This window comes from Hyla sarda, chromosome 3 (assembly GCF_029499605.1).
Source record: "Hyla sarda isolate aHylSar1 chromosome 3, aHylSar1.hap1, whole genome shotgun sequence".
In the NCBI taxonomy this organism is placed as follows: Eukaryota; Metazoa; Chordata; class Amphibia; order Anura; family Hylidae; genus Hyla; species Hyla sarda.
The window spans coordinates 336,926,940-336,999,028 of record NC_079191.1 but is presented as its reverse complement, the minus strand read 5'-3'; positions in this window follow the sequence as shown (position 1 = coordinate 336,999,028).

Here is a 72,089-nt window from a genome sequence, read left to right as displayed (position 1 = left end):
TAATTGCACCGATTTAAAAAAAAACTATTTTAACAAAATTAGTGTGTTTGAAATTGCCCTATTTTGACCACCTATAGCCTAATTTTTTGCACCCTGATCTGTAGTTTTTATCGGTACCAAGTTTGCTTAGGTTTTACTTTCTGTTAAACTTCTATTCATTTTTTTTTGGGAATAAAATGGGACAAAAAAGCTGCAGTTTTTACTTTTAAAAAAAATTTTTGCACTGTTTACCGTATATGAAAATTAGCAATATATTTTGGTAGTTCAGACTTTTACGCATGTGGCGATACCAAATATGTTTAATCCTTTATTTTATTTTACACTTTTTTTGGCAATAAAATGAGAAAAACTGATGATTTACATTTTTATTGGGGGGAAGGAGATTTTTTTTTAACAGTTTTTGTTGCACTTTAATAGTCCCCATAGGTGATTATTCATAGCAATCATTTGATTGCTAATACTGTTCAGTGCTATGCATGGAGCATAGCACTGATCAGTGCTATCGGTGATCTTCTCCTCTGGTCTGCTTGATCTCAGACCAGAGCAGAAGACCCCTGGAGATGGATGGAGGCAGGTGAGGGGACCTCCGTCTGCCATTATGGAGCAGAGCTGCGGGCAATCCGATCATCAATTTAAAGTACCGCACTGCCACAGATGCTGTGATCTGTATTGATCAGGGCATCTGATGGGTTAATGGAGGACATCCACGTGATCACGGATGCCCAATCATTACCGGCGGGTCCCTGGCTGCTGATAGCAGCCGGGACCTGCCTCGCATGACAGGTGCTTGCGGTCATGGCCGAGTGTAAATGTACATCATGGTGCGTTAAGTACCATGACACCATGACGTACATTTACATCAATTGTCGTTAAGAGGTTAAAGAAATCATGGCTTGTAGAATCATGGCATAGTCCAAGCTGAAGCACAGGCATAGATAAAGTCCAGTAAATGAGTGTGGGCTCTCTCCTGTCTGATAGTACTCCTTTGTGCTTTCTCCTGTCCTATCAAACAGAGGAGTGTTAGCCCATCCTCACTTACGGGACTTTGTCCATGTCTGTGCTTCAGCTTGGACAAAGTCATTATTTTATAAGCCATGATTTCTATAAAAAGGAAATAACATTTTCTTATGAATTATATTAGAAAGGGTAATGTTTTGCCAATATGTAAAACATAAAGAGTTTTTGAATCTGACAGTGCCCATTTAAATCTGCATAAACAACAGATTATGCCCTTTCGATGCAACCTTTATACAAATAAGCAGCGTTGAAAGCATTTAGCTTCACATTTAAACACTATAGACTGGCAGCCTTAATGCCTAAAAAAGGGATCCAAAAGAAAAGAAAAAAAATTCAGCCGGATAAAGCAAGCTTCACCATCGCAGATATATGAAAAGACTTTTCTGTTTATCATTAGTGAGAACTTGATTACGAGTCCAATGTTTTCTAAGCCTTTAAAGTGACCTAATTATTGCACCGCTTCTAGCACTTTCCTATCATTTCTAGACTGATTGCTTGTACTCTAATTGCTTTTTACTATCAGAACTGTCAAGAGGAGAACAAAAGAAAATACAATTTTTTTGTAAATTTTTTTTAAATAATTGTTTTAATGTAGTACAACCTGGTTTTACTAAGGACACATAAATTAATAGACCATTCTAATTTATTTTTCTGTTAAATATATTTTTTTCAAGGTTAGCACAAGAAAGAGTAATCCCTTAGAAAGGCAACAATTATCATGCATCAAACAAGAACAAAGGGTGCACATACATTATTTTGTAATAATGAAATTTAATATAAAATGGTAAGAGTCTTGTTGTGCAGATAGTAAGGATTACTTAAGCCAACCTGTCATGAGACATAGGAGAAACACAAGAATGAACTAGAACTTAGTTCTTATGTTGCTAAAGGAGATGCAGAGGGAGCATTAATTGGTAATTACTGGTAATAATAATTGGCAGATAGGGCCCTGTTGCAGATTTTGCATCAGGGCCCAGAAGCTACGTCTTTGTGCAACCTAAATTGTTAATTGGGGTAACTTTGGATATTATGTTTTTGGACTTTGCACAATAGACTCTGAAGGGTAAAAATAAGGTCCATGGGTTTACAAGTAGAGATGAGCAAATTTTTTGAAAATTCGCTTTGGCCGATTTGCCAAATTTTCCCCAAAAATGTGGTTAAAATGGCTATTTCTGTGCTACAGAGAGACTCAATAGGGGTGTAGAACACTTTGCCTTGCCGTAACACGCATAGGGAGTGTGCTGGGTTAGTTAAATAATGCTCTTATTCAGTTTGACATGCAGATTACAGGCGTCGCTATTAGAATCACTGCCACAGAGCGTCTGGATGTGGCAGCAGGGTCAGGAGACCATATGGTGTCCCGAATTTAAGAGAATAAATAATTGTTTTATTTAATTTTAATTTAATTTTAATTCATTTTAATTTTTTTTAAACCTTTTTTGACGACCCATTGGAGGGCAAGTCTGGTGAGCACCGTCTATTAAGTCTTTTAAGCATTGCACGTGTAAGTAAACATGGCTGGTACTTTGAAACTTCATATGAAAGTGCGAATGTGTCATTTAATCAGTTAGGGATTTTTTTTTATCGCTCCAACTTGATTCCTTTGATTCTTGTGGTAATTCCAGAGCAAATATATGATGACGACCATAGGGCCCCACAATTAAAAGATTAACATTTGAAAATGTAACATTTAAATTGAAGATTTGGAATAGATTAACAAGTTTAATGTGCCAGCAGCATGAGGAGATCACATGGCAGCACAATGACAATGAGCCTGATAACTTGAATGAGCAAACTTTAAATCCTTTTTTGAGGACCCATTGGAAGGCAAGTCTGGTGCAAGCAGCCGCAGTAATTCCAGCTCAAATAGTGTATAATTGCTGCAGTGTAGCAAAGTCCTTTACCTGTTCCGGACACAGGGCGTATGCCCATGGGAATTCCGGACCCCGCTGCTAGCCGGTTGGGGACCGGATCGGAATGCCTGCTGAAATCATTCAGCAGGCATCCCGGCACATCGCCCAGGGGGGTCCTGAGACCCCCCCCCCCCCATGTTGGCGATCGGAGAAAATCGCTTGTCAATTCAGACATGCGATTTTCTCCAATTCTGGGCTGATCGGGTCTCACCCGGAAAATAGGGCTGATCGGAGTTTTCAGCGACAGCCCCGATCAGCCTAAGGGATAGGAGTGAGGTTGCAGAGCTGCGATCTCCTCCTATCCCCTGCCATTAGCAGAACAGAGTTCTGACCAATGGCAGTGCAGGACAGGGGGTTGCCATGGCAACACCCGTTCTGCCTGCCCCTGAATGTTGAGGGGATCATGGGAAGAAGGTGGAGGCCGTACCTGCAGGAAAAGATGCCTGGGGACCCGGGATCTTCGCTGGAGACTGTTGGATCCTGGCTCAGGTAGGGAATCATCGGTGGGGGAGGGGGGTAATTGAAAGTGAAAGTAAAATGATCTTTACTGTGGCAACAACTAGGAAGGCCAAACTGCAACTCCCAGCATTGGCCGTCTGGGCATGCTGGGAGTTGTAGTTTTGCAACATCTGGAGGGTCACAGTTTGGAGACCACTGTTACAATGGTGCCCTAATGGTAGCCCTCCAGATGTTGCCAAACTACAACTCTCAGCATGCCTGGACTGCCCAGGCATGCTGGGAGTTGTAGTTCTGTAACATCTGTCCCTTCAGATTTAGCAATTTTCATGAATTTTTTGAAAATTGCTGCTGTACTTTGAAGCCCTCTAATTTTTTCAAAAAGCAAAAATATCTCCATTTTATGATGCCAAAGTAGACATATTGTAGACATAAAGTAGACATATTGTATTCTGAATCAATATAAAAGTTATTTGGAATATCCATTTTCCTTACAAGCAGAGAGTTTCAAAGTTAGAAAAAGCAAATGCAAATTTTTCAAAATTTTCATGAAATTTGGGGATTTTTCACCAAGAATGGATGCAAGTAACGACTAAAATTTACCACTAAAATAAAGTAGAATATGTCACGAAAAACAATCTCAGAATTAGAATAATTGGTAAAAGCATCTAAGAGTTATTAATGCATAAAGTGACAGTGGTCAGAATTGCAAAAAAGGGTTCAGTCCTTAAGGTGAAAAAGGGCTCAGTCCTTAAGGGGTTAAAATCGAGCTGGTGGTCCACCAGGAGGCGAGCTATCACCTGTTCCAGCCCCTGCCTCTCAGTGCCCTCCCATGCTCATGACTGAGTGTCTAAGGTGCCCGAAGCATTTACTTTGAAAAAATACTGCTAAACTACAAGATCAATATAACAAGGAGATCACATGGCGGCACAATGACAGAGCCTGGAGGTGGCAGCAGCCTGACGAGACCATAGGGCCACACAATTGAAAAGATTAAATAGATTATTTAAAATTTTAAGTTGAGATTTTGAATAGATTAACAAGTTTCATTTAATGTGCCAGCAGTATGAGTAGATCACATGGCGGCACAATGACACAGCCTGGAGGTGGTGGTAGCCTATGTAGGCCGCAGAGTGGCACATTGACAGAGCCTGGAGGTGGCATCAGCATGAGGAGACCATATGGCGGCACAATGACATAGCCTGGAGGTGGCAGCATCAGCATGAGGAGACCATATTGCAGCACAATGACAGAGCTTGGAGGTGGCAGCATCAGCATGAGGAGACCATATGGCAGAGAAATGAGAGAGCCTTGATGGCGGCACAATGAGAAAGCCTGGAGGTGGCAGCTCAGCATGAGGAGACCATATGGCAGCAAAATGACAGTGCCTGGAGGTGGCAGCGCGGCATGAGGGCAATGTCAACTGAGGGTTGAGTCTGAGGACTGGGGGTGTCGGATGTCAATTGGGATGAAGTTGATGACCTAGTGAACCGATCAATCATGGCTGCTGAGTTGCTGGTCGAGACACGACCGCTAGCTGACACTGGGAGCTCAGACCTCTCGCTTCAACTCCTGCTGCCACACACCTCTACTCTGCTGTGACCTCTGCCTGCGCCGGATAAATTTAAGCCTCTGCCACTCCTCTGTGCATATCCTGGCACTTATCTGCCTGACATACTTATACACCAACTGAGTGCTTATATATTACACTTATGATAGGAAAACACGCCCCAGTATGGTTGCACCTGAATTAGGCATGAAAAGCAGGGGTGGTAGGTAATTCTGGCCTTTAACAATAAATGTCCCCTATGAGATTAACAGGAAAAAACATAAAAGTGCTGAGTGTGTATATATTACACTTATGATAGGAAAATACACCCCAGTATGGTTGCAACATAAAGTGTACTCGTTCGCTCTCTCTCTCTCTCTCTCTCTCTCTCTCTCTCTCTCTCTCTCTCTCTCCCTCTCTCTCTCCCTCTCTCTCCCTCTCTCTCCCTCTCTCTCCCTCTCTCTCCCTCTCTCTTCTCCTCTCTCTTCTCCTCTCTCTTCTCCTCTCTCTTCTCCTCTCTCTTCTCCTCTCTCTTCTCCTCTCTCCTCTCTCTCTTTCTTCTCAGTAACACACACAGACAGACACTCTCTGCTCTCTCAGGAAAAAATCCCAGTAATGCCTGTCTGCAGCGATGGCTGCCGAATATATAGGGCTGTGACATCGCAGGGTTGGCTGGCTGCTGATAGGCAGGGTGATCCCACCTACCCGACTTCCTGCCTTCACAGAGTTCATTGCTCCATGTCCTCACACATGTAGCCGCCATTTTAGATCCCCTGGCCTGGACGAGCACTAAATGTAGTTTAATGAAGTAATTTGTTTTATCGAATCGCGGCAATATTCGTAACGAATTCGGATTCGTCCGATCCATTCATCTCTATTTACAAGTTTTTAGTTTCGAACTGGACTGAAAACTTGCTCAAGGACTATGGGGGAGATTTATCAAAACCTGTCCAGAGGAAAGGTTGCTGAGTGGCCCATAGCAACCAATCAGATCGCTTTTTTCATTTCTCAGAGGCCTCTTCAAAAATTAAAGAAGCAATCTGATTGGTTGCTATGGGCAACTCAGCAACTTTTTCTCTTAACAGGTTTTGATAAATCTACCCCTATGGTTACATAGTTAGTTAGTTAGTACGGTCGAAAAAAGACATATGTCCATCAAGTTCAACCAGGGAATTAAGGGGTAGGGGTGTGGCACGGTATTGGGGAAGGGATGGGATTTTATATTTCTTCATAAGCATTAATGTTATTTTGTTCCAGGAATGTATCTAATCCTGTTTTAAAGCTGTTCATTTTTTCTGCTGTGACCAGTTCCTGAGGTAGACTGTTCCATAAGTTCACAGTTCTCATGGTAAAGAAGGCGTGTCGCCCCTTGAGACTAAACTTTTTCTTCTCCAGACGGAGGTAGTGCCCCCTCTTCCTTTGGGGTGGTTTAACCTGGAACAGTTTTTCTCCATATTTTTTGTATGGGCCATTAATATACTTATATACGTTTATCATATCCCCCCTTAAACGTCTCTTCTCAAGACTAGACAATTGTAACTCCTTTAATCGCTCCTCATAGCTAAAATGTTCCATGCCCCATATTAGTTTAGTCGCGCGTCTCTGCACCCTTTCCAGCTCCACAGTGTCCCTTTTATGAACAGGCGACCAAAACTGAACAGCATATTCCAGGTGAGGCCGTACCAATGCTTTATAAAGGGGGAGTATTATGTCCATGTCCCTCGAGTTCATGTCTCTTTTTATACATGACAATATCCTGCTGGCTTTGGAAGCAGCAGCCTGACATTGCATGCTATTCTGTAGTCTGTGATCTACAAGTACACCCAGATCCTTCTCTACCAGTGACTCTGCCAGTTTAATCCCCCCTAAGACATACGATGCATGAAGGTTATTAGTACCCAGATGCATAACTTTACATTTATCCACATTGAACCTCATTTGCCAAGTGGATGCCCAGACACTTAGTCTATCCAAGTCATCTTGTAACCTATACACATCCTCTATAGACTGCACCGTGCTACAAAGCTTGGTGTCATCTGCAAAGATAGAAACAGAGCTGTTAATACCATCCTCTATATCATTGATAAATAAATTAAACAGCGGGCCCAGTACTGAACCTTGGGGTACACCACTAATTACCGGGGACCAATCAGAGTACGAATCATTGACCACCACTCTCTGGGTACGATCCATGAGCCAGTGTTCAATCCAGTTACAAACTAAAGTTTTCAAGCCCAAGGACCTTAACTTACCTGTCAGACGTCTGTGAGGGACAGTATCAAATGCTTTAGCAAAATCCAGAAACACTATATCCACAGCCATTCCTCTGTCAAGGCTTCTACTCACCTCTTCATAAAAGCAAATTAGATTGGTTTGACAACTTCTATCCTTAGTAAACCCATGCTGGCTATCACTTATAATACAATTATCCCCTATGTATTCCTGTATGTAATCCCTTATAAGTCCTTCAAACAATTTACCCACAATGCACCTTAAACTTACCTGTCTATAGTTTCCTGGGGAAGACCTAGAGCCCTTTTTGAAGATTGGCACCACATTCCCCTTGCGCCAGTCCCTTGGCACAATACCAGACACCAGAGAATCTCTAAATATCATGAACATGGGTACAGATATTACTGAACTTACCTCTCTAAGAACTCTTGGGTGTAGTCCATCCGGCCCTGGAGATTTGCTTACATTTATATTACTTAACTTACCTTGTACCATCTCTACATTAAGCCAGTTCAGTACATTACATGATGTGTTACCAGCACTCACCTGTCCATTGTCAGCTCCTTTTTCCATAGTGTATACAGAACTAAAGAACCCATTCAGTAGCTCCGCCTTCTCTTGATCGCCCGTGACAACCTCCCCATTATCATTATTAAGGGGTCCTACATGCTCTGTCCTTGTTTTTTTTGCATTTATATATCTAAAAAAATATTTAGGATTAGTTTTGCTTTCTTTGGCCACCTGTCTCTCATTTTGAATTTTTGCTGTTTTTATTCCTTTTTTACAGATTTTATTAAGCTCTTTGTACTGTTTAAATGTTATAGCTGACCCATCAGATTTGTATTTTTTGAAGGCTATTTTTTTGTTGTTTATTGCTCTTTTAACATCATTTGTCAGCCATGTAGGATTTAGTTTTAGTCGTTTATATTTGTTCCCCTTTGGTATATATTTAGCTGTATAGTTATTTAGAGTTGATTTAAAGATGTCCCATTTACCTTCTGTATCAGTATTTGAGAACACCTCCCCCCAGTCTATGTCCTGTAGTGCAGCCCTCAGCCCAGGGAAGTTTGCCTTTTTAAAGTTATATGTTTTTCCCTTCCCCGCCTGTCTTTGTTTTCTACATTTTAAGTCAAAAGTAACTATATTGTGGTCGCTATTACCAAGGTTTTCCCGCACAGTTACATTACCAACCAGCTCTGCGTTGTTGGAAATGATCAGATCCAACAAGGCATCACTTCTTGTTGGGTCCTCCACAAACTGGCCCATAAAATTATCCTGCAATAAATTTAGGAATTGTCACCCCTTTGTAGTTTTAGCCAACCCCGGACCCCAATCTATATCTGGATAGTTAAAATCTCCCATTATTACCACTGTACCTGCCCGGGCGGCCCTCTCTATTTGTTTATGAAGCCGAACTTCTATCTCTTCAGTGATATTAGGGGGTCTGTAGATTACACCAAGTATTATTTTTTCAGTATTTCCATCCTTTTGTAATTCTACCCACAGTGATTCAACCTCCTCAGAATCATCACACACTATGGCATCGTTCACACTGACTTTCATACCACTTCTTACATACAGACAGACTCCACCACCTTTTCTGTTCATTCTATCCTTGCGAAACAATGTAAACCCCTGCAGATTGACAGCCCAGTCATGCGAGTCCAGCCATGTCTCAGTGACCCCAACTATATCCATATGTTCCTCCAGTATCAAGGCCTCAAGCTCCCCAATTTTTCTTCCTAGGCTTCTGGCATTTGTGAACATACACTTTACATTTCCATCCTTTATGTTATTGGGGTTAATGGGATTCAAGGGTGTAAGTTTTATTTTCCTATGAAGCCTATTCCTATTAACTATTCTAACCCCTCCCTCCGCTCCACCCCCAGGTACATTTATAATTCCCACCTCTCTATCTACACTATCTTCCCCCTCTTTGCTGTAGGTTCCCTCCCCCCAAGTCCCTAGTTTAAACACTCCTCCACCTTTCTAGCCATCTTCTCCCCAAGCAAAGCTGCACCCTCCCCATTGAGATGCAGCCCGTCCCTACGGTGGAGCCGGTAACCGACAGCGAAGTCAGCCCAGTTCTCCATGAACCCAAACCCTTCCTTCAACAGGCTGAAAGCAGTTGATAAATCGCACATAAGCAAAACAAAATTGTAAGGAATAAATAACAAAAAAAAAGAATACATAAGCAACCATTGATAAATGTCCCCCATAGTGGTTGGAATATACAGCAAAAAAAATTGTACTGTATGGTGTTAGCAAGAAAAATCTGTCATGTTAAAAACTTTTATGTAAAAAATTGATGAAACTATAAGAGTGAATGACTGCAAAAGGCCCAACATTAGAACGCTATTTCCCCAGGACATTTGTACTTGTGGGGATATATCATTAAGCTAAGGCAAAGAAATAAAGCTAAGGTTTTTGTGACAGATGTAAGAGCAAAAGAGGTGATGAGCATATACATCAAAAGCAAGACTACACATACAGTCTACCATAAACCTACAAGGCATCCAGCACAGCTAAGATATGATAGTGTTCATCCAGGATACATAAAGAATAAATTATATAACACCGACAGATTCCGCAGCACTTTACAATTTTGATGATACAAGTATCAGGCAATACAATATTACACACTAAATTTTCCAACAAGAGGAGGGAGAGATACAATCTATGAGAAATCCACCATCTACTGTTGAGCTCTTCAATACATCCAGATGTTATCAAACAGTAACGAGAAAAAACAATGTTGGAGACAATCAAAAGGCTTAACACAATTTTTTGGTGCATTTAGTCATAAACTGAATTGCGCTGTTTGCACCAAATTTGGAAATAGATAACTCTCAAACTGTGATTTGTTTACACTATGCTCGCCAGTCTCAGAAAAATGGGCATGGCCTATGTTTATGCATATTCCGTACCATATTTTAATGCTTATATTTTTTTAGTTATGAAGGTACATAAATCCATTTTTTTATTGTAGAATTTTAAGTATGGAATGCATTTTATGTCACTTTCATGGCCTTATAAATCTGGCCACTAGGTGTCTCCCTTCTGGTCCAGACCACATTCTGTCTACTCAGAAGCACAGACTTTGGTCTACTGGCAGGAGACCAAACTCAGGAAGTACAGTCTGGCCATAGGCAGTGAATAGCACTGACTCTCCTTGTTTTATACACAGACAGAGAGCGAGTGCTATTCACTGCCTATGGCCAGACTGCACTTCCTGAATTTGGTCTTCTGCCAGCCCAGCAGGAGACCAAAGTCTGTGCTTTTGAGCAGATGGAATATGGTCTGGACCAGAAGGGAGACATAAAAATACATTATTTTACAGGGATGGAGAAAAATACAAATCTTATTTATTTTACCTGCTCTATCATATGCAAAAAAAAAAAAAAAATAATAATATATATATATATATATATATAATTTTTTTTTTTAATGACAGTGCCTATTTAAAGGGGTTCTCCCTTGTTTATACTGTTTTTTGTTATTATGTTTGTGTGTTATGTGTGTATAAGTATGTGTTTTTTTTATGTGTGTTGTGATTATGTATATATGTATTTTCTTACCTTTTGTGAAGATCCGGAAGCTGGTCTCTTTTTTTTCCAGTGGCTTGCTGTGTAACCTCGGCCTATGCAATGTTGTTTTCGGTACGTGGGATGTCGGGGGGGGGGGGTTGTTCTTGCTTCTGTCCTTCCTATCTTCTGATGTCCGTGGCAAATCTTTTCTTCCTGTTTTTTTTTAATTTACCAATAAAGTTTTTTTTGTCTAATTGACGCTATTAGCGTAGACCTAACGTACCCTACGCTGTTAGCGTAGCACTTGCGTACTCGCGCATGCGCAGACAGTTTTTCAATTAGACAAAAAAAACTTTATTGGTAAAAAAAAAAAAAAAAACTACTTGCGCATGCCACGGAAGAAACAGGAAGAAAAGATTTGCCTCGGACCTCAGAAGATAGGAAGGACAGAAGCAAGAACACACCCTCCGACATCCCACGTACCGAAAACAACATAGCGGAGGCCGAGGTTACACAGCAAGCCACTGGAAGAAAAAGAGACCAGCTTCCGGATCTTCACAAAAGGTAAGAAAATACATATATACATAATCACAACACACATAAAAAACACATACTTATACACACATAATACACAAACATAATAACAAAAAACAGTATAAACAAGGGAGAACCCCTTTAAGGATGAACTAGAATGGATATTGTGAACCAGGTTCTTTTGCCCAACCTAAGTATCTGACTTACAAATGCTCTTTGTGATGAATGGGCAAAAATTCACACACATACACACACACAGATAATCTTGCAGAATGTCTTTAAAGAAGTACGGAAGTCTTTAAAGGGGTACTCCAGCCCGGAGACATCATATCCCCTATCCAAAGGATAGGGAATAAGATGTCTCACCACGGGGGTCCCGCCACTGGGGACCCCTGCAATCTTGTATTTGCCACCCACCTGTTTGAGCTGCATGCCATGGTGCCAGCTCACAAACAGCCAGGTGGTGACCACGGGGCCAGAGTACCGTGACATCACAACTCCGCCCCCGTGTGATGTCAACCCCCGCCCCCTCAATGCAAGTCTATGGGTAGCACCCTTTGGATAGGGGATAAGATGTCTCAGGGCCGGAGTACCCCTTTAACAACTTTAAGCCCCTAAAAACCCTACAAGATGTAGAATTAAGGTAAGGTGGGCAGATTCAGGAGACACTTAAGACACAAGTCTCTGTAATCTTCCCTTTGAAGCAGAAGCAAATCCTATAAAAAATGTCTATAATTTCTATGTAATATGCCGCTAACTGATAACATAATCCTAATGTATAGCCAGAATACATCTGCATACATACTGATAAAATTAAATGTGAGGTCAGGAGATATCACTTGATTTCATTCATAGTAAAACATTTTGCCTTCCATAAGGTCTGAATGGATGGTAAGTGTCAGCTATGATTTTTCCTGTATAACATCTTGAATTTCTTTGCAGTAGCCTTTTATTTCTTTAGCAGAAGCAATCCTAATATAGTTCAGCTGCAAATGATTCAGGGTGTTTGAGTCACAAGCCAAATTTGACAGATGAAATCTGAAATATGGCCTAAAATTAATGGAGGTCATCATCTGGCTTTTCTTGGAATAGAAAAACAAAATGCATTTGTGTTTCCTATCAGAGCTATCTGGGTCTCTAAACTTTACATGCTATACCTTATTTCAGCTCAGTAGGCTTGAAGATTGACAGCACTGTAAGTATACGCGCTGGAAAAATAGAATTCTAAACAAACATATCAAATATTTATGAAGGCATTTCCTGGGAAAGTGTAATGACTCCTGATGTTTAAAATTGTTTTCTTTGTGCACATATATATATGGATTTGATATATATGCTTCCCATTGAAAAATGTACTTTTACATGTAGATAAAATATGTATTTACTATTCAAAAACAAACTGTGTTTTGAAAAAGATTTCAAACCAAACAGTAGATATATTTTTCTGCATCGTTTGGAATATATATACGGTACTTATTATACTTAAAGGGGTACCCAGTGATTTAACCCTATGTAAAATCCACTCAGGGACGGGGACAGTGAAAAAAAAAACTCTCTCTTCTCTTTCTTGCTCCCACACATTTTATCAAGTATACATTAATAGAGAACAATGATTTCTAACCAAAATCAAACTGACCAATAGATATCACTGCATAGAATTGTATTATCAGAATGGCTAACCTTATTTAAATAATGAATAAAATGTGACAAAATGTGACAATGATTTTATAAAAAAAAAAGTTGTATGACTAGTCTATTAAAAATAGTATGTTATGGGCCCTTCATGATATTCTCTATACATCTATATACAGTAAAAAAAAAAAAAATACATAAAGTCTTTAATACACTGAGAATTGCCCCAATATTGATAATCTAAAAGCAATGAACAGTCCTCAAGTGTATCTTGTTGGCCAGGGGATGTGTGATTAGAATGATATTTTGATTCTTTCAATTCTATAATGTGACCAAGAATGTCAAGGTGTTCACAAAATGTATTTAGTATATAAAATAAACTGCATAAAAGATACATAAATCATACAGAGCATGTCACAGGGCACTTTTTCTGATATCCAAAGCAGACCTACTCTTGGCAAAGCTTGGTGGACATTTTACAGGGTCTGATGAAGCGTGATGACGCATGCAAAACAGCTGTAACCCAGTCTTACACTGACTAGCTGAGTCCTAGGAAGATCGTCCATGCACCCTGTCTGTATTTGCACCTTTGAATAAGAAAAATCGACACAGTACCCTGGTGAGTGACGTCCCTGCTTTCTACATTTTGAATATTTGAAGCTGCATGTTTCTAAGGGAGTCGGAACCTGAAAGTTGGCAGTGCTTGCCAGCACTGAAAAGGTAACTGTGATACCCAGCTGTGGGTAACGAGTCATCGCTATAATGGCTGAGACTAGGGGATTGTAGGGGTAGGAGTGCCGGCTGCTTCTTTCTTCTTGTTGCTTGATTAGTGCCGTAAATGTTGGCACCCCTGAAATTTTTCTAGAAAATGTATTTCTCACAGAAAAAGATTGCAGTAACACATGTTTTGCTATACACGTTTATTCCCTTGGTGTGTATTGGAACTAAACCAAAAAAGGGAGGAAAAAATCATACTGGACATAATGTCACACCAAACTCCAAAAATGGTCTAGACAAAATTATTGGCACCCTTTCAAAATTGTGGAAAAATAGGATTGTTTCAAGCATGTGATGCTCCTTTAAACTCACCTGGGGCAAGTAACAGGTGTGAGCAATATAAAAATCACACCTGAAAGCAGATAAAAATGAGAGAAGTAGACTTAGTCTTTGCATTGTGTGTCTGTGTGTGCCACAACTAAGCATGGACAACAGAAAGAGGAGAAGGACTTGAGAACCAAAAATTGTGGAAAAATATCAACAATCTCAAGGTTATCTCCAGAGATCTAGATTTGTCTTTGTCCACAGTGCACAACATTATCAAGAAGTTTGCAACCCATGGCACTGTAGCTAATCTCCCTGGGTGTGGACGGAAGAGAAAAATTGATGAAAGGTGTCACCGCAGGATAGTCCGGATGGTGGATAAGCAGCCCCAAACAAGTTCCAAAGATATTCAAGCTGCCCCACAGGCTAAGGGAGCATCAGTGTCAGTGCAAACTATCCGTCAACATTTAAATAAAATGAATCACTATGGCAGGAGACCCAGGAGGACCCCACTGCTGACACAGACATAAAAAAGCAAGAATACATTTTGCCAAAATGAACTTGAGTAAGCCAAAATCCTTTGGGAAAACATCTTGTGGACAGATGAGACGAAGATAGAGCTTTTTAGTAAAGCACATCATTCTACTGTTTACCGAAAACCTACAAAGGCCTACAAAGAAAAGAACACAGTACCTACAGTGAAATATGGTGGAGGTTCAATGATGTTTGGGGTCGTTTTGCCGTCTCTGGCACTGGGTGCCTTGAATGTGTGCAAGGCATAATGAAATCTGAGGATTACCAACGGATTTTGGGTCGCACTGTACAGCCCAGTGTCAGAAAGCTGGGTTTGCATTTGAGATCTTTGGTCTTCCAGCAGGACAATGACCCCAAGTATACTTCAAAAAGCACCCAGAATAGGATGGCAACAAAGCGCTGAAGAGTTCTGAAGTGGCCAGCAATGAGTCCAGATCTAAATCCCATTGAACACCTGTGTAGATATCTTAAAATTGCTATTGGGAAAAGGTACCCTTCCGGAGAGACCTGGAGCAGTTTGCAAAGGAAGAGTGGTCCAAATATTAAGCTAAGGGTGCCAATAATCTTGTCCAGACCATTTTTGGAGTTTGGTGTGACATCATGTCCAATTTGATTTTTTCCCTCTCTTTTTTAGTTCCAATACACAAAAAGGGAAGAAACAAGTATATAGCAAAACATGTGCTACTGCAATCTTTTTCTGTGAGAAATACTTAATTTTCTAGAAAAATCTCAGGAGTGCCAACATTTATGGTAATAACTGTATCTCATTTAAAGAAAATCAAGTCAATGCGAATAGCTTATTGATACTGTGCATCTATTTCATGCCATTATTCCTGTGAAAGAAATAGTATACAGTGCTATCTCCTGTGGAGAAGAATATGCGTATATCACGTATGGGGAGAAGTGTTATGCTCTAGCAATGCTGCTCCTGTGGAGAGAGATTTCTAGTGCCAGGTAACGCTTACATTTCACTGATGTTAACTTATCTTGGATCATGTCCTGTATGAAGTCCTTTAAGAAGGATGAACTAGATCTTACGGCCTTAACAATGTGTGCTGGTAAGCTGACCGTATGTATTAGCCAGGTGGTGAAGAAGTGTGATAGTTTAAGGCTGCTGGTGGTTTCATTATTCACTGAAGAGTGGTATATGATGTAAATGGCAATGGAGATAGTAGGCAAGGAGCAAACAGTCAAAATGTTCTCTTTGAGGGTGAAAAAGATTGACTAGATGCATTTCAGGGGCTCCATAACTCCTTTCTTCAGTAGCAAAGAAGACATGATAATGTTCACACATCCCCTGGCCAACTAGATACACTTGAAGACTTCTCCTTGTCTTTAGATGTTAGAAAGAACATGTTGCTATTTTTCTAAGACTAAGGTCATATTGCCATGGAGATCCGTCCCATTAATGGTCTGTTTGTTTGTTTGTTTTTTGCACCAAGCAACCCCAAAAACGTATTGAAGCACAACAGACTACAACTGGTCTCGATGATTCCCATTGATTCTAATTGGGTCCGTCAGAGATCCGGTAATTAAGCAAATAGAAAAAATTGTGCATGCACTATTTCTTTCCCCGCTAAAGTCAACAGAACTGCAGGAGGAGCTCCACATAGCAGAGCCCAAAGACAATGTGAACTGAGCCTTAGTATAGTGAAAGGGGAAAATATACTTTAGGCAGCCCCAAATTAAAGCATTCATGCTTTGTAACAACATTGGAGTGTGACTTCGGTTGACCATATGTGAAAATATTTTTTGGTATTCCATATGCAATAAACTATGTTTATGAGCCAGTAAACCATAGAAAAATATTGGCAGGACCAAACATACGAAGCAAATAAGATAAACTCAGCTACTACAAAGTAAACTGTCACGATGCCGGCTGGCAGGTAGTGGATCCTCTGTGCCAGAGAGGGATTGGCGTGGACCGTGCTAGTGGATCGGTTCTAAGTCACTACTGGTTTTCACCAGAGCCCGCCGCAAAGCGGGATGGTCTTGCTGCGGCGGTAGTGACCAGGTCGTATCCACTAGCAACGGCTCAACCTCTCTGGCTGCTGAAGATAGGCGCGGTACAAGGGAGTAGACAGAAGCAAGGTCGGACGTAGCAGAAGGTCGGGGCAGGCAGCAAGGATCGTAGTCAGGGGCAACGGCAGGAGGTCTGGAACACAGGCTAGGAACACACAAGGAAACGCTTTCACTGGCACGATGGCAACAAGATCCGGCAAGGAAGTGCAGGGGAAGTGAGGTGATATAGGGAAGTGCACAGGTGATCACACTAATTGGAACCACTGCGCCAATCAGCGGCGCAGTGGCCCTTTAAATCGCAAAGACCCGGCGCGCGCGCGCCCTAGGGAGCGGGGCCGCGCGCGCCGGGACAGGACCGACGGAGAGCGAGTCAGGTACGGGAGCCGGGGTGCGCATCGCGAGCGGGCGCTACCCGCATCACGAATCGCATCCCGGCTGGAGGCGGTATCGCAGCGCCCCGGGTCAGTGGATCTGACCGGAGCGCTGCAGTGAGGAGAGTGTAGCGAGCGCTCCGGGGAGGAGCGGGGACCCGGAGCGCTCGGCGTAACAGTACCCCCCCCCTTGGGTCTCCCCCTCTTCTTAGAGCCTGAGAACCTGAGGAGCAGACTTTTGTCTAGGATATTGTCCTCAGGTTCCCAGGATCTCTCTTCTGGACCACAACCCTCCCAATCCACTAAAAAAAAGGTTTTCCCTCTGACCTTTTTGGATGCCAGAATCTCTTTGACGGAGAAGATGTCCGAGGAGCCGGAAACAGGAGTGGGAGGAACAGATTTGGGAGAGAAACGGTTGATGATAAGTGGTTTAAGAAGAGAAACGTGAAAGGCATTAGGAATACGAAGAGAAGGAGGAAGAAGAAGTTTGTAAGAGACAGGATTAATCTGGCACAAAATTTTGAAGGGACCAAGATAGCGTGGTCCCAACTTGTAGCTAGGGACACGGAAGCGGACATATTTAGCGGAGAGCCATACCTTGTCTCCAGGGGAAAAAATGGGAGGAGCTCTTCTTTTCTTATCCGCGAACTTCTTCATGCGCGATGAAGCCTGTAAGAGAGATTTTTGGGTCTCTCTCCATATGATGGAAAGATCACGAGAAACTTCATCCACAGCGGGCAGACCAGAGGGCAAGGGGGTAGGGAGGGGGGGAAGAGGGTGACGGCCGTACACCACGAAAAATGGGGATTTGGAGGAAGATTCAGAGACTCTGAAGTTATACGAGAATTCGGCCCATGGTAGAAGATCTGCCCAGTCATCCTGGCGGGAGGAAACAAAATGTCGTAAATAATCACCCAAGACCTGGTTAATTCTTTCTACTTGTCCATTGGATTGAGGATGATATGCAGAAGAAAAATTTAATTTAATCTTGAGTTGTTTACAGAGAGCCCTCCAGAATTTAGACACGAATTGGACGCCTCTATCCGAGACGATCTGCGTAGGCAACCCGTGAAGACGAAAAATGTGTACAAAAAATTGTTTCGCTGAAGGAAGACCAGGAAGAGGGATGAAATGTGCCATTTTGGAGAATCGATCAACGACCACCCAAATAACAGTGTTGCCACGGGAAGGGGGTAAGTCAGTAATAAAATCCATACCAATCAGAGACCAAGGCTGTTCGGGGACAGGCAGAGGATGAAGAAAACCAGCGGGCTTCTGGCGAGGAGTCTTATCCCGGGCACAGATAGTGCAGGCTCGCACAAAGTCCACAACATCCGTCTCTAGAGTCGGCCACCAATAGAAGCGAGAGATGAGTTGCACAGATTTCTTGATGCCCGCATGACCTGCGAGATGGGAGGAGTGACCCCATTTGAGGATTCCGAGGCGTTGGTGTGGAGAAACAAAGGTCTTTCCTGGAGGAGTCTGCCTGATGGAGGCTGGAGAAGTGGAAATCAGGCAGTCAGGAGGAATGATGTGTTGCGGAGAGAGTTCAACTTCAGAAGCATCCGAGGAACGAGAGAGAGCATCGGCCCTAATGTTCTTATCGGCAGGCCGAAAGTGAATTTCAAAATTAAATCGGGCAAAGAACAGAGACCACCTGGCCTGGCGAGGATTCAGCCGTTGGGCAGACTGGAGGTAGGAGAGGTTCTTGTGATCGGTGTAAATAATAACTGGAAATCTTGATCCCTCCAGCAGATGCCTCCATTCCTCAAGTGCTAATTTAATGGCTAGAAGCTCTCGATCCCCGATGGAGTAGTTCCTCTCCGCCGGAGAGAAGGTCCTAGAAAAAAAACCACAAGTAACAGCATGCCCGGAAGAATTTTTTTGTAGAAGGACAGCTCCAGCTCCCACTGAGGAGGCATCAACCTCCAATAGGAAGGGTTTAGATGGGTCAGGTCTGGAGAGCACGGGAGCCGAAGAAAAGGCAGACTTGAGCCGTTTAAAGGCGTCTTCCGCTTGAGGAGGCCAAGACTTGGGATCGGCATTTTTTTTGGTTAAAGCCACGATAGGAGCCACAACGGTAGAAAAATGTGGAATAAATTGCCTGTAATAATTGGCGAACCCCAAAAAACGTTGGATAGCACGGAGTCCGGAGGGGCGTGGCCAATCTAAGACGGCAGAGAGTTTGTCTGGATCCATTTGTAGTCCCTGGCCAGAGACCAAGTAACCTAGGAAAGGAAGAGATTGGCATTCAAACAGACATTTCTCTATTTTGGCATAGAGTTGATTGTCACGAAGTCTCTGAAGAACCATACGGACATGCTGGCGGTGTTCTTCTAGATTGGCAGAAAAAATCAGGATATCGTCCAGATATACAACAACACAGGAGTATAAGAGATCACGAAAAATTTCATTAACAAAGTCTTGGAAGACGGCAGGGGCGTTGCACAGGCCAAAGGGCATGACCAGATACTCAAAGTGTCCATCTCTGGTGTTAAATGCCGTTTTCCATTCATCCCCCTCTCTGATGCGGATGAGATTATAAGCACCTCTTAAGTCCAGTTTAGTAAAGATGTGGGCACCTTGGAGGCGATCAAAGAGTTCAGAGATGAGGGGTAGGGGGTAGCGGTTCTTAACCGTGATTTTATTAAGACCGCGGTAGTCAATGCACGGACGTAGAGAGCCATCTTTTTTGGACACAAAGAAAAATCCGGCTCCGGCAGGAGAGGAGGATTTACGGATAAAGCCCTTTTTTAAATTCTCCTGGACGTATTCAGACATGGCAAGAGTCTCTGGGGCGGACAGAGGATAAATTCTGCCCCGGGGTGGAGTAGTGCCCGGGAGGAGGTCGATAGGACAATCATAAGGCCTGTGAGGAGGTAAAGTCTCAGCTTGTTTTTTGCAAAAAACATCCGCAAAGTCCATATAGGCCTTAGGGAGACCGGTTACAGGAGGAACCACAGAGTCACGGCAAGGGTTACTGGGAACCGGTTTTAGGCAGTCCTTGGAACAAGAGGGCCCCCAACTCTTGATCTCCCCAGTGGACCAATCCAGGGTTGGGGAATGAAGTTGAAGCCAGGGAAGTCCAAGGAGAATTTCAGAAGTGCAATTGGGGAGGACCAAAAGTTCAATCTTCTCGTGATGAGATCCGATGCACATTAGAAGGGGCTCTGTGCGGAAACGTATGGTACAGTCCAATCTTTCATTGTTTACACAATTGATGTAGAGGGGTCTGGCGAGACTGGTCACCGGGATGTTGAACCTGTTGACGAGAGAGGCCAAAATAAAATTTCCTGCAGATCCGGAGTCCAAGAAGGCCATAGTAGAGAAAGAGAAGGCAGAGGCAGATATCCGCACAGGCACAGTAAGACGTGGAGAAGCCGAGTAGACATCAAGGACTGTCTCACCTTTGTGCGGAGTCAGCGTACGTCTTTCCAGGCGGGGAGGACGGATAGGACAATCCTTCAGGAAGTGTTCGGTACTAGCACAGTACAGGCAGAGATTCTCCATGCGGCGTCGTGTCCTCTCTTGAGGTGTCAGGCGAGACCGGTCGACCTGCATAGCCTCCACGGCGGGAGGCACAGGAACGGATTGCAGGGGACCAGAGGAGAGAGGAGCCGGGGAGAAGAAACGCCTCGTGCGAACAGAGTCCATATCCTGGCGGAGCTCCTGACGCCTTTCGGAAAAACGCATGTCAATGCGAGTGGCTAGGTGAATGAGTTCATGTAGATTAGCAGGGATTTCTCGTGCGGCCAGAACATCTTTAATGTTGCTGGATAGGCCTTTTTTAAAGGTCGCGCAGAGGGCCTCATTATTCCAGGATAATTCTGAAGCAAGAGTACGGAATTGTACGGCATACTCGCCAACGGAAGAATTACCCTGGACCAGGTTCAACAGGGCAGTCTCAGCAGAAGAGGCTCGGGCAGGTTCCTCAAAGACACTTCGAATTTCCGAGAAGAAGGAGTGTACAGAGGCAGTGACGGGGTCATTGCGGTCCCAGAGCGGTGTGGCCCAAGACAGGGCTTTTCCAGACAGAAGGCTGACTACGAAAGCCACCTTAGACCTTTCAGTGGGAAACTGGTCCGACATCATCTCCAAGTGCAGGGAACATTGGGAAAGAAAGCCACAGCAAAACTTAGAGTCCCCATCAAATTTATCCGGCAAGGATAGTCGTAGACCAGAAGCGGCCACTCGCTGCGGAGGAGGTGCAGGAGCTGGCGGAGGAGATGATTGCTGAAGCTGTGGTAGTAGCTGCTGTAGCATCACGGTCAGTTGAGACAGCTGTTGGCCTTGTTGCGCTATCTGTTGTGACTGCTGGGCGACCACCGTGGTGAGGTCAGCGACAACTGGCAGAGGAACTTCAGCGGGATCCATGGCCGGATCTACTGTCACGATGCCGGCTGGCAGGTAGTGGATCCTCTGTGCCAGAGAGGGATTGGCGTGGACCGTGCTAGTGGATCGGTTCTAAGTCACTACTGGTTTTCACCAGAGTCCGCCGCAAAGCGGGATGGTCTTGCTGCGGCGGTAGTGACCAGGTCGTATCCACTAGCAACGGCTCAACCTTTCTGGCTGCTGAAGATAGGCGCGGTACAAGGGAGTAGACAGAAGCAAGGTCGGACGTAGCAGAAGGTCGGGGCAGGCAGCAAGGATCGTAGTCAGGGGCAATGGCAGGAGGTCTGGAACACAGGCTAGGAACACACAAGGAAACGCTTTCACTGGCACGATGGCAACAAGATCCGGCAAGGAAGTGCAGGGGAAGTGAGGTGATATAGGGAAGTGCACAGGTGATCACACTAATTGGAACCACTGCGCCAATCAGCGGCGCAGTGGCCCTTTAAATCGCAAAGACCCGGCTCGCGCGCGCCCTAGGGAGCGGGGCCGCGCGCGCCGGGACAGGACCGACGGAGAGCAAGTCAGGTACGGGAGCCGGGGTGCGCATCGCGAGCGGGCGCTACCCGCATCGCGAATCGCATCCCGGCTGGAGGCGGTATCGCAGCGCCCCGGGTCAGTGGATCTGACCGGAGCGCTGCAGTGAGGAGAGTGTAGCGAGCGCTCCGGGGAGGAGCGGGGACCCGGAGCGCTCGGCGTAACATAAACTTTTAGAAAAACTCTGATTAATGTAATAAATAAATGATAATTTTGCTGAGACCTGCTTCTTTTCATGATTTTATTTTATATCCTTGAAATTAATGTTTGATTTTCTATAAAATGTACTTTTCTGTGCTCATTCGACCAATTAAATAAATAATACTAGACAGTTAAATACATGACTTACATTATATTTCATGTTCATTATTTTCCAGAGTTTAGAAAATTGCATGTTAAAGGGGCTGTTGAGTAGCAAAAATATATATCTTATTGCTTATGACTAGAGATGAGCGAATCGAAGCTGACCAACCCGAATTCGTTACGAATTTCATGAAAATTCGATTCGCAACGAATACGAATATCGGCGCAATTCTATCGCACGAATCGCTTCATTAAACTCCATTTTACAGCGTTCCAGGCTATTGGGGACCTAAGATGGCGGATCCACATGTGAGTACATGGGGCAGGGGATTATGGGAGGGCGGGAAACAGTGGCGGGAATAAAGGTAGGCGGGCTGACCCTGAATCACATGTGAGATGTAGCCTATCAGTGTTCACTGACGCCTGTGATGTCACAGCCCATATATAATCGGCGTCCATCTTGCCTCTCTTCATTTCATCTATGCACTCAGATAGAGAGGACGGGACTGCGTGTGTGTGTATAGCTCATACCACAGCGTTACACTGCAACTGCTACTCACATCAGCATTAGGGAAAGGCAGGAGTGCAGAGTGCTGTGCTGTTACTCTGAGAAGGATCATTGATAGCTAAACCTCCTATTCACGTTATTGAGCATTGCAGCAGAGAGGGGCATATAGCTGTCAGCTGCCTCATACAGATCACCAAGCTGCCTGAACTTTCTGAAGCATCTTATCTCCTCATTGTTCAGCCCAATTGAGTATATTTTTATTTGCTCCACAAAACTTCTGCTGCTCAGAATTGTGTGACAGAGTGCAATTTAGGGTTTAATCCCTGGATTTTTTTTTTGTGGTGCTGCACTGTTGGGTCCTGCTGCTGTTCAGAAATATGTGATTGTTCAGTGGACTGTAGTGCATTTGCACCATTTTGTACCTGTTAACCTGTCAAGGGGCTGGCTACATACTGTGCAAGTCCAGAAAATACTATTCACCGTCTGTTTTTTTTTTTTAACAGTTTTTTCTGCATATAGTTACGCATATATAACTGCCTTCATCAGTGCATACCGCATAGGTACATGCAAGTATTGTACCATTTAGTACCTGTTAAGCTGTCAAGGTGCTCCATACCGTCAAAGTCCAAACAATAGTATCCACCGGCTGGTGTATTACAAAAATATAGAGTTTTTTCTGCTAATAGGCCCTCATCAGTGCATACCGCATAGGTACATCCAAGTATTGTACCATTTAGTACCTGTTAAGCTGTCAAGGTGCTCCATACCGTCAAAGTCCAAACAATAGTATTCACCGACTGGTGTTTTACAAAAACACAGAGTTTTTTCTGCTAATAGTTAGGCATATTACTGCCCTCATCATTGTATACCGCATAGGTACATCCAAGTATTGTACCATTTAGTAGCTGTCAAGGTGCTCCAAACCGTCAAAGTCCAAACAATAGTATCCACCGGCTGGTGTTTTACAAAAACACAGAGTTTTTTCTGCTAATAGTTAGGCATATTACTGCCCTCATCAGTGCATACCGCATAGGTACATCCAAGTATTGTACCATTTAGTACCTGTTAAGCTGTCAAGGTGCTCCATACCGTCAAAGTCCAAACAATAGTATCCACCGGCTGGTGTTTAGCAAAAACACAGAGTTTTTTCTGCTAATAGTTAGGCATATTACTGCCCTCATCAGTGCATACCGCATAGGTACATCCAAGTATTGTACCATTAGTACCTGTTAATCTGTCATGGTTCTCCCAACCGTCAAAGTCCAAACAACAGTATCCACTGGCTGGTGTATTACAAAAATACAGAGTTTTTTCTGCTAATAGTTAGGCATATTACTGCCCTCATCAGTGCATACCGCATACATACATCCAAGTATTGTACCATCTAGTACCTGTTAATCTGTCAAGGGCCTACATACTGTTCAAGGCCTAAATACTTCAGGCAGAGTTGGCAGCAGACTTGGGGCGAGTGGCAGCAGGCGTCTCAGCAAGTGGCCTGAGCTCCCGTTATCAGCCAGCGGTCGTGTCTCCACCAGCAACCCATCTGCCGTCATCGATTGGTTAACACTCTCATCCACATCATCACAAGTGACATCTGACACCCCCAGTCAACAGTCGGTGGGTTCCTCAGACACAACCCTCAGTTGGCATGGCCCGGGAGCAGTCCGTGTCCTCCCATTTCCTTTGCCCTATGCTTTTCCCTCTCCTAAAGAAGTATCTTATGCTGTGGGTTCAGCTCCACTATTTACTGAGGACGATCCAATAGAGGACAGTCAGCAGCTACTGGACAGCCAAGAAGGGGAGGAGACATGCGCCGTTTGCTCCGCTAGGCAGCCATGTAGTGATGCGGAGATTGACGTGGGAGGCGATGTTGCAAGTGTTCCGGGTCCTGAAGCAGACACTGTTGGGGAACCTGAGGAGGACATCAGTGACGTGCACACAACTGTTGATGTGGGTAGAAGGGGCTTCATCATCATCAAGAGAAGAGAGTTGCAGGTTGCCCTTGAGGCAGCAAGGCGGTAGCATGGTTGGCAGTCAGCGTGGTGGCAGTAGGGGAAATTCAGGAGCCAAACGTGCCCGGGGGCGACCACCTGCTTCGCAGGGTCCCAATGGCCAGGGTCCCAATGTCGGCACCACGGCCCTGCATCAACACATGCTTCGCCACCATAAATCAGCCTGGGAGAACCGTGGCTCCGATATAGTGGTCCAGCCTGCTTCATCATCCAGTGGCCATCCGCTCCCTCCTTCAGGGAGCTGTGTGTCAAACCCTCCTTCTGTCGCTCCTGCTTCTCCCTCTTTTAGTTAACCATTCCGCCAACAATCCATCGGCGAAGCCATGTCCAAGAGACAACAGTATGCGTCCACTCATCCAACGGCGCAGAAGTTGAATGTGCTCCTGTCCAAGTTGCTGGTGTTGCAGTCCTTCCCTTTTCAAGTGGTGGACTCTGCACCTTTCAGAGAATTGATGGCTTGTGCCGAGCCGAGGTGGAGAGTCCCAAGCCGTCATTTCTTTGCGAAGAAGGCAGTACCAGCCCTGCATAAGTTTGTACAAGAGAAGGTGGGCCAGTCCTTGAGCCTGTCGGTGTGTTCAAAAGTGCACGGCAGCGCTGACGTGTGGAGCTGTAACTACGGGCAGGGAAAATACTTGTCTTTTACGGCTGACTGGGTAAATGTGGTTCCTGCACAGCCACAACAGCAACTTGGACAGGTCACATCGCTTCCTCCTCCACGCTCTCACTCCCAGCCAGTTGGTCCTGTTACAGTGTGCGACGCCGCCTCCTCATGCTCCACCGTGTCCTCGGCCTCCACTGCACGTCCAAATCTCGGTGGCCATTCATCTTACCATGTGTGTGGGGCACGGCGGTGTCAAGCTGTTCTTCACATGGTTTGCTTTGGCGAACGGAGTCACACAGGGGAGGAACTGCTAAAGTTCATTCATAAAGAAATCCGAGTATGGCTTACTCCACGAAATCTGGAAATGGGAACCATGGTGACAGACAACGGGAAGAACATCATGTCCGCGCTGCGACAAGGAAGTGTGAAACATGCGCCCTGCATGGCACACTTGTTGAATCTGGTTGTCAAGCACTACCTCAAGTCTTCACCCCATTTGCAAAACATCCTGAAAATAGCAAGGAAACTGTGCATGCACTTCAGCCACTCGTACACCGCCAAGCACACCTTCCTTGAGCTACAGCGTCAGAACGGTATCCCACAACATAGTCTTATTTGTGGAGTTGCCACACGTTGGAATTCCACCCTCCATATGTTGGACAGACTATACGAACAAAGAAAAGCCATCACCAATTTTTTGATGATCCAAGCAGATAGGAGTACTCCCCTGTGTAACTTCAATGTGAACCAATGGCAGCTCATACGTGACGCCTGCCGTTTGCTGAGGCCCTTTGAGGAAGCCACATTATTTGTGAGTCACCTGGATTATGCCATGAACGACGTAATTCCACTCCTACATTTCCTACAACAAATGATTGAAACCATGGCTGGTCACGGCAATGGAGACGTTGGATCTACATTTCAAGGCTACATGAGCCCTGTGGGGGCTGAACTGGAGGAGGAGGATGATGAGGGGCAGAGCGGAGCACAGTTTAGGTTGGATGAGATGGCCGGTGTTTCTAGTCTTCTGACAGGAGAGGAGGAGCAGGAGCAGCCAGAGGAGCTGGAGGGTTATGAGGAAGTTGAGACAGAGGACCCAGACACACCATGGCAGTATGCAGTGGAGATGGAGGCAGGTATTCCCTCCGAGTCACTGGTGCAAATGGCACGATGCATGCTCAGTTGCTTGCGTAGTGACCCACGAATTGTCAAAATTCGTCAGCGGGATGACTTCTGGATGTCCACCTTATTAGACCCTCGCTACCGTCCCAAAATGGGGGCCTTTTTTACACCCACTGAGAGGGAGGACAAACTGACCTACTACAGAGAGATTCTACGTAGTCAGTTGGCTGATGCCTATCGGCCACATGGTCCATACACTCGCAGGCCTGACTTGGGGGGCCCTCTGCGCTCACCTTCCACTGCAATGGCTGCTGGGGAGGGGTGGGAGGAGCAGTACCAGCTCAATCAGCAGCAGCCTGAGTCTACAGTCGCTGATGAGTAGCTTCCTTCACCCGCATAGTGAAGCAACTCATCAGCAGACATGGAGCAGGACCTGAACCAGCAGGTGGTGGCATACCTTGACATGGCCATGCCAACAACCATTGAAGATCCGCTGGACTTCTGAGCAGCCAATCTTGATTTATGGCCACAACTAGCAGAGTTTGCCCTGGAAAAGTTGTCCTGCCCGGCCAGTAGTGTGCCATCAGAGCGGGTGTTTAGTGCTGCCGGGGCCATAGTCACCCCAAGGCGAACTCATCTGTCCAATAAAAATGTGGAGAGACTGACATTTGTCAAGAAGATTCAGGGATGGATCAGTCAGGATTTCAAGCCACCAATGACACATGGGTCTGAGTAGATTGACCATGCTTCTACAACAAAATTCTATATCTATTATGGTTGGTTATGAAACCCTCTGGGACAGACCTGGGCATTGTATGGCCTGCTTGCCACATACGGCCCTTTGATTGGCTCTGACCAGCCCGCGCTGACTGGGGGACAACTATGCTGCCAAATCTGGGGGAAAACTATGCTCCTAATCTGGGGGACAACTATGCTCCTAATCTGAGGGACAACTATGCTCCTAATCTGGGGGACAACTATGCTCCTAATCTGGGGGACATCTATGCTGCCTAATCTGGGGGACATATATGCTGCCTAATCTGGGGTACAATTATGCTCCTAATCTGGGGGACATCTATGCTGCCTAATATGGGGGACAATTATGCTCCTAATCTGGGGGACATCTATGCTCCTAATCTGGGGGACATCTATGCTGCCTAATCTGGGGGACATCTATGCTCCTAATCTGGGGGACAATCATGCTCTTAATATGGGGGAAACTGATGCTTCTGGCCTTGGGCCTGTAATTTTTTGAAGTTTAGCAGTAGCTAAATACATGCTTAATGCAAATGTAAACATTGATCTTTAAATGTAAGGGGTTATGAAACCCTCTTGGGTACTGCAAATGACTGCTCCAGACTCATTATGTGTCTTTCACAAACTACTTGCCTCCCTGGTGCCTCTGGCCTTGGGCCTTTAATTTTTGGATGTTTAGTAGTAGCTAAATACATGCTTAATGCAAATTTCAACAATGATCGTTAAATTCTCGGCGCTCTGCCAGGGCCTTCTCCTACCCCGCCTGGGCCTCACTAACCAATCCAATCGGTTGTAGCGACGGGCGGTGTGTACAAAGAGCAGGGACTTAATTAACGCGAGTTTATGACCCTCACTTGCTGGTAATTCCTCGTTTTAAGGGCAAATAATTGCAATCCCAGATCCCTATCACGAACTGGTTTCAGCGTGTAACACGCACCTGTCCTTGAAAGATAGAGACACGCTAATCTGTTCAGTGGAGCACTAGTGCGGCCCAGGACATCTGAGGCCATAACACACCTGTTATTGCTCGATCTGGCAATTGATCGGGCAAGGTAAGGGGTTATTAAAGCCTCTTGGGTACTGCTGAGGCCTACTCCTGACTGTTCTTGTTGCAATGCATGGGGTAATTAAACACTCTTGGGTAGTGTTATTGTTAAATGTACTGATAATTTTATCAGTAATAAAATTGAAATTTGCAGAATGCTAACCGTTACACAACTAAACGCTTGTTGTGTGTGATTTTTTAATGAAAAAATAAAAATAAAAAAAATCCGGAGAGGAATTAACTCTGCTTAATCATTTTTGGCGAAAAAAAATCCTTTGGTGATCTGATCTTTTGGAGACAGATTTTTAAAATAATTTCAAACATTGTGTGGTTTATTATTTTTGAGAAGAAAGTCTTTGGGTGGTCTACCGTCCTGCATTATAGTGTCTTCTGAAATGTTGGATATGCGCTTGTTCTTACACAAAGGTATACATTTTTTTTTTTTTAATTATACAATTTTGTTCATTTTGGGGCGGATTGTGAAGCCCTGGTGTGTACTGGTGCATCAGCCAACTCCAGGCTGTGTCCTTCAGGCAATATATGGGTTACTGATGCCGCAGAGGTGGGGCCTGGGTTTGTGAATTTCAAAATTTGGGATAGCGGGTGCTACCTATGAGAAATCTTTGTGAAAAATTTCTCAATGTCTTGTTTTTTGGGGGGAATTGTGAAGCCCTGGTGTGTACTGGTGCATCAGCCAACTCCAGGCTGTGTCCTTCAGGCAATATATGGGTTACTGATGCCGCAGATGTGGGGCCTGGGTCTGTGAATTTAAAAATTTGGGTGCTACCTATGAGAAATCTTTGTGAAAAATGTCTCAATGTCTTGTTTTTTGGGGGGGGATTGTGAAGCCCTGGTGTGTAGTGTACTAGTGCATCAGCCAACTCTACGCTGTGCCATTCAGCCACTAAATGGTATCTTCTTGCTGCCAACATGTCCACGCTGTGTCATTCAGCCACTGTATGGTGTCCTCATGCTGCCAACATCTCCACGCTGTGCCATTCAGCCACTATATGGTGTCCTCATGCTGACAACACCTCCACGCTGTGTCATTCTGTCACTATATGGTGTCCTCATGCTGCCAACCCCTCCACGCTGTGCCATTCAACCACTATATGGTGTCCTCATGCTGCCAACACCTCCTCACTGTGCCATTCAGCCACTATATGGTGTCCTCATGCTGCCAACACCTCCATTCTGTGTCATTCAGCCACTATATGGTGTCCTCATGCTTCAGCCTCATCCAATCTGTGTCATTCAGCCACTATATGGTGTCCTCATGCTGCCAACACCTCCACACTGTGCCATTCAGCCACTAAATGGTGTCCTCATGCTGACAACACCTCCATGCTGTGTCATTCTGCCACTATATGATGTCCTCATGCTGCCAACACCTCCACGCTGTGCCATTTACCCACTATATTGTGTCCTCATGCTGCCAACACCTCCTCACTGTGCCATTCAGCCACTACATGGTGTCCTCATGCTGCCAACACCTCCATTCTGTGTCATTGAGCCACTATATGGTTTCCTCATGCTTCAGCCTCATCCAAGCTGTGTCATTCAGCCACTATATGGTGTCCTCATGCTGCCAACACCTCCACACTGTGCCATTCAGCCACTATATGGTGTCCTCATGCTGCCAACACCTCCATTCTGTGTCATTCAGCCACTATATGGTGTCCTCATGCTTCAGCCTCATCCAAGCTGTGTCATTCAGCCATTATATGGTGTCCTCATGCTGCCAACACCTCCAGACTGTGCCATTCAGCCACTATATGGTGTCCTCTTGCTGCCAACACCTCCACGCTGTGTCATTCAGCCACTATATGGTGCCCTCATGCTTCAGCCTCATCCAAGCATTGTCATTCAGCCACTATATCGTGTCCTCATGCTGCCAACACCTCAACGCTGTGCCATTCAGCCACTAAATGGTCTCCTCATGCTGCCAACACCTCCCTATACTCCTATAGAGGCTGTATGTAGGCTAGAAATAGCCTTTTTTAATATAGATTCGCCGCGAAAAAATTTGGATCGATACAAACTTTTCCGGAAAATTCGGCGAATCGGCCGAATCGAATTTTTGAAAAGTTCGCTCATCTCTAACGAATTTCATTAAATATTCGATTCACAACAAATGCGAATATCCCCGCGATTCTATCACGCAAATCGCTTCATTAAACTCCATTTACTGCGGTCCAGGCTACAGGGCATCTAAATTGGCGGATCCACATGTCAGTACATGGGGAAAGGAACGCTGGGAAGGCGGAAAGGCAATGATGGAAGGGAAGTAGGCCGGATGACCCTGAATCACATGCAGGATGCAGCCTATCAGCAGCCAGTCACCCCGGTGATGTCACAGCCCTATCTATTCGGCAGCCATTTTGCAGCTCGTCATATAATTCATTACACTGCATAGAGATAGGACGGACATCGCTGTGTGTGTTACACAGAAAAGCTAATTCTAACAGCGTTTCACATGCTAGTCACATCAGCGTTCTGGTGGACAGAGAGCAGTGTTTTTTTTCACTGAAAAAGATTTTTACTGCAGCCATTAACTTCCCAGTCACTTTCTTCAGCATTGTATTACAGAGAGGGGCAGATAGCTGTGTGTTGCCTCATACATTTCAACAAGCTGCCTCAACTTCATAAACTTTAGCAGAGGAGGCAGGAAAAAAAATTCAGCGCAATTCTGTGTCTTTGTTCTACAACAAATCATCTGCTGGTTATACTAGTCTGTAGACTGTAAAATACCCAGCATTCCATTCCTGATAGTCTTTGACAGAGTTTAATTTTGTATTTAGTACACAGCTTTTTTATGCTGCCGCACTGTGGTGTACTGCTTGTGTTGTGCAAAAATATGTTTTTTTTAAGTGTACTGTAGCGCAGTAGTGTACTATTTTGTACCTGTTAATCTGTCAAGAGCCTACATACTGTGAAAGGACAGGCAAAAGTAATCAACAGCTGGTGTTTTACTAAAATACGTTTTTTGAGCGTACTGTACCACATTTTTCTGCCCTCATAAGTGCATACCACATACCTACATCTAAGTGGTGTACTATTTTGTGCCTGTTGATCTGCCAAGGGCCTATATACTGTGAAAGGACAGCCAAAAGTAATCACTGGCTGGTGTTTTACTCCAAAACGTTTATTAAGCATACTGTAGCGCATTTTTCTGCCCTCAAAAGTGCATACCACATACGTACATCTAAGTAGTGTACTATTTTGTACATGTTAATCTGTCAAGGGCCTAAATACTGTGAAAGCCCAGGCAAAAGTAATCACCGGCTGGTGTTTTGCTCAAATAATTTTTGAAGCGTACAGTAGCGCATTTTTCAGCCCTCATAAGTGCATACCACATACCTACATCTAAGTAGTGTACTATTTTGTACCTGTTAATCTGTCAAGGGCCTAGATACTGTGAAAGTCCAGGCAAAAGTACTCACCGGCTGGTGTTTTAACTTAGATACTTTTTTAAGTGTACTGTACCGCATTTTTCTGCCCTCATAAGTGCATACCACATACCTACATCTAAGAAGTGTACTATTTTGTACCTGTTAATCTGTCAAGAGCCTAGATGCTGTAAAAGTCCAGGAAAAAGTACTCACCGGCTGGTTTTGTACTCAGATCCTTTTTTAAGTGTACTGTAGCACATTTTTCTGCCCTCATATGTGCATACCACATACGTACATCCAAGTAGTGTACTGTTTTGTACCTGATAATCAGTCAAGGGCCTAGATACTGTGAAAGTCCAGGCAAAAGTAATCAGCGGCTGGTGTTTTCCTAAAATATTTTTTTTTAAGCGTACTGTAGTGCATTTTTCTGCCCTCATAAGTGCATGCCACATACCTACATCTAAGTAGTGTACTATTTTTTACCTGTTAATCTGTCAAGGGCCTAGATACTGTGAAAGTCCAGGCAAAAGCAATCACCGACTGGTGTTTTACTCCAATACGTTTTTAAGCGTACTGTAGTGCATTTTTCTGCCCTCTGTATACCAATACCGGAGTTTTCCTTTAACCCCTTAAGGACCTAGGGCGTATGGATACGCCCTGGCTTTCGGGTACTTAAGTACCCAGGACGTATCCATACGCCCGTGGGAATTTCTGTCCCCGCCGCGCGCCGGGCTGGGACTGGACCAGGGTGCCTGCTGATATCGATCAGCAGGCACCCAGCGCAAATGCCCAGGGGGGTCATCAGACCCCCCCCCATGTCGGCGATCGGCGCAGATCACAAGTGTGAATTCACACGTGCGATTTGCGCCAATTCAGGTCTATGGTGACCCGATGACTCGGAATAAAAGGGGGATCGCGGGTGTCCATGACACCCACGATCCCCCTGAAGCAATAGGAGTAAGGTGGCAGGGGGGCCACCCCTCCTATCCCTGCAATTGGTCATCAAGATGCGATGACCAATAGCAGATCAGGGGCGGGGGGCTTTACTTTCGGTTTCCCCGTCCTGCCCACCCACAATAGGCGGGGCAGAACGGGGAAACGACACAGGACCGGTGCCGAAGATCCACTCACCCATCGGCGACGGCAGCGGGCGGCGATCGACGGCGGCAGCAGGCGACGATCGACGGAAGAAGAGGACGGCGACGCAGCTCCATCGATCCTACAGAAGCCGGTGAGTTGCTTAGCAACATCTGAAGGGCTACAGTCTGAGACCACTATAGAGTGGTCTCTAAACTGTAGCCCTCCAGATGTTGAAAAACTACAACTCCCAGCATGCCCAGAGAGCTGGTTAGGCATTCTGGGATTTGTAGTTTTGCAGCAGCTGGAGAGCTACAGTTTGAGACCACTGCACAATGATCTCTATACTGTTGCTCTCCAGATCTTGCAAAACTACAACTCCCAGCATGCCCACATCGCAGTTTGCTGTCTGAGCATGCTGGGATTTGTAGTTTTGCAACATCTGGAGGTCCACAGTTTGGAGATCACTGTGCAGTGGTCTCTAAACTATAGCTCTCCAGATGTTGCAAAACTGCAAATCCCAGCATGCTCAGACAGCAAACTGCTATGTGGGCATGCTGGGAGTTGTAGTTGTGTACCTCCATCTGTTGTATAACTACATCTCCCAGCATGCCCTTCGGCGATCAGTACATGCTGGGAGTTGTAGTTTTGCAAAACTGGAGGCACACTGGTTGGAAAATACTGAGTTAGGTAACTGAAGGTTTTCCAACCAGTATGCCTCCAGCTGTTGCAAAAGTACAACTCCCAGCATGCACGGTCTGTCAGTACATGCTGGGAGTTGTAGTTTTGAAACAGCTGGAGGTTTGTCCCCCCATGTGAATGTACAGGGTACCGCAGCACAAACTCCTAGCGGTAAACTCACTGTAAATGCCCGCCAGTGTCAACGTACCCTAAAAACACTACACTACACTAACACATAATAATGGGTAAAACACTACATATACACCCCCTTACACTGTCCCCCCCAATAAAAAAAACGTATTGTACGGCAGTGTTTCCCAAACGGAGCCTCCAGCTGTTGCAAATCACCAACTCCCAGCATTTCTGGACAGCCACTGACTGTCCAGGCATGCTGGGAGTTTAGCAATAGCTGGAGGCACCCTGTTTGGGAATCACTGGCGTAGAATACCCCTATGTCCCCCCCTATGCAATCCCTAATTTAGTCCTCAAATGCGCATGGTGCTCTCTTACTTCAGAGCCCTGTCGTATTTCAAGGAAACAGTTTAGGGTCACATATGGGGTATCGCCGTACTCGGGAGAAATTGCACTACAAATTTGGGGGGCTTTTTTTCCTTTTACCCCTTATGAAAAGGAAAAGTTGGGGTCTACACCAGCCTGTTAGTGTAACATTTTTTTATTTTTAAAACTAACATGCTGGTGTTACCCCATACTTTTTATTTTCGCAAGCGGTAAAAGCAAAAAAAGACCCCCAAAATTTGTAACGCAATTTCTCCTGAGTACGGAAATACCCCAGATGTGGGCGTAAAATCTTCTGCGGTTGCACAACAAGGCTCAGGAGTGAAAGCGCACTGTGTACATTTGAGGCCTAAATTGGTGATTTGCACAGGGGTGGCTGATTTTACAGCGGTTCTGACTTAAAAAAATAAAAATACCCACATGTGACCCCATTTTGGAAACTACACCCCTCACTGAACGTAACAAGGGGTATAGTGCGCCTTAACACCCCACAAGTGTTTGACAAAATAGTTTGATGGGGAAATGAGAAAATAAAAATTTCGCTAAAATGCTGGTGTTACCCTAAATTTTTCATTTTCACAAGGGAAAATAGGAAAAAAGCCCCCCAAAATTTGTAACCCCATTTCTTATGAGTAAGAACATACCCCATATGTGGATGTAAAGTGCTCTACGGGCGCCATTGGGATTTTGAAGAGAAAATTTGTCCGGAATTGAAGACCACGTTTGTTTACAAAGCCCCCATAGTGCCAGAACAATGGACCCCCCCACATTACACCCCATTTTGGAAACTACATCCCTCACATAATGTAATAAGGGGTACAGTGAGCATTTACGTCCCACAGGTGTCTGACAGATTTTTGGAACAGTGACCGGTGAAAATGAAAAATTACATTTTTCATTTGCACAGCCCACTGTTCCAAAGATCTGTCAAACGCCAGTGGGGTGTAAATACTCACTGCACCACTTATTAAATTGTGTGAGGGGTGTAGTTTCCAAAATGGGGTCACATGTGCGGGGGTCGACTGTTCTGGCACCACAGGGGGCTTTGTAAACGCACATGCCCCCGACTTCCATTCCAAACAAATCTCTTTCAAAAAGCTCAATGGCGCTCCTTCTCTTCTGAGCATTGTATTGTGACAGCAGAGCACTTGACGTCCAAACATGGGGTATTTCCATACTCAGAAGAAATGGGGTTACAAATTTTGGTGGTCATTTTCTCCTATTACCCCTCGTAAAAATGTAAAATTTGGGGAAAACACAGCATTTTAGTGAATAAATAATATTTTTTCATTTACACATCCAACTTTCACAAAAAGTCGTGAAATACCTATGAGGTGTTAAGGCTCACTGTACCCCTTGTTACGTTCCTTGAGGGGTGTAGTTTCCAAAAGGGTATGCCATGTGTTTTTTTTTTTGCTGTTATGGCACCCTAGGTGCTTCCTAAATGCGACATGCCCCACAAACACCATTTCAGCAAAATTTTCCAAAAGCTAAATGTGACTCCTTCTCTTCTGAGCATTGTAGTTCGCTCGCAGAGCATTTTATGTCCTAACATGGGGTATTTATATACTCAGAAGAGATGGGGTTACAAATTTTGGGGGGCATTTCCTCCCATTACCCTTTGTAAAAATGATAAATTTGGGGAAAAAACTGCACTTTAGTGAAAAAATTTTTTTTTCATTTACACATCAGACTTTAACGAAAAGTCGTCAAACACCTGTGGGGTGTTAAGGCTCACTGCACCCCTTTTTACGTGCTTTGAGGGGTGTAGTTTCCAAAATAGTATGCCATGTGGGGGTTTTCTGCTGTTCTAGCACCATAGGGGCTTCCTAAATGTGACATGCCCCCCAAAAACCATTTCAGCAAAATTCACTCTCCAAAATCCTATTGTCGCTCCTTCCCTTCTGAGCCCTCTACTGTGCCCGCCGAACACTTGACATCCACATATGAGGTATTTCTTTACTCGAGATAAATTGGGTTACAAATTTTGGGGGGATTTTACATCTATTACCCCTTGTAAAAAATCAAAAACTGGGTCTACAAGAACATGTGAGTGTAAAAAATTAAGATTTTGAATTTTCTCCTTCACTTTGCTGCTATTCCTGTGAAACACCTAAAGGGTTAAAAAAAAACTTTCTGAATGTCATTTTGAATACTTTGAGGGGTGCAGTTTTTATAATGGGGTAATTTATGGGTTATTTTTAATAAGAAAGCCCTTGAAATCCACTTCAAAACTGAAGTGGTCCCTGAAAAATTCCGATTTTGAAAATTTTGTGAAAAATTTGAAAATTGCTGCTATATTTTGAAGCCCTCTGGTGTCTTTCAAAAGTAAAAACATGTCAACTTTATGATGGAAACATAAAGTAGACATATTGTATATGTGAATCAATATATAATTTTGGAATATCCATTTTCCTTATAAGCAGAGAGCTTCAAAGTAAAAAAAAAATGCAAAATTTTCAATTTTTTCATCAAATTTTGGAATTTTTCACCAAGAAATGATGCAAGTATCGACAAAATTTTACCACTAACATAAACTAGAATATGTCACGAAAAAACTATCTCGGAATCAGAATGAAAGGTAAAAGCATCCCAGAGTTATTAATGCTTAAAGTGACAGTGGTCAGATGTGCAAAAAAGGGCCGGGTCCTTAAGGTATATTTAGGCTGGGTCCTTAAGGGGTTAAAGGGGTTATCCAGGAAAAAAAAAATGTTTTACATATCAACTGGCTCCAGAAAGTTAAACAGATTTGTAAATTACTTCTATTAAAAAATCTTAATCCTTTCAGTACTCATGAGCTGCTGAAGTTGAATTGTTTTTTTCTGTCTAAGTGCTCTCTGATGACACGTGTCTCGGGAGCTGTCCAGAGTAGAAGCAAATTCCAATAGGAACTGCACAGAGCAGAATAGGTTTGCTATAGGAATTTGCTTCTACACTGGACAGCTCCCGAGACACGTCATCAGAGAGCACTTAGACAGAAAAGAACAATTCAACTTCAGCAGCTGATAATTATTGGAAGGATTAAGATTTTTTAATAGAAGTAATTTACAAATCTGTTTAACTTTCGGGAGCCAGTTGATCTAGAAAAAAATAGTTTTCTTTCCTGGAATACAACTTTTAGAGCTGAAAAGTGTCAATTCAGTTTTCTAATTCAAGACAGCAAACACATAACAATTATTTAAATCACAAAATCTTTCAAATATAAATAACAATTACAAAACAACACAATCACATATTGTGACTCCTAACAGACAAATATATAAAATTGTTATAGACACTTTAAGCAAGTGCCCTGAGGAAAACTCTTGTATAAAAAAAATTTGAAAAATATATAAAAATAAACATTTTGCTTATAAAAATGAAATACTGGCGAGACATGTTAACTTTAAATAATATAATGCAAAAACATACAAAAAAGTTAGCACAGTTAAGAAATGTGTAGTCTCAGCATTTAGTAGACCCTTTTCTCAATATACTCATAAAACAATAAATTTTATTTCTTACTTCTTAAAAATAGCATGACCAAGGAAAGAAACCAAAATAAAGTGTACACACTAATCAAAAATAATAACACACCACCACCTGACGCAGCGGATATGTAGCCAATATCTCTAAGGGCTATCTCACTAGGGATACCGTAAGATGCCACAGAGAGGGATTACAACAACCCTTATACCACACAGCCTATGAACAATTCGCATCATCTGGTAATGTGCATGTGCATTTCATAATCATACGCTGTGTTGTTGGAACACTGTTCCTATCACCCACTGCACCAGGTATAAATCACCACGTGATAAAAAACTAAAATTAAAAATGTTACAGTTCCGACGCGTTTCCCCCCATAATGTTGGGGTTTCTCAAGGAACTTTAGCAGTTGTCCACCACTTATTAGTTAAGAAATGTGCCAAAAATTAAAAATGTAATTGGCATAAATAATACTACTGCAAGTAGTCAACTGCAATTTTTTTAATTAAAAATTCAGATATTGAATCCAGAGATCATTGTCTTGTTTCATTTTTTCATCTTGTTTCATCTTTCATTGTGTTTTCTTCATTGTTGCCAAGAATTCCATAGCCATCCTGTATTTCCAGTAGAACTATAAGAGTATAGATTTGTCACTGGGTTTTGATTTGAAGAAGAGGATGTATCTGCATAATTGTATGGTAAATTGGCACCAAAGGGGCAAAAAAATGTATACATCTGTGCTTGAATCCGTCCATTGAAATCAGAGTAAGGCTGGTTTGTATTATAGGAATTTGGCACTTCAAATGCAGATGACTGATTATAATGATTGGTTGACTGTGTATTGTAGGAAACATGTGGGTATATTGAGTTACTCTCCCAGCATTATTGCCATGTTGATACCAGTAATAAAAGGAATATTGCCAAGGACTAGCAGAAACAGGGAACTGTGGATACTGACCACCGGCTGTTGGAATTGACTGACTATCCCAGATGGTAGATTTACCATTTTAAAGTTACTCCGTTGCATTAGAAGAATTTGTGGAATTCAATTGTGATAGCGAGTATGTGGTATATTGTGCAATATGTAGAACATGCAAATTGCAATCCATAGGATGCACAGGTCGGAAACTAAACAGACGCCTTTATGAGCATCTCTCTTCTCACCTCGGTTTCTCCTCACGTTCTATGTCCGGGCTTACCAGACATTTAACAGAAAAGCATGAAGGAAAAATATGTTTCATTAAACCTTAAGTTTTACTGGATTTTTTTCCCACCGGGAGCTGTATTTCGTTTTTCTATTTTCTCAGTTCCAGTAGGCTTTAAGTCGTTCATTCTTTGTTGTGGTTCTTTAGTTGCAGAATTAAAGGGGTATTCCAGGCAAAAACTTTTTTTTATATATCAACTGGCTCCGGAAAGTTAAACAGATTTGTAAATTACTTCTATTAAAAAATCTTAATCCTTCCAATAGTTATTAGCTTCTGAAGTTTTCTGTCTAACTGCTCAGTGATGATGTCACGTCCCGGGAGCTGTGCATGATGGGAGAATATCCCCATAGGAGCTGGACAGCTCCCGGGACGTGAGTCATCAGAAAGCAGTTAGACAGAAAACAGCAACTCAACTTCAGAAGCTAATAACTATTGGAAGGATTAAGATTTTTTAAAAGAAGTAATTTACAAATCTGTTTTAACTTTCCGGAGCCAGTTGATATATAAAAAAAGTTTTTGCCTGGAATACCCCTTTAAGTTGTATCATGTTTTCTGTTCCTCCGATGAGCTAATGTCACTGGAACACACAATACTCATATTGTCATCTAGTAAAGAACGCATGTATAATTTTCATATCTTGAATATCAGGTGGTATTCTGACATTTTCTGATTATAAAGGAATTTTGGAATCTGGGACACAGGTAAAAATAAGTATTTTTAAGCGTACTATAGCACATTTTTCTGCCCTCATAAGTGCATACCACATAACTACATCTAAGTAGTATACTATTTTGTACCTGTTAATCTGTCAAGGGTCTATATACCCTGAATCGGCTGGCGTGCAGGGCTTCTGATGGCGGCCATCAGAAGCCCTGCACGCCAGCCGATTATGGGCGAAATTATCTTTTATTAAACCTTGTCAGCGATTCCTGATGAACGCTTTGAATCGCGTTGAATCGCAACTGAATATCTCTACACTGAAAACCCTGACCGTGAAGCAAGTACCTGGGAGACAGGTTTTTCAATCATCCGTACATGCACTGCACCTTAGGAATATTGTATTAACATGTATGCATGAGCACCTTATATATAGATTGTGGTCAGAGTGAACTTGTCTATGACCAATTGCTATGATGCACAGGAGCACTTTGATGTAGAGGTCTGTGGGTACCCTAACCCTAAAACACCAAAAACGCAAAGTGAATCACTAATGTGAACAAGGTCATTATCAGTAACCTCGGTATCACACAAGAACTGTGTTAGCTATACACTCTGCATAAGGGAATGGTGCAATAATCTGAAGACATCCAACTGCTTGGACATTGCAATAAAGGGAACTGTGCAGTACCTAACTGTTGCTAGGGGTGAGTGCAATGTATGGATACTAACTGAATTGATTGCTGACATCAAAGCAAATAATTCACTACGCCCAGATACACTATATTAGTAGGTAGTAGATGGTGGCCGTAGTTATGTTGTGAAATGTGCACTTTAATTTTTTAAACGCAATCAAATAAAAGTTGAGTTTTATTACTAATGTTGAAAGGTTGTGTATCCCATACAACCTGCAAACAATGTATGTAGTGGGGGTACACTTTCCTCAAGTCTGGGCTTGATTAAAACCAATGTATATATGTATAAAAAATATATATGATTATATAAATATATATAGAGAGAAAAATGTAGATCCAGTGAGTTAGATAAAATTAAGGGAGATCTGTAGTGCTCTGAACTTTACCCCTATCTGAAGGATAGGGGATAAGTTTTAGATCGCGGGGGTTCTGAGCGCTGGGGCCCCCCGCAATCTCCTGTATGGGGCCGCAGCAATGTATAGGAAAGGGGGCATTCTGTCCCAGAATCCCATAAAGATACATGGAGGGGCATGCCGGCTGCCCCCTTTCCTGTACATTGCCACAGCCCCGTACAGGAGAACATGGGGGAGCCCAGCGCTTGGACCCCCCGTGATCTGAACTAAAGTTCAGAGCACTACAGATCTCCTTTAAAACAATTTATTAATACAACAATAGTGATATTTGTTGTGATATCCTTTGTAGGGCCCTTACATGGGACTTACCACGATAAGACTGGTAGTAGATGTACATAAATTGCAAAATAAAAATAAAATAGACATAAAATGTATAAGTAATATAAGCTGGTATCCCAGTTAGGCAAATAATAGGTAGCGCTATAGGTGAATGCACGGGGATCGTGCTATGCCGGGTGGAATACAATGTCTTATGATCCGAGCAGAGATGTCTCTGTGTGGCTCGTATCTGATAGAGATGTTGGGCATAACAGCGTGCCGGTAAGTGAGTGAATTCAGTGCGCTCTGCGGCACAGGAGATTCCTTATATGTGTCCGACTCTACCCTGATGGCACAGGAATAGAGATTAGTGAGTTAGATATAGATAGTTTGTTATTTGTAATCCTGTGGGTGCATGAAGCTGTGCTCTGCAGTGCTGGAGACCCCTCAAATGTGGACCACTCTACCACGGCAGCATGAGGAATGTTTGAGTGGGTTTAGGGGTTTGGCACAATGTGCCTCTTACCAGCAATGTCCTGGAGCACGGTTACTGGGCAGAGGTTTTCACCGTGGAGACGTCCGCTGGCAGGCGGGATACGTGCAATCCCAGGAGCGTGCTCTGATATAGCTTTTGCAGTCTGATGGATGATGTCAAGTTTGCCAATACTGGGGTACAGGTGGTGGAGACTAGACGTGTTTCGAGGCACTCATCTACCTCTTTTTCAATAGCAATGGCACATCTGACCACTATCACTTTAAGCATTAATAACTCTGGGATTGCTTTACTTATGAATTCGATTCCGAAAAATGTTGCATTTTTCTAAATTTGAAACTCTCTGCTTGTAAGGAAAATAGACATACCAAATAAATTATACATTGATTCACATATACAATATGTCTACTTTGTGTTTGCATCATAAAGTTGACATATTTTTTACTTTTGGAAGACATTAGAGGGCTTCAAAGTTCAGCGTCAATTTTCCAATTTTTCTCAAAATTTTCAAAATCGGAATTTTTCAGGGACCAGTTCAGTTTTGAAGTGGATTTTAAGGGCTTTCATATTAAAAAATACCCCACAAATGACCCCATTATAAAAACTGGACCCCTCAAAGTATTCAAAATGACATTTAGTATGTGTGATAACCCTTTAGGTGTTTCACAGGCATAGCAGCAAAATGAAGGAGAAAATTCAAAATATGCATTTTTTTACACTCGCATGTTCTTGTAGACCCAGGGTAAAAGGAGAGAAATCCCACCAAAATTTGTAACCCAATTTCTCTCGAGTGAGGAAATACCTCATATATGGATGTAAAGTGTTCAGCGGGCCCAGTAGAGGGCTCAGATGGGAAGAAGCGACAATTTTGATTTTGGAGAGTGAGTTTTTCTGAAATGGTTTTTGGGGGGCATGTCACATTTAGGAAGCCCCTATGGTACCAGAACATCAAAAAAGAAAACACGTGGCATACTATTTTGGAAACTACACCCCTCAAGGAACGTAACAAGGGGTACAGTGAGCTTTAACACCCCACAGGTTTTTGACGACTTTTCGTTAAAGTCAGATGTGTAAATACATTTTTTCACTAAAATGCTGTTTTTCCCCCAAATTTTACATTTTTACAAGGGGTAACTGGAGAAAATGCCCTTCAAAATGTGTAACCCCATCTCTTCTGAGTATGGAAATACCCCATGTGTGGATGTCAAATGCACTGTGGGCGAACTACAATGCTCAGAAGAGACGGAGCCACATTTGGCTTTTGGAAAGCAAATTTTACTGAAATGGTTTTTGGGGGGCATGTTGCATTTAGGAAGCCCCTATGGTGCCAGAACAGGGAAAAAAACACATGGCATACTATTTTGGAAACTACACTCCTCAAGGAATGTAACAAGGGGTACAGTGAGCCTTAACACCCCACAGGTGAGATGTGTAAAGGAAAAAAAACATTTTTTCACTAAAATGCAGTTTTTTCCCCCAAACTTACCATTTTTACAAGAGGTAATAGGAGGAAATGCCCCCCAAAATTTTGTAACCCTGTTTCTTCTGAGTATGGAAATACCCCATATGTGGATGTAAAGTGCTCTGCGGGCGAACTACAATGCTCAGAAGAGAAGGAGTGCCATTGGGCTTTTGGAGAGAGAATTTGTTTGGAATGGAGGTCGGGGGTCATGTGCGTTTACAAAGCCCCCGTGCTACGAAAACAATGGACCCCCCTCCCCCTCACATGTGACCCTATTTCGGAAACTACACCCCTCACAGAATGTAATAAGGGGTGCAGTGAGCATTTAGACACCACAGGCCTTTGACATATCTTTGTAACAGTGGGCTGTGCAAATGAAAAATTATATTTTTCATTTTTATAGACCACTGTTCAAAAAATCTGTCAGACACCTGTGGGGCATAAATGCCCACTGTACCCCTTATTAAATTCCTTGAGGGGTGTAGTTTCCAAAATGGGATCACATGTGGGGCGAGGGTCAATGTTCTGGCACCATGGGGGCATTGTAAACACACATGGCCTTCAATTCCAGGCACATTCTCTGTCCAAAACCCAATGGCACCCTGTAGTTCACCCGCAGAGCACTTTACATCCAAAGATGGGGTATTTATATACTCAGAAGAAATGGCGTTACAAATTTTTGCTATTACCATTTGTGAAAATGAAAATTTTGGGATAACACCAGCATTTTAGTGAAAAAATTAAAAAATTTGTTAAACACCTGTGGGGTGTTAAGGCTCACTGTACCCCTTGTTGCATTCCGTTAGGGGTGTAGTTTCCAAACTGGGGCCACATGTGGGAGGTTTTTTTTTGTGTTTATGTCAGAACTGGTGTAACGCCACCCCTATGCAAATCGCCTCAAATGTACATGGCGCTCTCTCATGCCTGAGCCTTGTTGTGCACCCACAGAGCATTTTACTTGCACATATGGGGTATTTTCGTACTCAGGAGAAATTGCATTACAAATTTTGGGGGTCTTTTTTTTCCTTTTACCTCTTGTGAAAATGAAAAGTATGGGGCAACACCAGCATGTTAGTGTAAAAAATAAAAAACATTTTTACAATAACATGCTGAAATAGACACCAACTTTACCTTTTCATAAGGGTTAAAAGGAGAAAAAGCCCCCGAAAATGTGTTAGGCAATTTCTCCCGAGTACAGAAATACTCATATGTGGCCCTAAACCGTTGCCTTGAAATACGACAGGGCTCCAAAGTGAGAGAGCGCCATGCGCATTTGAGGCCTAAATAAGGGATTTGTATAGGGACGTACCTGGATGCAAGAATTACACTTGCTTCCGATACAAAAAATACCCTATGGCAGTGTTTCCCAAACAGGGTGCCTCCAGCTGTTGCAAAACTTCCAGCATGCCTGGACAGTCAATGGCTGTCCGGCTATACTGGGAGTTGTTTTGCAACAGCTGGAGGCTCCGTTTTGAAACAGTGTCATACGAGACATTTTTTATTTTTATTTGGGGGGGGCTGTGTAGAGGAGTGTGTATATGTAGTGTTTTACTTTTTATTTTGTTTAAGTGTAGTTTAGCGTTTTTAAGGTACATTCACACAGGTGGGGGTTTACAGCGAGTTTCCCACTGGGAGTTTGAGCTGCGGCGAGAAACTCACTGTAAATCCCCACCCCTGTGAATGTACCCTGCACATTCACATCGGGGGGGGGGGGGGGGGGGGGGCAAACCTTCAGCTGTTGCAAAACTACCACTACCAATATGCCCTTTGGATGTCCGTGCATGTGGGGATTGTAGTTATGCAACAGCTGGAGGCACACTGGTTGCAAAAGACAGAGTTTGTTTCTTAACTCAGTGTTTCGCAACCAGCGTGCCTCCAGCTGTTTCAAAACTACAACTCCCAACATGCATGGTCTATCAGTGCATGCTGTGAGTTGTAGTTTGCCCCAGCTGGAGGCACACTGGTTGCGAAACACTGAGTTAGGTAACAAACTCTCAATGTTTCGCAACCAGTGTGCCTTCAGCAGTTGCAAAAACTACAACTCTCAGCATGCAGTGACAACTGAAAGGCATGCTGGGACTTGTAGTTATGCAACAGCTGAAGGCACACTGGTTGCAAAACACAGAGTTTGTTACTTAACTCAGTGTTTCGCAACCAGTGTGCCTCCAGTTGTTGCAAAACTACAACTCCCAGCATGCCCAGACAGCCGAAGGACATGTTGGGAGTTGTAGTTATGCAGCAACTGGAGGAAAACAGTTTAGAGACCACTGTGCAGACCACTGTTGCAAAACTTCAACTCCAAGCATGCCCAGACTGTCCAGGCATGCTGGGAGTTGTAGTTCTGCAACATTTGAAGGGCCAGATGTTACAGAACTACAACTCCCAGCATGCTTGGACTGTCTGGGCATGCTGGGAGTTGTAGTTTTGTAACATCTGTAAGGGCTACAGTTTGGACACCACTGCACAGTGGTCTCCAAACTGTTCTCCTCCAGTTGTTGCATAACTGGGAGTTGCTTGCTGGGAGTTGCAGTTTGGCAACTCCTGGAAGGCAGCAGTGAAGATCACTCACCGCTGATCTTTACTGCTGCCTCTGCCGATCCCGCCGCTGCCTGCCACCGGTCCTGCCATGATCGCCGGTCTACCCGCAATCGACAATCCCGGCACCCGCCGCCATCTTCCCCCTGCTCTACCCTGACATCCAGGGGCAGGCAGAGAGGGATTTCAAATTTAACCCCTTGCCCTCAGCTGCCATTGGTCGGTTAGCCCTAACTGATCAATGGCAGGGGATAGGAGTGAGGTGGCAGCTGCCACCCGCTCCTATTTCTCAGAATGATCGGGGCTGTCACTGACAGCTCGGATTTTCCCTACTTTCCGGGCTATCGGGTCACCATAGACCCGATCAGCCCGGAACCACCGCGAACCCCACAAGTCCTTGTCATTGGTCAGTCACTTACTGACTGGCCAATGACAACAATCAGCAGCAGGGGACCATTCTGATTGGTCCCCAGCTGCATAGTGTCATCGGTCAGCTTTTCAGAACAGCTGCGATGACGTTTCTATCACCATGCCACCGGACATGGTGACAGAAAATGTATTGGACGTTTATGAACCTCCATTTGCCTTAAAGGGGTATTCCAGGCAAAAACTTTTTTTTATATATCAACTGGCTCTGGAAAGTTAAACAGATTTGTAAATTACTTCTATTAAAAAATCTTAATCCTTCCAATAGTTATTAGCTTCTGAAGTTGAGTTGCTGTTTTCTGTCTAACTGCTTTCTGATGACTCACGTCCCGGGAGCTGTCCAGCTCCTATGGGGATATTTTCCCATCATGCAAGGGATATTCTCCCATCAGGCACAGCTCCCGGGACGTGACATCATCATTGAGCAGTTAGACAGAAAACTTCAAAAGCTAATAACTATTGGAAGGATTAAGATTTTTTAATAGAAGTAATTTACAAATCTGTGAGTGTGTGTTTCTCATATCTCCTTTTTATATAATAAAAATTTTCAGCTATCCTCTTTTTGAGTGTACGTGATGTGCGACCTATATATTGTTTATCGCAAGGGCATTTGATTATATAAATTATATTTTTAATGTTGCAAGTTGAAAGTTCTTTAATTGAATGTGTTTTGTGGTTCGTGGTGGATGTTATTGTAGCTGTTTTTAACTCTGTAAAATCCTGTTAGTCCAGAAAGAGTAAGTTGTGTTGTTTTTTGTAGTAGTGATCTGGTCTGTTTTGTGGTGAGTGTAATTTTTTATACTAAATTAAGTGGTTTCGTAAATATGACTGGGGCTTTTGACAGTAGTGATGGGCCAGTGGTTTTATCTGTATTTAACTGTAATAGGTGCCAGTGTTTGTTGACAATCTTTTTAATCTGTTGATGTGATGTATTGAATGGTATTATTAGTTTAGCTTGGTGTGTATTGTTTTCTTGTTTCGTAGAGGTGTTATTGAAAAATTGTGTTCTGTCTTGTGTTCTCGCTGTGTGTAATTGTCTTGTAGGAGTGTATTGGGGTTTTGTTTTTGTTGGAACTGTTTGGTTAGGTTCTGTGCTTCCTCCTCAAATGTATTGATGTTTGTGCAATTGCATCTAATATGTCAATATTGTCCATATGCTATATTGATGAGCCATTGAGGTAGATGGCAACTGTCAAATCTGATGTAGCTATTTTTAGATGTTGGTTTTAGTGTTGAGCGGCATAGGCCATATTCGAATTCGCGATATTTAGCGAATATATGGACAAATATTCGTCATATATTCGCTAAATTCGCATATTCGTAATATTCACGTTTTATTTTCGCATATGCGAAAATTCACGTATGCGAAAATTAGCATATGCGAAAAATCGCACGCCACTCTCACACAGTAGTATTAGAGCCTTCTTTATACCACACAAGCTAGAAGCAGAGAGGGGTGATCACTGTGAAGTGAACTGTGAAAAAAAAAAGAATATTCGTAATTACGAATATATAGTGCTATATTCGCGAATATTAGCGAATTCGTGAATATTCGCGAATTCGCGACTATGCGATATTTGCGAATACAATTCGCATTGCGAATATTTGCGAGCAACACTAGTTGGTTTATGGTATGTGCTGCATATAGCTTGATTGTTGTGAATTGTGATTTGGAGGTCTAGGAATTCTGTTGTGTCTGTACTGATGTTGGGTGTGAATTTGAGGTTATATGTATTTTTGTTTAGTTGTTCTGTAAATTGGGTGCCTTTCCATACTATCAAAATGTCATCTATATAACTTTTCCAGAGGACCAGGTTTGCATCAAGTTCCGAGGTGAGTGTGTGGCCTCCCAGTAGGCCATAAAGAGGTTTGGCAAAACTCGGTGCAAACCTGGTCCCCATTGCTGTTCCAACAACTGTAAAATTAACTGGCCATTGAAGAAAATAAATAGTGTGAAAGGATGTATTGGATGCCTTCTAGTATGAATTGGACCTTATTTGGGGGTATGTCACTAATTTGTAGAAAAAGGTTTATTGCTGTAACGCCTTGTTGGTGATCTATACAGATATATAACAAGCTGACATCTAGGCTGGCAATGCACCAATCGGATTGCCAGTTTACATATTCTATGATTTGAATTATCTGAGTTGTGTCTTTAATTTATGATTTGGTTAGTTTAAAAAAAGGCTGTAAAATAATATCTATGTATTCTGACAGATGTGAAGTGATAGATTGTTTGCCGGAAACAATGGGCCTACCTGGGGGATTAATGGGATTTTTGTGGATTTTGGGGATGCAGTAAGAGATGGGTATGCGTTTTTCAGTTTGGATAATATATTTATATTCTTGTTTGGTGAGTATATGTTGTTGAAAGGCTCTATCACATATTGATTGTAAGCTAGTTTGAAATGATTCTGTCGGGTTATGAGGTAGGGTTTTGTAAGTGCTTGTATCGGCTAGGTGACTGTAGCATTCTGTGTTATACATATCCGTATCGATTATAACAATGCCCCTCTCTTGTCTGCGGGGCGTATGATAATGTTGTTATCTTTTTGTAGGTCCTTCATAGCTTGTATTTCTTTTTTGGTGAGGTTTTGTTTGTTGTTAACTTTCAATTTTTATATGTTGTTTTCTGTATTGAGTTTAAATGTTGTCATGGGATTGCTCATTTCTTCTTTTGATTTTTGTTTTAAATTAGTATGGGTGTAATGTTGGGTTGGGAGGGTGTATTCTATAGGGTTTTTCTGATAATATTTCTTGAGACATAATTTGTGCATATATTTTTCTAACCCTATATAGACTTTAAATTTGTCTAATGGTTCACTTGGGGCAAATTTAAGACCCTTATTTAGTAGAGAAATATGTTGGGACAGGTTGATTATGGATGAGTCTGTTTCTAGTGTATCTTGTCTATTTTTGTTTTTGGTCTTACTTCGGGTTCTGTTTCTTCTTTGTATGTTCTCTTGCGTGTTGGTGTAGCTTTGAGGGATATCTCTCATAGTGGTGGATGTACTTGAACTATTGTGGATGGGTGATTGGGAGGGATATTGTGTATCTGTGTATCTGTTTGTGTTGGGGTCTCCTGGCATTTGTGTTGTGGTATTGGTGTGGGTAATAGTGGTTGCCTCTGTGGATAGTGGTCGTGTGTTCTGTTGTGTATATCTGTTCTGGTGTATTGATTGTGATTGGGTGGTTTGGTGGTGTAGTGATGTGGTGGCCAATAGTGGTTGTGCAGGCTGTGGTAATTGTGGTTTTGTTGTGGCCTGTGTCTCCGGTTGTGCGATTGTTGGTAGTGATAGGTTCTTCTTGGTGTCCTTGGTGAATAGTGGGAGGTGTGGTGATGTTGGAATAAAAAAGGAGTCTCTGTTAGGGGTTGATACCTATTTGAAGTTGGTATATATATAATAGCTGCAATATATTTGTATGGTCTCTTGCTTTTGGTGTTGGTATTGTATGCCGACCATATGATAGTGGTTCTCGGATAGCAATATCGTTTTGGTAATATATATTCTTCATTTTGTGGACATTTTTCATGTGGTCCTGTTTCTGTTCTAAATCGTCTAAAAGTTATTTCCGTCTTTTGATAACTAATTTGACTATTGCTATGGATTGTTTTTGGAAAAGGTCTTGCCATTCTTTATCGAAGATTTCTCCATGCAAATAATTTTAAACCTTTTGAGGCAAAACCTGACTCAATGCATTGTGATAGTGACTTGATATCCCACTGCTGTTTACATTTTTTGACTAAAATATGTTCTAAGGATCTGAATGTTTCTGATAAGTTTTTTTCTATTGTTTTTGTTTTGAGTTCCTGTATGGGTTTAGATTGTGTTGAGTTGAATTTGTATGTTTCTACGTGTTTCTGTTATTGTTCCACATATTGCCATATGTCCATTTTGTCACTTAGTGTGTGGGAGCTTACCTTGGAATATTAAATAAATGTATCTAAAACATGTGTTGGTAGATACAACCAGACAATAGGAACAATAGTATTGTTGCAAGATGAGTACTAATGTGAAAAGGTTGTGCATCCCATACAACTTGCAAACAATGTATCTAAGTCTGGGCTTGATTAAAACCAATGTGTATGTGTATAAAAAATATATATGATTATATAGATAAACATATATATATATATATATATATATATATATATATATATATATACATTCATACATATTCTTGCCTTGCGGCAGACCACCAGCTCGATGCTCACCAGAATGGGCACTCAAAAAAATGTAAATGAATTCAAAATTAATTAAATAAAAATTACATAACAAATCTCTTTATTCTCTTCAATTTTGATGCCATAGGGTGTCCCTGCTGCCACATCCAGACGCTCTGCGGCAGTGATTCTAAAAACGATGCCTGTAATCTTCATGTCATACTGAATAACAGTATTATTTCACTAACACAGCACACTCCCTATGTGTATTAGGACAAGGCGCAGTGTTCTACACCCCTATTGAGGCTGTATGGTCTCCTCATGCTTCCGCAACCTCCACACTGTGTCATTCAGCCACTATATGTTCTCCTTATGCTGCTGCCACCTCCACGCTGTGTCATTAGGCTCTATATGTTCTCCTCATGCGGTCACAAACTCCAGGCTGTGTCATTCAGCCACTATATGCTGCCACCAACTTCAGGCTGTGTGTTTCAGCCACTATGTGGTCTCCTCATGTTGCCGCCACCTCCACGCTGTGTCATTCAGCCACTATATGGTCTCCTCTTACTGATGCAAGCTCCAGGCTCTGTCATTGTGCCGCTCTGTGACAGTGATTCTAATAGTGACGCCTCTGATACTGAATAACAGTATTATTTCACAAACTCACCTATGCGTGTTACAGCAAGGCAAAGTGTTCTACATCCCTATTGAGGCTTTCTGTAGGCCAGAAATTCGGCGAATCGGCCAAATCAAATTTTTCAAAATTTCACTCATCTCTAGTTACTACCTACCAGATACTATTTACCAATAGCCATACATGTAGCCATTACTTTGAAATCCTTGCTTAACCTCTTAAGGACCCATGACGTATGCATACGTCATCACACCCTGGGTCTTAAGGACCCATGACGTATGCATACGTCATGGTCTTTTCCTGGTCTCCGCCGCACACCCGGCAGAGATCAGAAGCGCATCCCTGCTGAAATCCTTCAGCAGGGATCCAGGGCAATCGCCTTGCGATCTGCGGCAATACCAGGCTGATACCAGGACCATGCTGAAGACTAGGAGCGAGGTGGCAAGCCTGCCACCTCCTCCGATCCCCTGCGATCCGTCAGTTAGTTAACCGACCAATCGCAGGGGGGGGGGGGCGTTACTTCCTCCCGCCCTGCCCAGTCCTTGGAAGTCCGGAGAGGACGGGAGGAAGACCGGAGGACGCGGCGGGGGACGGCGGAGTGCTGGGGCCCGGCCCCGGTACTTACCTCGTCCCTGAAGACCCGGATCCCGGCGAGGAAGATGGCGGCAACAGGTGAGTGGATCTTCAGGCGCGGTCGGGCCCTTTACAGCAATGCACGTCGCCGTAAAGCGACATGCATTGCTGCATTGGGACCCTGTATACTACAACTCCCAGCATGCCCAGACAGCCCTTGGCATCTGGGCATGCTGGGAGTTGCAGTTTTGCAACATCTGGAGGTCCGCAGTTTTGGGACCACTGTGCCCTTCCAGATGTTGCAAAACTACACATCCTCAGCATGCCCTTACTGTCCAGGCATGCTGGGAGTTGTAGTTCTGTAACATCTGGCCCTTCAGATGTTGCAGAACTACAACTCCCAGCATGCATGGACAGTTTTGGCATACTGGGAGTTGTAGTTTTGCAACATCTGGAAGGGCACAGATTGGGAACCACCGTATTAGTGGTCTGCAAACTGTAGTCATCCAGATGTTGCAAACTACAACTCCAAGCATGCTGGGAGTTGTAGTTCGGCAACATCTGGCTCTAAAGATGTTTCCGAACTACTACTTCCAGCATGCCTGAGAATGTTTGGGAGTTGTGGTTTTGCAACAACAGGAGACACACTGGTTGGGAAACATTGTCTGTTTCCTAACTCAGTGTTTCCCAACCCGTGTGCCTCCAGCTGTTGCAAAACTATAACTACCAGCATGCACTCATAGACTGTGCATGCTGGGAGTTGTAGTTTTGCAACAGCTGGAGGTCCCCCCCTGTGAATGTGCAGGGTACATTCACATGGGCAGGGGCTTACAGTGAGTATCAGGCTACAAGTTTGCGATGCAGCAAATTTTGCGCGGCAGCTCAGACTCGCAGCGGGAAAATCGCTGTAACCCCCCCTGCCCGTGTGACTGTACCCTAAAAACACTACACTACACTAACACAAAATAAAATAAAAAGTAAAAAACACTACATATACACATACCCCTCCCCTCCCCAATAAAATGAAAAACGTCTGGTACGCCACTGTTTTCAGTGCCTCCAGCTGTTGCAAAACAACAACTCCCAGTATTGCCGGACAGCCGTCGACTGTCCAAGCATGCTGGGAGTTTTGCAACAGCTGGAGGCACCCTGTTTGGGAATCACTGGCGTAGAATACCCCTATGTCCACCCCTATACAAATCCCTAATTCAGGCCTCAAATGTGCATGGCGCTCTAGCTTCGGAGCCCTGTCGTATTTCAAGGCAACAGTTTAGGGCCACATATGGGGTATCGCTGTACTCGGGAGAAATTGCCTTACAAATTTTGTGGGGCTTTTTCTCCTTTAACCCCTTATGAAAAGGTGAAGTTGGGGTCTACACCAGCATGTTAGTGTAAAAAAATAAATTTTTTACACTAACATGCTGGTGTTCCCCTATACTTTTCATTTTGACAAGAGGTAAAAGGGAAAAAAGCCCCCCAAAATTTGTAATGCAATTTCTCCCGACTACGGAGATACCCCATATGTGGGCGCAAAGTGCACTGGGGGCGCACAACAAGGCCCAGAAGGGAGAGTGCACCATGTACATTTGAGGTGATTTGCACAGGGGTGGCTGATTGTTACAGCAGTTTTGACAAACGCAAAAAAAAAAAAAAACCCACATGTGACCCCATTTCGGAAACTGCACCTCTCACGGAATGTAATGAGGGGTGCAGTGAGAATTTACACCCCACTGGTGTCTGACAGATCTTTGGAACAGTGGGCTGCGCAAATTAAAAATTTTGTACAGCCCACTGTTCCAAAGATCTGACAGACACCAGTGGGGGGTAAATGCTCACTGTACCCCTTGTTATGTTCCTCAAGGGGTCTAGTTTCCAAAATGGTATGCCATGTGGGGGTTATTTTGCTGTTCTGGCACCATAGAGGCTTCCTAAATGCCCCCGAGCAAAATTTGCTCTCAAAAAGCCAAATATGACTCCTTCTCTTCTGAGCATTGTAGTTCGCCCGTAGTGCCCTTCAGGTCAACTTATGGGGTACCTCCATACTCAGAAGAGATGGGGTTACAAATTTTGGGGGGTATTTTCTGCTATTAACCCTTGCAAAAATGTGAAATTTGGGGGGAAACACACATTTTATTGAAATTTTTTTAAATTTTTTTACATATGCAAAAGTCGTGAAACACCTGTGGGGTATTAAGGCTCACTTTATTCCTTATTACGTTCCTCAAGGGGTATAGTTTCCAAAATGGTTTGCCATGTGTTTTTTTTTTCCTGTTCTGGCACCATAGGGGCTTCCTAAAGGAAACATGCCCCCCAAAAACCATTTCAGAAAAACGTACGCTCTAAAATCCCCTTGTCGCTCCTTCCCTTCTGAGCCCTCTACTGTGCCCGCCGAACACTTTACATAGACATATGAGGTATGTGCTTACTCGAGAGCAATTGGGCTACAAATATAAGTATACATTTTCTCCTTTTACCCCTTGTAATAATTAAAAAATTGGGTCTACAAGAACATGCGAGTGTAAAAAATTAAGATTGTGAATTTTGCTTCACTTTGCTGCTATTCCTGTGAAACACATAAAGGGTTAAAATGCTGACTGAATGTCATTTTGAATACTTTGGGGGTGCAGTTTTTATAATGGGGTCATTTGTGGGGTATTTCTAAGATGAAGACCCTTCAAATCCACTTTTTGTGAAAAATTGGAAAATTGCTGCTGAACTTTGAAGCCCTCTGGTGTCTTCCAAAAGTAAAAACTCGTCAATTTTATGATGCAAATATAAATTAGACATATTGTTTATGTGAATAAAAAATAATAATAATTGGAATATCCATTTTCATTACAAGCAGAGAGATTCAAAGTTAGAAAAATGCAAAATTTTCAAATTTTTCATCAAATTTTGGGATTTTTCACCAAGAAAGGATGCAAGTTACCAAAATTTTTTACCACTAAGTTAAAGTAGAATATGTCACGAAAAAACTATCTGAATGATAACTAAAAGCATTCCAGAGTTATTAATGTTTAAAGTGACAGTGGTCAGATGTGCAAAAAAATGGCCGGGTCCTAAGGTGTAAAATGGCTGGGTCCTTAAGGGGTTAAAAACATAGAACTACTCCTAGGTGGTGTAAAGGGCTTTAGAGACAGTGTTATACATATGTTTAAGGGCTATTGGAAAAGTTCAGGTTTGAACAAAACTAGTTCGTTGAGAACCAGAACTTTTTGCCAGACTTTGACAAACCAGCAGAACCCTTCTTTTTTTTTTTATTAAAGTCTGTCCATCTCTTCTTGGGATGACCCTGGACAGTATGTTGGACAAATTTAGCTTCGGGCTAGACACACTCCAAGTTTGCAAAACCAAGAGAAAGGGTGCAAGTTCATGATAAAGAATATTAGGATAGACCTTACCACTGTACCAAAGCCCTAGAAAGAAGAGAAAGACATATCCCAAGCACTAAAGACCAAAGTGAACACACTGTAGCAGCACCTTTTCTCTGCAAGCATGTAGGAAACTTTTTCAAAAGCCATCATACAGGTGCCTTAATAAACAGTTTTTAACGCTTTCAAATTGCTTCTGAGGTAAAGAACCCATTGAACATTCTCCATGTCTGCCTGTTTCTGGTATCCTGCACCAATGCCATCAAGGGCATCCCGACTTCTATCTGGCAGTACACAGTACAGGCGTGTGCCCCAAGGTATCATCTGCTCACACATATCACCAAGTGCAGGTCCTTCATAGATAAAGGCTGTGTGTTCAAAGGGAAAGTTTACATGGTAATGCTTTACTATTCAGCTGTCGGTGACATCACCCCAGTAGTACCACAAGTCCCACTAGGCCCTGGTTCTAAAAGTGTAGAAAGGTTTGGAATTTATCTTTTTGGTTTTCTTGGACAGATTTCAAACCTTTGTAAAGTAGAATATAGCTATCAATTGAGTACTAGGACATTTTTTAAAGCAACTGATTATAATAGTTATATTGAATACTGTATCTGTCATTACAAACCCTTGTCAGACAACATACTGAAGAGACAATTTACAGGATAAAAGGAAACTGTACTAAGGATAATGATTTTGGGCATGTTGAAATGTAGCTGAACAAAGGAAATTTAATATATGCTATAATGATAAATGATTCAAGAAGCACTCCATCCTGTGAAAAATAACACAGGGGTCAGCAATTAGAATAATAATATAGATGAGAACACTTCTGTTAATATTCCTTTCATTACTGAAAACACCACTGATTATTTTATGTTTAAAAAATATCTTTAGAAAGAACTGGCATAAACAATCCGGTTTTGGGCCACCCTTTCCCTTATAAACCCACTATTTGCTAGTAATAAAGATAAAACATCTAGTAGTTACAGTGGTGCTCGAAAGTTTGCATACTTTTGAAGAATTGGCAATATACAGTATGTACGTTTAAAAAGGTGTGAGCATGCAAAACAAGTTTCTTTTTTGTTTTTCTAGGATTCATATTTAACTATAAGTTATAACAGAATGACACAATCATAAAACATAGTATGGCAATAACAGAAAAAAAAATGACCACTGTTCAAAAGTCTGCATACCCTTAGTTGTAAATACTGTGTATTGCAGAATTTTGCAATAGCTGTCTACAAGGCCCTGAATTTTTGCAGGTGGTATATCTGCCCATTTGCCTTGGCAAAATGCCTCCAGGTCATGCAAAGTCTTCCGTCATTTTGTATGTTCGAGATCTCCCCAGAATAGCTCGATGATATTAAGGTCAGAAGTCTGTGATGGCCACTCCAGAACATTCACCATTTTCTGCTGTAACCACTGGAGGGTCAACTTGGCCTTGTGCTTAGGGTCATTGTTATGCTGTAGTCCAAGAGTCTCATGCACAGCTTTCATGCAGAAGAATGCAAATTGTCTGCCAGTATTTTCTGATAACAGGCTGCATTCATCTTCTCATCAAATTTCCCCAAGAATCTCCATGCCTTTAAAGCTCAAAACATTACTAAGCCACCACAATGCTTTACAATAGTGATGTTATTTTTAATTTTTTTTTGCTACAGCCCTTTTTGACCTCTCTTCAAACACATCCTTATAGCATAAATGTGATATAGAGTGGCAACAAATCTATCTCTGATTTTGCCACCGTTGACCTCAGTTCAAGTCACATGTGAATACAATCCACTTGCGACTTCTCTATAATTTAGCTATTTTTTTAAATAAGCAATCACAACTCTAATAGTCTTGCAACAGTAAGTTGTACAGAAGTTGTGCAAAAAAATTTTTTTGGGTGAAAGTTAGATGTATTTACTCGACATACACAACACATTACCGGATAGCCCTTGGCTTAAAGGAGAACTCTGGTACTTAACTTTTCCCCTATCCACAGGATAGGGGAAAAGTGTCTGATCACAGGGGATCTGACCGATGGGACCCCCTGTGATGTGTTGCCTGATACTCTTGTGATGTGTTGCCTGATACCTGATCAACTCTTCCCATGCATGGAGCAGGCACCGCTCAGTGCACTGAGCTGTGTCAACAACCACACAAAGCAGTGGTCCACATGGCCCCTCCATGTATATCTATGGGAGAGGTGGAGATACATGAGCGCTGTATCTCTGGCTCTCCTATAGAGATACATGGAGGGGGCATGTTGACCACCACTCGATGTGCGATGGTCAACACAGCTCTGTGCATGGAGCCTTGGCTGCTCAGTGCATGGGGAGAGCCAGGGTGATGGTTAGGAGATTACGGTGTGGAGGGGGGGTCAGAACCCCCGTGAGTAGACACTTATCCCCTATCCTGTGGAAGCATTCATATGAAATTGTCTGCAGCAGTGAATGGTGTCTCCTTACTGAATGTTGGCTTGATAGTATCTAGATCTAGAATATGATCTCATTTATGAGGTCCTCCAGTAAAACATCAGTGTCACATGTCTTGACAATGTTTTGCAATGGTGGTACTATGGGACAAATAAATAAAAACAATTCAATTTGTTTTTTGTAAATCTGAAACCAGCCCTGTGATCAGCAAATTGTTCTTCTATGATCAGAAATGTTTCCTGCAAAATAAAAAGTAGTATTACCAGCCACTTGTTTAAATTAATCGACAACCACATAAACATAGCTGACATGGGCCAGGGTTGCTCTTTCTAATAGAGAGGGATCCTGTTTATGAGACCCCTTCTCAATAATGTCCTTATGCCTTCATACATCACAGTGTTACAACCATTTATGTCAAAAAATAATAATAATATTGAATTCTTAATCGATTTTATACATAAGGCACCTCTAAATAAAGTCATAAAGCAATGTCATATTAACATATATTGATATTAGTTTCACAGTATAGCACTTTTTTTTGGGTTTAGTAAAAATGTTTTTATCCACAAGCATGACTATAACGCTTTATAAGTCCATCTTAGGGTTTATTTGGAACATAATAGTCTAGTTTCTTAGGTACAGTAACTTAGCTTGTATTGAAATTTGTATTTTAAAGCTTTTGAACTGAAGAATAAACAAGATAATATTATAGCTTAGGGAATGATTGGGGCTCCACAATAAGCTTGACACCATTTGCTGTAATGTTTCTATTCTGCTTTCAAGCCTTTAGGACAAATCATTTCACCAGCCATTGTTCTCTATTACGAGTAAATGTGCTATTACATGTACTGTAGTACAATCTATGTTTGCTCAAAGTTCAACTTTTAAAATAGCATGAGATAATATTTCCTAAGCCATGTATTGATGAGTACTTCTGATTCCTTTGCTTATGTTCCGAAATTTTTTTTTTAGAGATGCTTTAAAGAGAACTTGTCTGTTTTACTATCTGTTTTACTAAATACTATACTTAAAGTCCCAATAATATTACAATCTTTCAGTATCCTTTTTATCTGCATTGTATTGTTTCTCTGTTATACCACCTAGAAATATTTGAATAAGTCGACAAATATTTAGTAGCAGATTGAGGTGTGTCCCTACACAGCCTGACCATATGACCAGTGTTGACAGGATAAGGACGGGTACACAGGGCGCATCCGCAGCGTATTTTATGCACAGGCGGCAGTCACAGAAGGACTGCAGTGTGAGCTCCCGGCTGTATCTAAAAAGTTATACTCGTAGTGGCAGATTTCCTGCTGTAGAAATCTGCCAAAGTGACAGTGTAGCTCCCCAAAGGTGCCACGAGTATGTCGGAGGGGTCCAGAGGTTTCCAGAGATGAGACCTATCCTATATCTATTGGATATTTATGGCACAACCTGTAGATATACCATAATTGTCAAGTGTAATTTTTTTTTATGTATTTTTAACATCTTTTTTGGGTCAAAACTAGTAAAAACTAAAAAAAATAAATATATAAATCTATGTTAAATCAGATGCTGACATCCTTCTTTACGCATTCTTTTTAATACTAGATAGTACAATACAATTGCACATATAGGTTGTGTTACTCAAGTAGTATATGGGACCTAAAATTTCCCAAGAAAACATTCCTTACTTCCACTTCATTACCCTGAGGGTTTGACAGACGGTTAGATGGGTCAATTGATTTGTGATCATTTCTAATATGAAAGTCTTTGTCTATAGTGAGACACTCTCATCGCATTCTATATACACCCCTGTGTTAAAGGGGTACTCTTGGAAAAATAAACATATACCCTATGCACAGGATAGATGATAAGTTTTTTATAGCAGGGGTCCAACCCCTAAAGCCTACTGTAATCTCCTGTACGGGGGGCCAGCTACACACTCAGCCTCTGCACACTTCAGCTCCCACCCTCGCAGATAGGCTTCAGTGACGGCCCAATCAGCAAATCACCAGCTGAGCCTAGACCCCAGCGGTCAGCAACCCCACGGTCAGAAACTTTCCGGCCCTTTATGGCATGGGACCTGTTATTGATCCTTTGTTGATTTTTAGTCTTGGATCATGAATGCTGTAAAGTAGACCTATTTGCAGTATAAACAATTAAACCCAGGTACGGCAGCCATCACTTAAATATACTTATTTGCTTCACTAAATGAAGTTCTTTGTGGAAACGGGAAGGGGTTAAAAAATTCTGGTTGTTATTGCTAATAACAATAATCATGGTAATACTGCATTTATTCTTTAATTGATTTACCTATTCATTTGTTTGTTTGCTTTTTATTTACAATACATTGCAACACATGGCATATTTTATTTCAAATAATAACAATAAATTATAAAACCAAGGTTTTTTTATTTACAGTTTTGTTTTTTAATAAAGAAATATTGTACAACAACATTTGTCTTAAACAGAGAATAGTGAACTTTTGAAAAATCTGATTAGTCAGATTCGCCGCATTTTTCGGAAAAAATTTGGTTCGATATGAATTTATTTGCGGCAAATCTATATTAAAAACGGCTATTTCTGGCCTACAGAGAGCCTCCATTTGGGTGTAGAACACTTACATGCATATGGAGTGTGCTGAGGTAGTGAAATAATACTGTTATTCAGTATGACAGGCAGATTACAGGCATCGCTTTTAGAATCACTGCCGCAGCGCGGCACAATGACGGAGCCTGGAGGTGGCATCAGTATGAGGAGACCATATAGTAGCTGAATGACACAGCGTGGAGGTGTTGGAAGCATGAGGAGACCATATAGTGGCTGAATGACACATTGTGGAGGTGTTGGCAGCATGAGGAGACCATATAGTGTCTGAAAGGAGTTGGCAGCAGCATGAGTAGACACTAGGGCTTCACATTCCCTAAGATTAAAAGACAAATTTTGAAATTTAAACTGAAGATTTGGGGTAGCTAGTGCTACCATAACAAAATGTTTATTGCCAGACCCAAGCCCAGCAGCATCAGTAAACCATATATTGCCTGAATGATAGAACCTGGAGTGGGCTGAAGCATGAGAAGACTATAGGAATTCTGAAATTTAAACTGAAGATTTTAAGTAGCTAATGCTACCATAACAAAATATTTATTCCCAGACCCATGCCCAGCAGCATCAGTAAACCATATATTGCCTGAATGACACAGCCTGGAGTTGGCTGAAGCATGAGTAGACCATATAGTGTCTGAATGGCACAGCCCGGAGTTGGCAGCAGCATGAGTAGACACTAGGGCTTTACAATCCCTGAGATTAAAAGAGGAATTCTGAAATTTAAACCAACGATTTTGGGTACCTAGTGCTACCATAACAACATTTTTATTCCAGGACCCAGGCCCATCAGCATCACTAAATCATATATTGCCTGAATGACACAGCCTGGAGTTGGCTGAAGCATGAGGAGACCATATAGTGTCTGAATGGCACAGCCTGGAGTTGGCAGCAGCATGAGTAGACACTAGGGCTTTACAATCCCTAAAATTAAAATATGAATTCTGAAATTTAAACTGAAGATTTTGGGTAGCTAGTGCTACCATAAAAAAAAATTATTCCCAGATCCAAGCCCAGAAGCATCACTAAACCATATATTGCCTGAATGACACATCCTGGAGTTGGCTGAAGCATGAGGAGACCATATAGTGTCTGAATGGCACAGCCAGGAGTTGGCAGCAGCATGAGTAGACACTAGGGCTTTACAATTCCTAAGATTAAAAGAGGAATTCTGAAATTTTAACCAAAGATTTTGGGTAGCTAATGCTACCATAGCAAAATTTTTATGCCCAGACCTAGGCCCAGCAGCATCAGTAAACCATTTATTGCCTGAATGAAACAGCATGGAGTTGGCTGAAGCTTGAGAAGACCATATAGTGTCTGAATGGCACAGCCAGGAGTTGGCAGCAGCATGAGGAGACACTAGGGCTTCACAATCCCTAAGATTAAAAGACAAATTTTGAAATTTCAACTGAAGATTTTGTGTAGCTAGTGCTACCATAACAAAATGTTTATTGCCAGACCCAAGCCCAGTAGCATCAGTAAACCATATATTGCATGAATGATAGAACCTGGAGTGGGCTGAAGCATGAGAAGACTATAATGTCTGAATGGCACAGGCAGAAGTTGGCAGCAGCATGAGTAGACACTAGGGCTTCACGTTGCCTAAGATTAAAAGACGAATTCTGAAATTTAAACCGAGGATTTTGGGTACCTAGTGCTACCATAACAACATTTTTATTCCCAGACCCAGGCCCAGCAGCATCAGTAAACCGTATACTGCCTGAATGACACAGCTTGGAGTTGGCTGAAGCATGAGGAGACCATGTATTGTCTGAATGGCACAGCCAGGAGTTGGCAGCAGCAAGAGTAGACACTAGGGCTTCACAATCCCTAAGATTAAAAGAGGAATTCTGAAATTTAAACCGAAGATAACAACAACATATTTTTTTCCAGGCCCAGCAGCATCAGTAAACCATATATTGCCTGAATGGAGTTGGCTGAAGCATGAGGAGACCATATAGTGTCTGAATGGCACAGCCAGGAGTTGGCAGCAGCATGAGGAGACCATTGATATTTATGATTTTGAAATTGAAATTTAAGATATACTTATTGTGTATATGAGGGGAGTAAAATACGCTTCACTTCGGTTAAAACAGTATTTGTCTAGAACAGCAGCAGGTGTGTACTATTGGCCGTTCTTTCACAGTACATAGACCCTTGGCAGATTAACAGGTACAAAATACTACACTACTTAGATTTAGGTATGTGGTATGCACTTATGAGGGCAGAAAAAATGTGCTACAGTACGCTTAAAAATATTTATTTTTACCTGTGTCCAAGATTCCAAAATTCCTTTATAATCAGAAATTGTCAGAATACCACCTGACATTCAAAATAATAAAATGATAGATAAGTTCTCTGAAGAAAAGGATCCTTCATTAGATGAAAATATGAGTATTGTGTGTTCCAGTGACATTAGCTCATCGGAGGAACAGGAAAACATGATATAACTTAATTCTACAACTGAAGAACCACAACAAAGATTGAACGACTTAAAGCCAACTGGAAATGAGGGACTTCAAAATGGTAAATCTACCACCTGGGATAGTCAGTCAATTCCAACAGCCAGTGGTCAGTATCCACAGCTCCCTGTTTCTGCTAGTCCAGGCATATATTCCTTTTATAACTGGTCTGATATCAACATGGCAATAATGCCGGGAGAGTAACTAAAGAATAGTCACATGTTTCCTATAATACACAGTCAATATATGGAGACCATATAGTAGCTGAATGACACAGCCTGGAGGTGGCTGAAGCATGAGGAGACCACATAGTGTCTTAATGGCACAGCCTGGAGTTGGCGGCAGATGAGGAGACAACAGGGCCTCACAATCTCTAAGACTAAAAGATGAATTTTGAAATCTCCAATGAAGATGTATGGTACCTAATGCTACCTAATGCAACATATATAGGTAATGCCCTAGGCCCAGCAGCATCACTAAACCATGTAGTTGCTGAATGACACAGACAGGAACAGTCAGCAGCAGGAGTGCACAAGAGGGTTTCATAACCCCTAAGATTGAAAGATCAATGTTGAAATCTCAATTAAGCATGTATGTAAGCTAGTGCTAACATCCAAAAATGTAAGGCCCAAGTCTAGCAGCATCAGTAAGCCAAGTAGTTTCTGAAACACACAGCCTGGAGCAGGCATCAGCATGAGTTTACAAGAGGGCTTCACAACCCCTAACATTATGTTAATGTTGAAATCTGTATAGAAGATGTATGTTAGCTAGTGGTAACATCCAACAATTTTAGGCACAGGCCCAGCAGCATCACTAAACCATATAGTTGCTGAAACACACAGCCTGGATCAGGCAGTAGCAGAAGTACACAAGAGGGCTTAATAATCCCTAACATTAAAAGGTGACTATTGAAATCTGTATAGAACATGTATGTTAGCTAGTGCTAACATCCAAAAAAATGTAGGCACAGGCCAGGCAGCATCAGTAAGCCAAGTAGTTCCTGAAACACACAGCCTGGATCAGGCAGCAGGATGTGTACATAAGAGGGCCTCACAACCCCTAACATTAAAAGATCAATGTTGAAATCTTTATTGAGCATGTAATATCCAAGACAGTCCCAGCAGCCTCAGAAAACAATATATTGGCTGAATGACACAGCCTAGAGGTGGGGAAAGCATAAGGAGCCCATATAGTGTCTGAATGGCACACTAGAGCTGGCTGAAGCATGAGAATACCATATAGTGGCTGAATGGCACAGCCTGGAGGTGGCATCAGGAGTCCTGAAAGTGACCCTAATGCAAGGAATTTCTGAAACTGGGGACCAGCACCTTAATTATGCTTTGCAGCATCCATGGGAGGACAATGAGAGAGCCTGGAGGTGGTAGCATCAGCATGAAGTGACCATAGAGCAGCACAATTATAGAGCCTGGAGGTGGCAATATCAGCATGAGGAGACCATAGAGCAGCACAATTATAGAGCCTGGAGATGGTAGCATCTGCGACGCGTTTCGGCCCGCAGGGCGTTAGTTATGACTAAGTGGTATGACTAAGGCCCTGTGGGCCGAAACGCGTCACTTTAATTGAGTCCTTGCTGTTTCTCATGGCAACATAATAAAGAAGCTCCTTTTTGCACGAGTTGGTGCTGGATACCTTCCTTTTTTTCTGCATGTTATGCAGACTATCCCCGGTCCAGTCCAAGTGCAGCTACAGAGGGTGAGCTGCATAATCATCTTTGCCTTGTTTTGACAGTACACTTGGAAAACGTATTTTCATAAAACAACAACCAGTGATTACTTTTCCCTGGCCTTTCACTGTATGTAGGCTTGTTACAGATTAACAGGCACAAAAAAGTGCACTAGTTAGATGTAGGTATGTGGTATGCACGTATGAGGGCAAAAAAAAAAAATGCTCTACAGTACACTAGGAAAGCGTTTTTTCATAAAACAGCCAGTGATTACTTTTCCCTGGCCTTCCACTGTATGTAGGCTTGTTACAGATTATCAGGTACAAAAAAGTGCACTACTTAGATATAGGTATGTGGTAGGCACGTATGAGGGCAAAAAAATGTGCTACAGTACACTTGGAAAATATATTTTAATAAAAAAACATCCAGTGATTACTTTTTTCCTGGCCATTCACTGTATGTAGGCTTGTTACAGATTAACATGTACAAAAAAGTGCACTACTTAGATGTAGGTATGTGGAATGCACGTATGAGGGCAAACAAATGCGCTACTGTATAGTTTGAAAACGTATTTTCATAAAACAACAGCCAATGATTTCATTTCCTTGGCCTTTCACTGTATGTAGCCTTGTTACAGATTAAAGGGGTTCTCCCTTGTTTATACTGTTTTTTGTTATTATGTTTGTGTGTTATATGTGTATAAGTATGTGTTTTTTTATGTATGTTGTGATTATGTATATATGTATTTTCTTACCTTTTGTGAAGATCCGGAAGTTGGCCCCTTTTTCTTCCAGTGGCTTGCTCTGTACCTCTGCCTCCGCCATGTTGTGTTCGGTACCTGTTTCTTCCGTGGCTCAGCGACAAATCTCTTACGGCGCATGCGCAGGTAGTTTTTTTTTTTTTTTTTTTACCAATAAAGTTTTTTTGGGCTAATTGACAAACAGTCTGCGCATGCGCGAGTATGCAAGTGCTACGCTAACAGCGTAGCGTACGTTAGGTCTACGCTAATACCGTAGCTTCGCGCAATCGCAGACAGTTTGTCAATTAGACAAAAAAAACTTTATTGGTAAAAAAATAAAAATACCTGCACATGCGCCGGAAGAGACCGCAGATTCGTCGCTGAGCCACGGAAGAAACAGGAAGAAAAGATTCGCCTCGGAAGTCAGAAGATAGGAAGGACAGAAGCAAGAACACACACCCCGACATCCCATGTACCGAACACAACATGGCGGAGGCAGAGGTACAGAGCAAGCCACTGGAAGAAAAAAGGGCCAGCTTCCGGATCTTCACAAAAGGTAAGAAAATACATATTTATATCCTGGCTGATCCATGCCTGATTCATCTTCACAAAGGTCAGTCTCTCCATATTTTTCATGAACAGACGAGTTCTCCTTGGGGTGACTATGGCCCCCGCTGCACTAAACACTCGCTCTGATGGCAAAATACTGTCCGGGCAGGACAGCTTTTTTCAGGGAAAACTCTGCTAGTTGCGGCCACAAATGAACTTTGGCTGCCCAGAAGTCCAGCGGATCTTCAAGGTGTCTTGGCATGTCAAGGTATGCCACCTCCTGGTTCCGGTCCTGCTCCAGGTCTACCTGCTGCTGATGAGTTGCCTCACTATGCGGGTAAAGAAAGGTATTCATCAGCGACTGTAGACTCAGGCTGCTGCTGATGAAGCTTGTACTGCTCCTGCCACCCCACCCCATCAGCCATGGCAGTGGAAGGTGAGTGCAGGGGGCCCCCCGATTCAGACCTGTTAGTGCATGGACGATGGTGCCGATAAGCATCGGCCAACTGACTACATAGGATGCCTCTGTAGTAGGTCATTTTGTCCTTCCTCTCTGGGTGTAAAAAAGGCCCCTATTTTGTAACGGTAGCGAGGGTACAATAAGGTGGAAATCCAGAAGTCATCCCGCTACAGTTGGGCTGTCACTGCGCAAGCAGGTGAGCATGCATCGTGCCATTTGTGCAAGTGACTCGCAAGGACTCCCTGCCTCCATCTCCACTGCATACTGCCACAGTGTGTCTGGGTCCTCTGTCTCTCCTTCCTCATAACCCTCTAGCTCGTCTGGCTGCTCCTGCTCCTCCTCTCCTGTCAGATTACTAGACAAAAAACGCAAATTTGCCTAAACTGTGCTCCACTGTGCTCCTCCTCTTCCTCCTCCAGTTCTCATGTGATCATGAGATGTAGGGGCCACGTCTCCAGTGCCCTGACCATCCATCGTTTCCAACATGTGTTGTAAGAAATGAAGCAGTGGAATGATGTTGTTCATCCCGTAATCCTGATGACTTACTAATAATGTGGCTTCCTCAAAGGGCCTGAGTAAACATCAGGTGTCACGTATGAGCTGCCACTGGTTCACATTGAAGTTACACAGGTGAGTACCCCTATCCGCTTGGATCATCAAGAAATCAGTGATGGTTTTCTCTGTTCGTACAGTTGATCCAACATATGGAGGGTGGAATTCCAAAGTGTGGCAACGTCACAAATCAGACTATGTTGTGGGATACCGTTCTGACGCTGCAGCTCAAGGAGGGTGTGCTTTGTGGTGTACGAGTGGCTGAAGTGCTGGCAAAGTTTCTTTCCCATTGTTAGGATGTCTTGCAAATGGGGGGAACAATTCAGGAACTGCTTCACTACCAGATTGAACATGTATGTCATGCAGGGCGCAAGGCTCAGCCTTTCCAGTCGCAGCGCATGCAAGAAGTTCTTCCCATTGTCAGTCACCATGGTTCCCATTTCCAGTTTTCGTGGATTAAGCCATGCTCCGATTTCTTTACGAATGACTTTTAGCAGTTCCTACCAAGTGTGCAACCGTTTGCCAAGGCAAACCATGTGAAGAAAAGCGTGACACCGCCGCGTCCTGGACACCGGACACGGTGGAGGATGAGGAGGCGGAGTCGTACACTGTCACACGAAGCGGAGTGACCTGTCCAATTTGGTGTTGAACCACATTCACCCAGTGAGCTTTAAAGGACATTTATTGTCCCTGACCGTAGTTACAGCTCCAGGCGCTGCCTTGCACTTTGTTACACACCGACAGGCTCAAGGACTGGACCACCTTCTCTTCTACAAAATTGTGCAGGGCTAGTACTTCCTTCTTCGTAAAGGAATGATGGCTTGGCACTCTCCACCTCAACTCGGCACAAGCCATCAGTTCTCTGAAAGGTGCAGAGTCCACCACTTGAAAAGGGAGGGACTGCAGCACCAGAAGGATTGTTGGCGGAATGGCTGACTAAAAGTAGGAGGACCAGGAGCATCTGGAGCGACAGAAGGAGGGTATGACACACAGCTCCCTTCGGCTGAGGTGGTGGAGCCTTGGTTGGCTGAAAGAGGGAGCGGAGTGCCACTAGGTGATGCAGCAGGCTGCATCACCCAGTGGCCGCTTTATGGTGGCAAAGCATATGTTGACGCAGGGCCATGGTGCCAACATTGGGACCCTTGCCCCCCTTCACCTTCTGCCGACATATCTTGCATGTGGCTATGTGATCCTCCTCCGGATGCTTGATGAAAGACTGCCACACCGCCGAGTAGCTGATTTTCCCACCAACAGTCCGCACTAATTGACTGCTACTGCCGCCGTCTCCATGAACCCCTGTTCTACTACCTCCCGGGAAGGCAGGCTGCCGCAAAGCAAGTGGTCTCCCCGCCCCCCGTCACGTTTGGCTCCAGAATTTCTACTTCTGCCACCATGCTGACTGCCAACCATGCTACCACCTTGCTGGCACAGTTGCTGCCTTACGGGCAACCAGCAACTCTCTTCTCCTGATGAAGCCCCTTCTGCACCCGGCTCCCAATTGCGTTCGGCTTCATCATCATCAACAAGTGTCTGCACGTCACTGATGTCCTCCTCAGGTTCTTCAACAGTGTCAGCTTCAGGACCCTGAACTCTGGCAACACCGCTTCTCACTTCACTCTCCTCATCACTACTTGCCCGCCTAGTGGGGGAAGCAGCAGATGTCTTCTCCACTTCTTGGCTGGGCAGTAGCTGCTGACTGTCCTCACTGAATAGTGGAGCTGTACCCACAGCATAAGATACTTCTTTATGGAAGGGAACAGTATAGGACAGAGGCAATGGGAGGACAGGGACTTCTCCCAGGCCATGCCAACTGAGAGTTGTGTCTGAGGAACCCCCTGACTGTTGACTGGGGGTATCAGATGCCACATGCAGGATGCAGCCTATCAGCAGCCAGTCCCCCCTGTGATGTCACAGCCCTATATAATCGGCAGCCATATTGCGGCCAGCCACTTCATTCATTACACTGCAGAGAGATTGCACGGACAACCTGTGTTTGCGTGTTACAGCAGAGAAAAGTGCATTCCAGTTTAGGCTCATTGTAGCGCATTTTTCTGCCCTCATAAGTGCATACCGCATACGTACATTAAAGTAGGGTACTATTTTGTACCTGTTAATCTGTCAAGGGCCTACATACTGTGAAAGTCCAGGCAAAAGTACTCATCAGATGGTGTTTTACTCAGATACTTTTCTAAGTGTAGAGCATTTTTCTGCCCTCATCAGTCCATACTACATACCTACATCTAAGTAGTGTACTATTTCGTACCTGTTAATCTGTCAAGGGCCTACATAATGTGAAAGGACAGCCAAAAGTAATAACCGGCAGGTGTTTTAAAAAAGTTACAGAGTTTTTAGGCTCATTGTAGTGCATTTTTCTGCCCTCATAAGTGCATACCGCAAACACACATCTAAGTAGTGTACTATTTTGTACCTGTTCATCTCTCAAGGGCCTACATACTGTGAAAGGACAGACAAAATCAATCACCAGCTGGTGTTTTACAAAAATACAAAGTTTTTAGGCGCATTGTAGTGCATTTTTTTTGCCCACATAAGTGCATAATGCATATGTACATCTAATTACTGTACTATTTTTTTACCTGTTAATCTGTCAAGGGTCTACATACTGTGAAAGTCCAGGCAAAAGTACTCATCGGCAGGTGTTGTACTCAGATAAATTTTTAAGTGTACTGTAGAGCATTTTTCTGCCCTCATCAGTGCATACCACATACCTAAATGTAAGTAGTGCACTATTTTGTTCCTGTTAATCTGTCAAGGGCCTAGATGTTGTGAAAGGGCAGCCAAAAGTTCACACCTGCTGCTGCTCTAGACAAATACTGTTTTAAGAGTAGTGAAGCGTATTGTACTATCCTCATATACGCAAGTATATCAGGCAGAGAAGTGCCAGGACGTGCACAGAGGAGTGGCAGAGACCTAAATCCTTCAGGCAGAGGTCGCAGCAGACTAGGGGCGAGTGGCAGCAGGAGTCGCAGAGGCCTGAGCTCCCGTTATCAGCTAGTGGTCGTGTCTCAACCAGCAACCCATCTGCTGTCATCGATTGGTTAACGGTCATCCACTTCATCACAAGTGACATCTGACACCCCAAGTCAGCAGCTGGTGGGTTCCTCAGACAAAACCCTCAGTTGGCATGGCCCAGGAGCAGTTCCTGTCCTCCCATTGCCTCTGTCCTATGCTGTTCCCTCTCCTACAGAAATATCCTATGCTGTGGGTTCAGCTCAACTATTCACTGAGGACAATCTAATAGAGGACAGTCAGCAGCTACTGCCCAGCTAAGAAGTGAAGGAGACATCCGCTGCTTCCTCTGCTAGACCGGAAAGTAGTGATGAGGAGAGTGACATGGGAGGCGGTGTTGCCAGGGTTCAGGGTCCTGAAGCAGACACTGTTGAGGAACCTGTGGAGGACATGCAGACACTTGTTGATGATGAGGATGGAGCCAATCACAATTGGGAGCCAGGTGCAGAAGGGGCTTCATCATCATCATCAGGAGAAGAGAGTTGCAGGTTGCCCGTGAGGCAGCAGCTGAGCTAACAAGGCGGTAGCATGGTAGGCAGTCAGCGTGGTGGCAGAAGTGGAAATTCTGGAGCCAAGCGTGCTCAGGGGAGACCACTTTTCCCCGGAGGTAGTGGAACAGGCGTTCCTGGAGATGGCAGCAGTAGCAGTCAATTAGTGCAGACTGTTGGTAGGAAAATCAGCTACTCGGCGGTGTGGCAGTTTTTCATCAAGCATCCGGAGGAGGTTCACATAGTCACATGCAAGATATGTCAGCAGAAGGGGAAGCGTGGCCAGGGTCCCAATGTGGACACCACTGCCCTGCGTCAACATATACTTCACCACCATAAAGCAGCCTGGGAGAACCGTGGCTCCGATGTAGTGTCCAGCCTGCAGCATCACCCAGTGGCATGCCGCTCCCTCTTTAAGCCAGCCAAGGCTCCACGAACTCAGCCAAAGGGAGCTATGTGTCATACCCTTCTTCTGTCCCTACAGATGCTCCTGCTTCTCCCACTTTTAGTCAGCCATTCTGCCAACAATCCATCCGCGAAGCCATGTCAAAGAGCCAACAGTATGCGCCCACTCATCCAACGGCGCCGAAGCTGAATGTGCTCCTGTATAAGTTGCTGGTGCTGCAGTCCCTCCCTTTTCAAGTGGTGGACTCTGCACCTTTCAGAGAACTGATGGCTTGTGCCAAGCCGAGGGGGAGAGTGCCAAGCCGTCATTTTTTTTGCGAACAAGGCAGTACCATCCCTGCACAATTTTGTGGAAGAGAAGGTTGGCCAGACCTTGGGCCTGTTGGTGTGTACCAAAGTGCACGGCAGTGCCAACGTCTGGAGCTGTAACTACGGTCAGGGACAATGCATGTCCTTTACGGCTCACTGGGTAAATGTGGATACTGCACAGCCACAACCCCAACTTGGACAGGTTCACGGCGCTTCCTCCTGTTCGTCATGTGACAGTTTGCAACTCCGCCTCCTCATCCTCCACCTTGTCCTCAGCTTCCACTGCCTGGACAAGTCTCAGGGACCCTTCAGCATACCATGTGTGCAGGACACGGCGGTGTCATGCTGTTCTTCACAGGGTTTACCTTGGTGAAAAGAGTCACACAGGGTAGGAACTGCTAAAAGTCATTCATAAAGAAATCGGAGCATGGCTTACAGTGCCAAACAGATTTAAGGCACTGCTCCCCAGTTACAAACATTCCAGCCACCTTCATCACCGTGTACTGGTATTGCCACCCACCGTCACCACTCTGTCACCGGGTCACTTTCAGTACTCCTGATGCTGCTGCTACCAACTCCAGGCTGTTTTATTCAGCCACTATTTTGTCTCCTTATGATTCTGCAGACTCCAGGCTGTGCCATTCAGCCACTATATGGTCTCCTCATGCGTCGGCCAACTCCAGGCTGTACCATTCAGACACTATATGGGCTTCTTATGCTTTCCCCACCTCCAGGCTGTGTCATTCAGCCAATATATTGTTTTCTGATGCTGCTGGGACTGTCTTGGATATTACCTACAATTTTTTTTATGGTAGCACTAGCAAACATACATGCTCAATAAAGATTTCAACATTGATCTTTTAATGTTAGGGGTTGTGAAGCCCTCTTATGTACGCATCCTGCTGCCTGATCCAGGCTGTGTGTTTTAGGAACGACTTGGCTTACTGATGTTGCTGGGCCTGTGCCTAAAAATTTGTCATGCTAGCACTTGCTAACATACATCTTCTATACAGATTTCAATATTCACCTTTTAATGTTAGGGGTTATTAACCCCTTAAGGACCAGGCCATTTTACACCTTAGGACCGGAGCGTTTTTTGAACATCTGACCACTGTCACTTTAAACATTAATAACTCTGGGATGCTTTTACCTATCATTCTGATTCAGAGATTGGTTTTTCATGACATATTCTACTTTATGTTATTGGTAAAATTTTGTCGATACTTGCATCTTTTCTTAGTGAAAAATTCCAAAATTTGATGAAAAAATTGAAAATTTTGCATTTTTCTAACTTTGAAGCTCTCTGCTTCTAAGGAAAATGGATATTCCAAATAAAAAAATGTTTTATTCACAAATACAATATGTCTACTTTATGTTTGCATCATAAAATTGACGTGATTTTACTTTTGGAAGACATCAGAGGGCTTCAAAGTTCAGCAGCAATTTTCCAATTTTTCACAAAATTTTCAAACTCACTATTTTTCAGGGACCGGTTCAGGTTTGAAGTGGATTTGAAGGGTCTTCATATTAGAAATACCCCACAAATGACCCCATTATAAAAACTGCACCCCCCAAAGTATTCAAATTGACATTCAGTCAGTGTTTTAACCCTTTAGGTGTTTCACAGGAATAGCAGCAAAGTGAAGGAGAAAATTCACAATCTTCATTTTTTACACTCGCATGTTCTTGTAGACCCAATTTTTTTATTTTTACAAGGGGTAGAAGGAGAAAATTCATACTTATATTTGTAGCCCAATTTCTCTCGAGTAAGCACATACCTCATATGTCTACGTAAAGTGTTCGGCGGGCGCAGTAGAGGGCTCAGAAGGGAAGGAGCGACAAGGGGATTTTGGAGAGTACGTTTTTCTGAAATGGTTTTTGGGGGACAAGTTGCATTTAGGAAGCCCCTATGGTACCAGAACAGCAAAAAATTCCCACATGGCATACCATTTTAGAAACTAGACCCCTTGGGGAACATAACAAGGGGTAAAGTGAACCTTAATACCCCACAGGTGTTTCACGACTTTTGCATATGTCAAAAAATATATATTGTTTTTCACTAAAATGTGTGTTTCCCCCCAAATTTCACATTTTTGCAAGGGTTAATAGCAGAAAATACCCCCCAAAATTTGTAACCCCATCTCTTCTGAGTATGAAGGTACCCCATAAGTGGACCTGAAGTGCACTACGGGCGAACTATAATGCTCAGAAGAGAAGGAGTCATATTTGGCTTTTGGAGAGCAAATTTTGGTCGGGGGGCATGTTGCATTTAGGAAGCCCCTA